The sequence below is a fragment of the Triticum aestivum genome, chromosome 4B (genome assembly GCF_018294505.1).
Source record: "Triticum aestivum cultivar Chinese Spring chromosome 4B, IWGSC CS RefSeq v2.1, whole genome shotgun sequence".
In the NCBI taxonomy this organism is placed as follows: domain Eukaryota; kingdom Viridiplantae; phylum Streptophyta; class Magnoliopsida; order Poales; family Poaceae; genus Triticum; species Triticum aestivum.
Window position 1 is genome coordinate 361,006,946 of NC_057804.1, and position 72,089 is coordinate 361,079,034.

Below are 72,089 nucleotides of genomic sequence, written 5' to 3' on the forward strand. Positions count from 1 at the left end.
AATTGTAGCTGAGGTAACAAGCTAAACGTCGAAGTCCACACGGTACTACTAGCGAGACTGAAGTCTCTCTGCAAAAACATAAATTAAGCAACGTGAGTACAAATGTACCCAACAAGACTTACGTCAGATCTAACTACATATGCATCATTATCAACAAAGGGGATGGTGGGGTTTAACTGCAACAAGCCAGCTTTGACTCAGTGGCTCACCTAAACTACGACTGCAAGTAACTCTTTTGAGGTGGCGCACACGAGTCCACATATTCACCATATCAATACACCACTATGGATCCGCTCCCGTCTCCCTACGAGAACGCCATCCATAGCACTCACACTTATCTTGCGCATTTTAGAGTATCCACTTTCACTTGTCTATGAACTGTACAGGCAACCCAGAAGTCCTTTACCGCGGACACGGCTATTCGAATAGATCATATTAACCCTGTCGGGGTGTACTTCTTCACACACGCTCTCACCACTTACCGCCGTTTACACGACATGTACTCGGCAACCTTCAAGCGGAAGCCCAGCGAGGGTGTCGGCCACGACCTGACTAACCACACAAGTCTCTCGTCCAGGTTTATCGCCTATTTGGGTTCCATCCGCAAGGAGATCCGGCCGGGGTGTCGCTCAGGGCCCCAAACGATGTGAGCAGGGTTCCCAAGCCCACCATCCGGGTGCCACTTGGTACACCGTGCCACTGTGCCTAGTCTGTCCCAAGCCCACCTGTACCGGGTGCCACTTGGTAGACTACTAACACTACCTACAAACACCAGAAACTAGTTGCAACTCCTGGACAGAGATCAGGTTGATTAATAAGTCGAGAGAGCTTGGAGCGCCCGGAGCCCAATGTGTGGTATTAACTGTTCATGGATCACAAACACAAAACTCAGTTCCTGAGGACGGCTGCAATGAGACAACCCACCATGTACTCCTACATGGCCTCTCACCGCTACCTTTACCAAATCGTGTTCACACACTTAGCTCACACATAGTAGGACATGTTTACACACCTCCAATTCATCCCCGACGAATCAGACCTGACACAACTCTAAGCAATAGCAGGCATGACAAACATGCATGAATGAGTAGACACATCAGGGCTCAAACAACTCCTACTCATGCTAGTGGGTTTCATCTATTTACTGTGGCAATGACAGGTCATGCAGAGGATAAAGGGGTTCAACTACCGCAGTAAATAACAGTTGTATCGTTGTTGTCCTAATGCAGTAAAAGAGAGCAGGAGCGAGAGAGTGGGATTTTATCGGAATGAACAAGGGGGTTTTGCTTGCCTGGCACTTCTGAAGATAGCATTGAGTCTTCATCAGTGTCAACGATCACAACGTCGGTACAACGTCTACCGAGGGGGAAACAACACCGGCAAACAGAGAAGAAACACGATCAATGCAATGCACAATATGATGCATGCTATGACATGGCAATATGAATGTGTTTTGGGCTAATGCAAGCTAGAACAGGTTGAGATGAGTCCATTTGAACCAAAGATTCAAATGCAAACCCATTTTAAAAGGTCATATTAGTGCATTACCTTGTTTCACCTAAACAGCAAGGTTAAAGTGTTCTAACATGCATGAAAATGGTACCGATGGATATATTGCATTTTTCTGATCATTTTTCATATATAAATTGTTTGATTTGGAGCTACGGTTGATTTTCTATGAATTTTGGAAGTTTTGGTTATTTTCTGGAATTTCCTGATTTAAATTTAAATCCAGAAAGAATTAACTGCGTCAGCCTGACGCCAGCGTGATGTCAGCGAGTCAACGGCCAGGTCCAGGTCAAACCTGACGTGCGGGGTCCACACGTCAGTGACACAGGAACTAATCCCGGTCAAACCTAGCGCTGACTGGGGTTTGACCAGGGGTGGGGCCCACTGTCAGTGGCTGTAGGTTGTTTAGTTAGCTGGGTTAGATCCTAATGACGGAGCCACATCGGCTCGCCGGAGTTTGGCCGGCGGCGACCATTCCGCGCGGTGGAGCTGCTACTGGGCGGCACTAGGGGCTGCGTTTAGGTGCGGGGAGACCACCAGAAGGGAGCCCGTGCTCTTCCGCATCCAACGGAGCAGGAAGGAGCGGGCGGGGTGCGCTGTACTCGCCGGAGTCGAGCTCACAGCGGCGGCCGGAGTTCGGGCGAGCTCGGGGTCTGTGTTAGGGAGCACAGCAAAGGGTGCGGATGGGTGCTATGGCCTCCTGGGGGTGCACTGAGCACGGCTGCGTGCTCGTTTGCAGCTCTAGGCAACGGTGGCTACGGCAGCGACATGGCCGGCAGCGAAGAGCTCTCGGCTCCGACGGGCATCGGTGTTAGAGGAAGAAAACAAGTCAGGGGAGAGGGGGAAACGACAAAGGAGCTCACGGCGGGTGCAGCGATGGCATCGGCGAGCTCGGGGAGGCACCGGAGCGAGCAGAGCATCGAGGGGGATCTCCGGCGGCCGGCGATGGAAACGAAGACGGTGGTGCTGCTTCAGGCGTCCCGCGGCCGCGTAGCTCGACGAAGAGGTAGCAGACGATGAGGGTGAGCCGATGGGCTTGGCGGTTGGTCGAGGGACGGCCAGAGAGCACGGTGGCAGTGAGCGGCGGCAACGGCCATGCTCGGGTGTGCGTGAGTGAAAGAGCCAGAGAAGAGGGAGAGTGAGCGAGGGGGTCTACGGGATCGGGACGACATGGGAAAGTCATCCACGCGTCCAGGGGATCATCGGCAAGCAGGAGGTGGCCGGGAACGCACGCGCGCGCGCCACGCTTCCCCTCTGCCTACTGGCAGGAGGAAGAAGATGGCTCTGCCCTCGGTGGGCTGGGCCGCTACAGTGCCAGAACAGGTAGGCCGGCCCAGGTAACTCTCTCTCTCTGCTTTCTAATTTAAATGGTTTCTGTTTTCTATTTATTCTGTTTTGTTTTGATTTAGTAAAATACTAAACCATTTTATAAAATCCTGGAAATAATTAGGAGTGTTGTATGAATAATTCCAGTGACCCATAACAATTTCCAACATTTTTGGAGCACCTAAAATATATATGGCATTTAACTAGCTCCAATTCAAATATGTTTGAATTAATTCAAAGCCCAAATATGTCCTGAAAAAAATGTAAACCATCTTTGGTAGATGCTTCCACCTCAAACCAGAAATGTTGAACATTTTTAAAGGGCATTTTGAGTTCAATGAAAAAGATTTTATTTTGACCCTAGCCGAATTCATTTGGTGCTAGGGTTTGAGAATCCCCATTTCAAAATTCCATGAAAGTTAAACATGATGCAAGCAAGATGCAAACACTAGGCAGCACCAGAAGCTAGGGATGTGACAACTATGTATTGGCCTTTACTATGTGTTCATGAATTGTTCTTTTATGACATGCCGATGCATAGAAAGAGAGTTAGACTTCGTTGTTGCTTGATATATGTTACTTTGTGGTTATGACTAAATTACAAATCATTGTTAATTAAAATTGGCTTTGATATACCTTGGGATCCGTGTGGATCCATTACTTGAGCACTATATGCCTAGCTTAATGGCTTTAAAGAAAGTGCTGCCAGGGAGACAACCCGGAAGTTTTAAAGAGTCATTTATTTCTGTTGAGTGATTTTATAGTCTAAAAACAAAAAAATAAAGAGGGGAACCCAACACTTTTCAAAAAGGAAAGTGAAAGTGAGAGAGACAAGCATTGTTGAAGTGGGAGAGCTCCTTGAACTTTGTTCATGCTCACGGAAACTTTGTGAATCTTAATTACAGAAACTTTTCATCAAAAATAATTATCCCCTTGTACAATTCCATTGTATTATAAAAATAATGTGCTAAGGTTCGCCTTTAGGATGTTTACAATGCTTGTTTGTTTGTACGGTGCAGGACAGAAACTTTATCTGTAGTGCACGACTTTACATTTTTTGCTGGAACGTCACACGGTTTTGATTCTTTTTGCACTGTCTTGATATACAAATTGTTTATTTTTCCTAATTTTGGTATAATTTTTGGGGGTAACAGAAGTATGGTGGATGGTCAGATTGCTACAGACTGTTCTGTTTTTGACAGATTCTGTTTTTGATGCATAGTTTACTTGTTTTGATGAAACTATCAATTTATATCAGTGGATTAATCCATGGAAAAGCTATATTACAGTAGACACAATGCAAAAACAAAATATGAATTAGTTTTCAACAGTACCTAGAGTAGTGATTTGCTTTATTATACTAACGGATCTTACCGAGTTTTTTGTTGAAGTTTTGTGTGGATGAAGTGTTTGATCGAGGAGGTCTCGATATGAGGAAAAGGAGGAGAGGCAAGATCTCAAGCTTGGGGATGCCCACAGAACCCCACGTAAATATTCAAGGAGACTCAAGCGTCTAAGCTTAGGGATGCCCCGGAAGGCATCCCCTCTTTCTTCAACAAGTATCGGTATGTTTTTGGATTCGTTTCGTTCATGCGATATGTGCAATCTTGGAGCATCTTTTGCATTTAGTTTTCACTTTTCTTTTATGTACCATGCTGGTATGAGATAGTCCTTGGTTGATTTATAGAATGCTCATTGCACTTCACTTAAATCTTTTGAGTATGGCTTTATAGAATGCTTCACGTGCTTCGCTTATATCATTTGAAGTTTGGATTGCCTGTTTCTCTTCACATAGAAAACTGCCATTTGTAGAATGCTCTTTTGCTTCACTTATATTTGTTAGAGCGTGGGCATATCTTTTGTATAAAGAATTAAACTCTCTTGCTTCACTTATATCTATTTAGAGAGATGACAGGAATTGGTCATTCACATGGTTAGTCATAAAATCCTACATAAACTTGTTGATCGCTGAATATGATATGTTTGATTCCATGCAATAGTTTTGCGATATAAGGATGGTGATATCAGAGTCATGCTAGTGGGTAGTTGTGGATTGTAGAAATACTTGTGTTGAGGTTTGCAAGTCCCGTAGCATGCACGTATGGTAACCGTTGTGCGACAAATTTGAAGCATGGGGTGTTTCTTTGATTGTCTTCCTTATGAGTGGCGGTCGGGGACAAGCGATGGTCTTTTCCTGCCAATCTATCCCCCTATGGGCATGCATAGTAGTACTTTGGTTCAAGGGCTAATAAAATTTTGCAATAAGTATATGAGTTCTTTATGACTAATGTGAGACCATGGATTATACACACTCTCACCCTTCCATCATTGCTAGCCTCTTTGGTACCGTGCACTGCCCTTTCTCACCTCGAGAGTCGGCGCAAACTTCGCCGGTGCATCTAAACCCCGTGATATGATATGCTCTATCACACATAAGCCTCCTTATATCTTCCTCAAAACAGCCACCATACCTACCTATCATGGCATTTCCATAGCCATTCCGAGATATATTGTCATGCAACTTCCATCATCATCATATACATGACTTGAGCATTCATTGTCATATTGCCTTGCATGATCGTAAGATAGCTAGCATGATGTTTTCATGGCTTGTCCATTTTTTGATATCTTTGCTATGCTAGATAATTGCACATTCCGGTACACCGCCGGAGGCATTCATATAGAGTCATATATTTGTTCTAGTATCGAGTTGTAATATTGGGTTGTAAGTAAATAAAAGTGTGATGATCATCATTATAGAGCATTGCCCCATGAAAAAAATGAAAAAAAAGAGAGGCAAAAGAAGCCTAAAAAAAGGGGGGCCAAAAAAGTACGCAAAAAAGAAAAAAAAGAAAAAAAAGAAGAAGGGGCAATGCTACTATCCTTTTACCACACTTGTGCTTCAAAGTAGCACCATGTTCTTCATATAGAGAGTCTTCTATATTGTCACTTTCATATAGTAGTGGGAAGTTTCATTATAGAACTTGGCTTGTATATTCCAACGATGGGCTTCCTCAAATGCCCAAGGTCTTCATGAGCAAGCAAGTTGGATGCACACCCACTTAGTTTCAGTTTGAGCTTTCATACACTTATAGCTCTTAGTGCATCCGTCGCATGTCAATCCCTCCTCCTCACATTGACATCAATTGATGGGCATCTCCATAGCCCGTTGATTAGCCGCATCGATGTGAGACTTTATCTCTTTTTTGTCTTCTCCACATAAACCTCCACCATCATATTCTATTCCACCTATAGTGCTATATCCATGGCTTACGCTCATGTATTGCGTGAGGTTTGAAAAAGCTGAAGCGCATTAAAAGGTATGAATAAGGATGGCAATGGGTCGGGTTTGGATCGAGTTAAAAAATATTATATCCATGCCCTACCCATGAGTAATCATGTCGGGTTTGGGCGCTGCCCATGGGCGCAAAAGCATACCCAAACCCTATCCATACGAGTCAGATATCCATGGGTATCCATGTCCATGGGAAAAATTGATATCCTTAGGTATGAACCAATTTCTCGGCTTGTCATCGGGGTTGTGCATGATGGGAGCATTTTATGTGACGAAAATGAAGCATGGCCAAACTATATGTTTTCTATAAGCTTTCTTTGGCCATGTTGTTTTGAAAAGACATGATTTCTTTATTAGTACGCTCGAAGTATTATTGTGCTTATGTCAAATGATAGACTATTGCTATGAATCGCTCGTGTCTTAATATTCATGCCATGATTAGACATATGATCAAGATTATTCTAGGTAGCATTCCACATCAAAAATTATCTTTTTATCATTTACCTACTCGAGGACGAGCAGGAATTAAGCTTGGGGATGTTGATATGTCTCCATCGTATCTATAATTTTTTATTGTTCCATGCCAATATTCTTCAACTTTCATATACTTTTGGCAACTTTTTATACTATTTTTGGGACTAACATATTGATCCAGTGCCAAGTGCCAGTTCCTGTTTGTTACATGTTTTATGTTTCGCAGAAACCCAATATCGAACAGAGTCCAAACGGGATAAAAAGGGACAAGATCATTTTTGGAATATTTATGATTTTTGGGAAGAAAAACCAATGTGAGACGGTGCCCGAGGGGGCCACGAGCCAGGGGGTGCACCCCTGACCCTCGTGGGCACCCCTTAAGGTAGTTAATGATCTTCTTTTTCCGCAAGAAAGCTCATTTTGGGAGAAAAATCTGGGCGAAAGTTTCAACCCAATCGGAGTTATGGATCTCCGGATATAAAAGAAACAGTGAAAGGGCAGAATCTGGGAACGCAGAAACAGAGAGAGTCAGAGAGACAGATCCAATCTCGGAGGGGCTCTCGCCCTCCCACTCCATGGGAGCCAAGTACTAGAGGGGAAACCCTTCTCCCATCTAGGGAGAAGGTCAAGGAAGAAGAAGAAGAAGAAGAAGAAGAAGAAGGGGGGCTCTCTCCCCCTTGCTTCCGGTGGCTCCCGAACTCCGCTTGGGGCCATCATCATCACCGCAATCTACACCAACACCTCCATCATCTTCACCAACGTCTCCATCACCTTCCCCCTTCTATATTCAGCGGTTCACTCTCCCACAACCCGCTGTACCCTCTACTTGAACATGGTGCTTTATGCTTCATATTATTATCCAATGATGTGTTGCCATCCTATGATGTCCAAGTAGATTTTCGTTATCCTATCGGTGATTGGTGAATTGCTATGATTGGTTTAATTTGCTTGTGGTTATGTTGTTGTCCTATTGTGCCCTCTGTGTCATGCAAGCGTGAGGGATTCCCGTTGTCGGTGTACCAAAGTAGGGGCGCTCTTTTGTACCCCTTATTTGTGCACGGGCAGTCAGAGCCGCGCCCACGACCACACTTGTGCAGGGCATACACAGGAAATCAAAGCCAGAGGACGACCGAAGCAACGCCAAGACAGAAGCATAAAGAGCAAGAAGGCGAAATGGTTTCTCCCGGCAAGGCCCTTGACGGGGCAGCCCCCACGGCCCCGGCAAGGCCTTGCCAGGGCAGCCTACCAGACGCCAGCAGGGCGCGCCACCCTTGAGCCCCCAGTTCCTCCAGCGCCGCCAACCACGTTGGGGCACGGGCTCGGGGGGCGCCTCCATGGTGGCATGCAGACCTTCGTGAAGACAAGGAACACTTCTAATCAAAAGAGTAAGAGACGACGAGCCTCCGCGAGACCCTCACCGAGGAAACCCACAAGACACCTAGCAAGATCCTTTCCGTGGACGACCGCGGCACCGCGGCAAGACCCTTTCCGAGGCCCCGGTAGGGCCATTGCCGAGGACATCCGCGAAGCCACGCCCAGGCCCACACCCTCCAGGTTTCTGCTACTGGTCCCATGCAGCTGCCAGCCCACCAGCTAGGCAGGCACCTGCGTGTCGGCACAAGGCTTCTCAGCCAGCTCAGCGCATGCCTACGTGGTGGCATGCAAATATTCGTGAAGGCCCTACAACTGCGCCACCTCAGCAGCCTGCCAGCCTACATGGTGTTGACCACCTCGCTGGCCCAGGCGCGTGTCGAGGCAGGGCCAAGCGGCGGTAAAGTGGAGGGGACACGTCAGGGGCGCATTAAATGCACTTTTTCCCGTAATGGCAAGGGATAGACTTAATCACAGCATCCCGATGCCACCTCCTGTGTGCCACTGTGTCGATCCCCTTGCCTATAAAAGGAGGCCCGAGGCATCCAGGAAAAGGATTAGGACTTTTGGACAAGTTGCGCCATTGTAGCTAGTTCAAGAACCTCAAGAACGCAAATACACACATCAAAGCCGGACTAGGGTGTTACGCATCCCTGCGGCCCAAACCTAGGTAAACGACCCGTGTGCTCGTACTGACTGTTGATCCTGCTCTTCCCACAACCCAGCGCCCCGCAACCGTAGTAGCGATTCTTGTGATCCCATAGGTGTCGTTTCCCACCGACATCTTTGGCGCGCCAGGTAGGGGGCGCAGTAGTGAGCATATGGTTTTGCAGCCAGTGGCACAGCTCTTAATCGCCATGGCTCCCAAGAATAAGACGACCATGGTGATCGGTTCGTCCGGGACCAGACTGCCTGTATCGGTGCGGACCAATGGCGGGCCAGTCACGGAGAGAACCCATGGTCCAGCCCGCGAACATCCACATCACCCTGGCAGTTCGGGCCTGGTGGCCGGCGTCGTTTGTGCGCTAGGCGACGAGCCACACATCGCGAACTACAAAGATGGAGTTGGGCCCCCTGCAGGCGACGTGGGGCCCTCCAGGGGCGTCATCGTGCCGCCCAACGACGGCGTGGCGACCTCCAAGACGCCAACATCAGTGCCCATGGCGCGCTCTTCTCAGGTCGTGCGCGATGAGCAGCGCCATCCCGCTGGTGACCCTGGGCGCCGCCATGGGAAGAGTCCCGTGCGCCCTTCACATGACGAGGAGGGCCACCATGCGCGCCGAGGTGTTGGCGGTGGCGGCAGGCGGCCGCAGGGCCGTGATGGAATTCCTTCTAACGTAGTTAGAATTCGAAGCGCATCATGGTCCACGTAGCTTTCGCCGCCTCCCACACCAGCTGAAGCCCTAGCACGTGCGCAACTGCTCCTCGACTTTCCTCCCGCTGCGGAGAAGCTCGACGAATGGAGGGCCACCGGCTGGAGCCTTGTCGGCATCGCCAACAAAGATGAGTTGCGACCGGCGGGTCCCGTAGGCCGTCGCTCCGCCGAGCCACCGCATGCCACTGGTGGACGGACCGGAGGCGATGTGGCCATGGTGCACTCCCCTCCTCCACACCAGCCACCGCGGGTGTCGATCCGCCATGGCGATGCTCATGATGATATCTCCTTAGCGTCGTCCGACCCACGAACCTACTGCGACCAACGTCAAGTTCTTCAGGAGCGAGCTCATGAAGACGCTCGAACCACCATCAAGCACCGACGGGATGTGCACCACCAGTCTGACAGGCGGGCAGGGCCCACTATGGACCACCCACCACTGGGAGGCTACGGCGGCCTACCCTACAAGGTGGGTTGTCCGGCCTTCACCCGTGAGCTGCGGCAGTTCCTATGGTCCTCCCACCGCACGTTCAAGCCCGACATTGGCGAGAAGTACAACGGCAAGACTCACCCATCGGAGTTCCTCAGCATCTACACCATCGCGATGCAAGCTGCTGGGGCTCGCGACGATAAGGTGCTTGCCAATTACTTCCCGTTGGCACTCAAGCCTAATGTTATGTCATGGTTGATGCACTTGCCGGTGGACTCCATTTCTTCTTGGGTGGATCTGTGTCATAAGTTTTTTGGTGCCTTTACTGGAGGCCACCAAGCTCATGGCCAGGCGAGTGACTTGCATATCATCCCCCAGAAGGAAGGAGAAAACTTGCGCAAGTACATCCAAAGGTTCAGCCGAGTGCAATACAACATTCCCGATGTTCATCCTGCCGCCGCGATTAGTGCACTCCATTAGAATGTGCGCAACCACAAGGTGCGTGAGGAGCTGGTGATGAACAAGGTCAATGATGTGGCCGAGCTTTATTTTCTGGCCAATCGGTGCGCTCGAGCTGAAGAGGGGAGGAAGTACCCCGGCGAAGACGCCGGCACGGAAACCGACTCCACAGATGACACCGCCACCCCGGCAAAGAAGGGTCGGTGCCGTAACAGGAAGCGCAAGTGCAAGACCGTGCTTGCCGTCGAGGGGTCCGACGACACCGGCGCCACCAAGAAGGCTAAGGCGAGCGACCCCGGCAAGGAGGTTGCTGGGTGTGCCGCTTGCTGGGCCTTGGCAGCTGCCGACAAGCCAGGGGGCTCCAACAAGCAGTATTGCAAGATCCACCGCACCAAGGGCCACGACCTCCAGAACTGCCGGCAAGTTGAGCTGCTCGCTGAGAAGCAGAAAGCTGAGTATGAGTGGTGGGACAAGGAGAAGGGCCAAAATGGTGCCGAGGGATCCGGCAAGAAGCATGGTGGCCAAGGAGGCCGCCGCGGCAAAGATAATCAGCAGGAGAGGCCCGCCCGGGACCGCTACAAGAAGCAGGAAGACGATGATCATGATGAGAATGATGAGTCCAGTGACCACGAGTTACAGAAAGCTACAAAGGCCATGTGCATCGATGGTGGCTCCTCGCTGCATACATCTCGTTGCTAGCTCAAGCAGTGGGCACGTGAGATCACAGCGGTGGAGCCGTCGCTCGACGCACGGAAGCCGCTGAAGTGGTCCAGCACGCCTATCATCTTCGACACCGAGGACCACCCTGACCGCACTACTGCGGTCGGGTGCCTGCCATTGTTGGTCTCACCAACAATCTGCAACCTCAAGGTGACGAAGATGTCAGTTGACGGCGGGGCCGGTCTGAACTTGATCTCGCCTGTTGTGATCAAGAGGTTGCAAATCCCTGATGGAGACCTCGAGGAGACGGGCATGTTCCAAAGGGTCAATTCAGGGAGGAGCCAGCCGAAGGGAAAGGTCATGCTGCCCGTAATGTTCGAAGGCGAGTTGAACCACAGGGCGGAGAGGATTGTCTTTGATGTAGCCAAGATCCCCTTACCCTACAAAGGGATCCTCGGCCTCCCGGCACTGGCCAAATTCATGGCGGCTTCTCACTACGCCTAAAACACGCTGAAGATGCCTGGGCCGATGAACATCATCACCGTCCCCTTCGACAAGAAAGATGCGTTGATTTGCGCTGACCAATTCTACCGGGAAGCGATTGCAGCAGCTGCCGCCAAGGTACCTGCTCCCACCGACGGAGCCTCGGGAGGAAAAAAGACCGGCGAGACTCATCGCACCCACTCCGGCAAGCGCACCTCCTTGGGGTGTTGCGCCCCCGTCGAGGACGTGCTAGAGAGCTCCATCGGCAAGAGCAAGAAGTCCAGAGCTGCGCCACCAGAGACCAAGAAGGTGTCCGTCTAGGAGGACGGCACGGGAGGGGCTTTTACCATAAGCTCCACCCTCGATGGCAAATAGGAAAGCGAGCTCGTCACTTTCCTACGAGCGAATGTCGATGTGTTTGCAGGGCAAGCATCCAACATCCCTGGCGTTCCAAGGGAAGTGATTGAGCACCATCTTGCTATCTGTTCTCATGCACGGCCTGTCAAGCAGAAGGTCAGGAAGCAAGCTCTGGAGAGGCAGGAGTTCATCACAGAGGAGATCAGAAAACTAGAGGCGGCAGGCTTGGTAAGAAGGGTGCTCTATCCGACATGGTTGGCCAACCCGGTAGTGGTGCGCAAGGCAAACGGGAAGTGGATATTGTGTGTTGATTACACATACATCAATAAAGCTTGTCCAAAGGATCCCTTCCCGTTACCGCGCATCGACCAGATTGTTGACTCCACGGCCGGGTGTGACCTAATATCATTCCTCGACGCCTACTCAGGGTACCATCAGGTCTTCATGACAAGAGAAGACGAGGAGAATACAGCATTCATCACCCCATGTGATACGTATTGCTTTTTACGGATGCCTTTCGGGTTGAAGAGTGCTGGCTTGACCTTTGCAAGAGCAGTCCAAATTGGTTTTGAGCCCTAGCTATATAGAAATATGGAAGCTTATATGGAGGACATAGTGGTCAAAACCAAGTACAAAGCAACACTTGTGCAAGATCTGGAGGAAACATTTGCAAACCTGCGCAAGATCAACCTCAAGTTGAACCCTGAGAAGTGTGTCTTCGGTGTCCCGTCCGGCAAGCTTCTCGGGTTCTTTGTATCGCAGCGCGGGATTAAGGCAAACTCAGACAAGATCAAAGCCATCGAGCAAATTGAGGCACCTAAGCCGATCAAATACGTGCATGGGCTCACTGGCTGTGTTGCCCCCATGAGAAGATTCATCTCCAAGTCCGCGAAGCGTGCCCTTCCCTTTTTCAAGATCTTAAAGAAGGCGGGCCCAATGGAGTGGACCCCAGAGGCCGAGGCAGCGCTCCAGGATTTGAAGAAATACCTCTCCTCGAACCCAGTGTTGGTAGCGCCTAAACCACAAGAACCGTTGTTGCTATACCTAGCGGCAACAAATCAGGTGGTTAGCGCCGCACTGGTGGCACAGAGGGAGGTCAACGAAGACGCAGCAGCAACGGCAGAATCAACAGATGGCGAGCCAGAACCCTCCCCGGCAGGGCTTGGTCCCGGCAAGACTCAATCCCTAGCAAAGGCTGACACCAGTGCAACAGGTCCCGCACAACTAGGTGAAGCGGTGGAGAAGAAGAAAATGGTGCAGCACCCGGTTTACTTCGTCAGCTCCCTCTTGCATGGGGCTAGGTCGAGGTACTCAGGTGTGCAAAAATTTCTCTTCGGCCTCCTTATGGCCTCGAGCAAGCTGCGTCATTACTTCCAAGCGTTGTCACCCGCCTCCCGTTGCAATGGATACTGCATAACCCAGATGCAACGGGGAGGATTGTGGAATGGGCCCTGGAGCTATCAAGTTTTGGTTTAAAGTTTGAGAGCACCTCGACTACTCAGAGCAGAGTCTTGGCGGAGTTCGTCGCAGAATGGACCTCGACACCTGACGAAGAGATACAAGAGACCACTCTCCCCGGCAAGGAAACGAGCCGCAACTGGATCATTGTTGTCTACTACACAACCTTCTTCTTGTAGACGTTGTTGGGCCTGCAAGTGCACAGGTTTGTAGGACAGTAGCAAATTTCCCTCAAGTGGATGACTTAAGGTTTATCAATCCGTAGGAGGCGTAGGATGAAGATGGTCTCTCTCAAACAACCCTGCAACCAAATAACAAAGAGTCTCTTGTGTCCCCAACACACCCAATACAATGGTAAATTGTATAGGTGCAATAGTTCGGCGAAGAGATGATGATACAAGTGCAAAATAGATAGTAGATATAGGTTTTGTAATCTGAAATAATAAAAACAGCAAGGTAACTAATGATAAAAGTGAGCATAAACGGTATTGCAATGATAGGAAACAAGGCCTAGGGTTCATATTTTGACTAGTGCAAGTTCTCTCAACAATAATAACATAGATAGATCATATGACAATCCCTCAACATACAACAAAGAGTCACTCCAAAGCCACTAATAGCGGAGAACAAACGTAGAGATCATGGTAGGGTATGAAACCACCTCAAAGTTATACTTTCGGATCAATAAAAGAGTTCGTACTAGAATAACACCTTAAGACACAAATCAACCAAAACCCTAATGTCACCTAGATACTCCTTTGTCACCTCGAGTATCCGTGGGCATGATTATACGATATGCATCACACAATCTCAGATTCATCCAACCAACACAAAGCACTTCAAAGAGTGCCCCAAAGTTTCTACCGGAGAGTCAAGAACGTGTGCCAACCCCTATGCGTAGCTTCATGGGCGAAACCCGCAAGTTGGTTACCAAAACATACATCAAGAGGCACGTGATATCCCATTGTCACCATAGATAAACACGGCAAGACATACATCAAGTGTTCTCAAATAAAGACTCAATCAGATAAGATTATTTCAAGAGGGAAACTCAATTCATCACAAGAGAGTAGAGGGGGGAGAAACATCATAAGATCCAACTACAATAGCAAAGCTCGGAATACATCAAGATCGTGCCATAGAGGGGACACGAGAGAGAACACGAGAGAGAGAGAGAGATCGAACACATAGCTACTGGTACATACCCTCAGCCCGGGGGTGAACTACTCCCTCCTCATCATGGATAGCGCCGGGATGATGAAGATGGCCACATGTGATGGATTCCCCCTCCGGCGGGGTGCTGGAACGGGCTCCCGAGAGGTTTTTGATGGCTACAGAGGCTTGCGGCGGCGGAACTCCCGATCTATCTTGATTTCTGATGTTTTTAGGGTATGTAGGGATATATAGGCGAAAGAAGTCGGTCGGGAGGTGCTCGAGGGGCCCACGAGACAGGGGCGTTCCCTACAGCAGGGGGGGTACCTCCTATCTCGTGGAGTCCTCGAGGATCTTCTGACTTGATCTCCAAGTCTCCAGGATCATATTCTTCCAAAAAATCACGCTGCCGAAGGTTTCATTCTGTTTTGGACTCCGTTTGATATTCCTTTTCCTCGAAATACTGAAACAGGCACTAAAACAACAATACGGGCTGGGCCTCCGGTTAGTAGGTTAGTCCCAAAAAATGATATAAATGTGTAAAATAAAGCCCATAAACATCCAAAAGGGGTAATATAATAGCATGGAACAATCAAAAATTATAGATACGTTGGAGACGTATCAAGCATCCCCAAGCTTAATTCCTGCTCGTCCTCGGGTAGGTAAATGATAAAAACAGAATTTTTGATGTGGAATGCTACCTAGCATAATTCAATGTAATTTTCTTTATTGTGGCATGAATGTTCAGATCCAAATGAATACAAAATAAAAGTTCATATTGACATAAGAAATAGTAATACTTCAAGCATACTAATCAAAGTAATCATGTCTTCTCAAAATTAAAGAAAGTTATCCCTACAAAATCATATAGTCTGGCTATGCTCTATCTTCATCACACAAAGTATTTAATCATGCACAACCCCGATGACAAGCCAAGCAATTGTTTCATACTTTAATAATCTCAAACTTTTTCAACTTTCACGCAATACATGAGCGTGAGCCATGGACATAGCACTATATGTGGAATAGAATGGTGGTTGTGAGGAAGACAAAAAGGAGAAGATAGTCTCACATAAACTAGGCGTATCAACGGGCTATGGAGATGCCCATTAATAGATATCAATGTGAGTGAGTAGGGATTGCCATGCAACGGATGCACTAGAGCTATAAATATATGAAAGCTCAACAAAAGAAACTAAGTGGGTGTGCATCCAACTCGCTTGCTCACGAAGACCTAGGGCATTTTTGAGGAAGCCCATCATTGTAATATACAAGCCAAGTTCTATAATGAAAAATTCCAACTAATATATGAAAGTGACAACATATGAGACTCTCTAACATAAAGATCATGGTGCTTTTTTGAAGGACAAGTGTGGAAAAAGAGATAGTAGCATTGTCCCTTCTCTCTTTTTCTCTCATTTTTTTTCTTTTTCTTCCCTTTTTTTCCTTTTTTTTCTTTGGCCTTCTTTTTTTTTGGCTTTTCTCCCTTTTTTTATTTTTGTAAAGTCCGAAGTCTCATCCCGACTTGTGGGGGAATCATAGTATTCATCATCCTCTCCTCACTAGGACAATGCTCTAATAATGAAGATCATCACACTTTTATGGATTTACAACTCAATGCTAGAACAATATATGACTCTATATGAATGCCTCTCGCGGTGTACCGGGATATGCAATGAATCAAGAGCGACATGTATGAAAATTATGAAGGTGTCCTTGCCACAAATACAATGTCAACTACATGATCATGCAAATAGCAATATGACAAAAGTAATGCGTGTCATATGAACGGAACGGTGGAAAGTTGCATGGCAATATATCTCAGAACGACTATGGAAATGCCATAATAGGTAGGTATGGTGGCTGTTTTGAGGAAGGTAAATGGTGGGTGTATGGTACCGGCAAAAGTTGCGCGGTACAAGAGAGGCTAGCAATGGTGGAAGGGTGAAAGGGTGCGTATAATCCATGGACTCAACATTAATCAAAAGAACTCATATACTTGTTGCAAAAATTTAGAAGTCATCAAAAACCAAAGCACTACGTGCATGCTCCTAGGGGGATAGATTGGCAGGAAAAGACCATCGCTTATCCCCGACCACCACTCATAAGGAAGACAATCAATAAATAAAATTGTGCTCCAACTTCATCACAAAGCGGTTCACCATACGTGCATGCTACGGGAATCACAAGCTTCAACACAAGAATTCTTTAAATTCATAATCACCCAACTAGCATAACTTTAATATCACTACCTCCATATCTTAAAACAATTATCAAGTATCAAACTGATCATAGCATCCAATTCACTTTCTATGATAGTTTTTATTATACCCAACTTGGATGCTCATCATTCTAGGACCAACTTTATGACCATAGCAAATACCATGCTGTTATAGAAGAATCTCAAAAAGATATAAGTGAAGCATCAGAGACTAGCAATTTATTCAAAATATAACCACCGCCGTGCTCTAAAAGATATAAGTGATGCACTAGAGCAAATGACAAACTACTCCGAAAAGATATAAGTGAAGATTAATGAGTAGCTAAATAAATAAGTAACTATCTGAAGAGTCTCTCTCATTTAGGAATTTCAGATCTTTGTATTGTATTCAAACAACAAGCAAAACAAAATAAAATGACATTTCAAGGATAGCACAACTCATGTGAAGAAGTAAAAACTTAGGCTCGACCGATACTAACCGATAGTTGTTGAAGAAGAAAGGTGGGATACCAAACGGGGCATCCCCAAGCTTAGATGCTTGAGACTTCTTGAAATATTATCTTGGGGTGCCTTGGGAATCCCCAAGCTTGAACATTTGTGTCTCCTTAATACCTCTCATATCATGGTTTCTCTTTTTATGAAAAGCTTCATCCACAACAAACTCAGCAAGAACTCGTGAGATAGGTTAGTATAAACCAATGCAAAACCTTATCATTTTCTATTGTAACAAATCACTAAAATTATTATTCAACATTGAATACTAAATTCCTCTGCATATTTAATACTCCTATCCTCAAATAGAATCATTAAACAAGCAAACATATGTAAACAAAGCAAACGTAACAGCAATTTGTCAAAACAGTATAGTGTGTAAAGAATGCAAGATTCATCATCCTTACCTAACTCCAAAAATTATGAAATAAAATTCCCACTGTAATAAATTTATCAGAGCTAATTATGCAAAAGGTTTCAACATTATATCATTCTCTGTATTTTCTAGGGAATTTTTGCAACAGCGGTAAACTTTCTGTTTTCAAACAGCAACATGTATACTAGCAAAATAAGCATGACAAAGGCTATCCTTGACTTCTTTATTGAAACTAAAGATGCAAAACATTAATCTAAACAACAGCAAATACTAACAAAATAAAATGACGCTCCAAGCAAAACAAATATCATGTGGTGAATAAAAATATAGCTCCAGGTAAAGTTACCGATGAACGAAGACGAAAAAGGGGATGCCATCCGGGGCATCCCCAAGCTTAGGCTCTTGGTTGTCCTTGAATATTACCTTGGGGTGCCTTGGGCATCCCCAAGCTTAGGCTCTTTCCACTCCTTATTCCATAGTCCATCGAATCTTCACCCAAAACTTGAAAACTCCACAACACAAAACTCAACAGAAAACTCGTAAGCTTCGTTAGTATAAGAAAATATAACCACCACTTAGGTACTGTAATGAACTCATTCTAAATTCATATTTGTGTTAAACCTACTGTATTCCAACTTATCTATGGTTCATACCACTTAATACTAGCCATAGATTCATCAAAATAAGCAAACAACACATAGAAAACAGAATCTGTCAAAACAGAACAGTCTATAGTAATCTGTATCAAACGTATAATTCTGGAACTTAAAAAATCCTACCAAATTAGTAAGTCCTAAGAAATGCATGTACCAATCCAGAGCAAAAATAATCATATCAGAAGCACGTTTCTGTGAATTAACAAAACTAATTTACTGGGTGCACAAGTTTCTAATTTTCAGCAGGATCAACACAACTATCACCGTAAGCTATCCTAAAGGTCTTACTTGTCACTTTATTGAAACAAAAAGCTATAAAACATGATTACTACAGTAGCATAATCATGTGGACACACAAAAACAGTAAGGATAAATATTGGGTTGTCTCCCAACAAGCGCTTTTCTTTAATGCCTTTCTAGCTAGGCATGATGATGACAATGATGCTCACATAAAAGATAAGAATTGAAACACAAAGGGAGCATCATGAAGCATATGACTAGCACATTTAAGTCTAACCCACTTCCTATGCATAGGGATTTTGTGAGCAAACAACTTATGGGAACAATAATCAACTAGCATAGGAAGGTAAAACAAGCATAGCTTCAAAATTTAAGCACATAGAGAGGAAACTTGATATTATTGCAATTCCTACAAGCATATATTCCTCCCTCATAATAATTTTCAGTAGCATCATGTATGAATTCAACAATATAACCAGCACCTAAAGCATTCTTTTCATAAATCTACAAGCATAGAAAATTTACTACTCTCCACATAAGCAAAATTCTTCTCATGAATAGTAATGGGAGCAAACTCAACAAAACAATTATCATGTGAGGCATAATCCAATTGAAAACTAAAATCATGATCACAAGTTTCATGGTTATCATTATTCCTAATAGCATAAAAGTCATCACAATAATCATCATAGATTGCAACTTTGTTCTCATAATCAATTGGAACCTCTCCCGAAATAGTGGAATCATCACTAAATAAAGTTGAAACTCTTCCAAATCCACTTTCATGTTCATCACAATAAGATTCAACATCCTCCAAAATAGTGGGATCACTACTTACTAAATTTGACACTCTTCCAAACCCACTTTCATTAATATAATCATCATAAATAGGAGGCATGCTATCATCAAAATAAATTTGCTCATCAAAGCTTGGGGGAGAAAATATATCATATTAATCAAACATAGCTTCCCCAAGCTTGTGTCTTTGCATATCATTAGCATCATGGATATTCAAGGAATTCATACTAACAACATTGCAATCATGCTCATCATACAATCTAGTACCAAATATTTTAATGCATCCTTCTTCTAGCACTTGAGCACAATTTTCCTTTCCATCATTCTCACGAAAGATATTAAAAAGAAGAAGCGTATGAGAAAAACTTAACTCCATTTTTTGGTAGTTTTCTTTTATAAACTAAACTAGTGATAAAACAAGAAACAAAAAGATTCGATTGCAAGATCTAAAGATATACCTTCAAGCACACACCTCCCCGGCAATGGCGCCAGAAAAGAGCTTAGTTGACGGGGTGTGAGTGAGTGCCCTTTACCTAGCCTCCCTGGCAACGGCGCCAGAAAAGAGCTTGTTGTCTACTACACAACCTTCTTATTGTAGACGTTGTTGGGCCTGCAAGTGCACATGTTTGTAGGACAGTAGCAAATTTCCCTCAAGTGGATGACCTAAGGTTTATCAATCCTTAGGAGGCGTAGGATGAAGATGGTCTCTCTCAAACAACCCTGCAACCAAATAACAAAGAGTCTCTTGTGTCCCCAACACACCCAATACAATGGTAAATTGTATAGGTGCACTAGTTCGGCGAAGAGATAGTGATACAAGTGCAAAATAGATAGTAGATATAGGTTTTTGTAATCTGAAATAATAAAAACAGCAAGGTAACTAATGATAAAAGTGAGCGTAAATGGTATTGCAATGATAGGAAACAAGGCCTAGGGTTCACACTTTCACTAGTGCAAGTTCTCTCAACAATAATACCATAGATAGATCATATAACAATCCCTCAACATGCAACAAAGAGTCACTCGAAAGCCACTAATAGCGGAGAACAAACGTAGAGATCATGGTAGGGTACGAAACCATCTCAAAGTTATTCTTTCGGATCAATAAAAGAGTTCGTACTAGAATAACACCTTAAGACACAAATCAACCAAAACCCTAATGTCTCCCAGATACTCCATTGTCACCTCGAGTATCCGTGGGCATGATTATACGATATGCATCACACAATCTTAGATTCATCCAACCAACACAAAGTACTTCAAAGAGTGCCCCAAAGTTTCTACCGGAGAGTCAAGAATGTGTGCCAACCCCTATGCATAGGTTCATGGGAGAAACCCGCAAGTTGGTTACCAAAACATACATCAAGAGGCACGTGATATCCCATTGTCACCACAGATTAACACCGCAAGACATACATCAAGTGTTCTCAAATAAAGACTCAATCCAATAAGATAACTTCAAGAGGGAAACTAAATTCATCGCTAGAGAGTAGAGGGGGGGGGGACATCATAAGATCCAACTACAATAGCAAAGCTCGGGATACATCAAGATCATGCTATAGAGGGGACACGAGAGAGAACATGAGAGAGAGATCAAACACATAGCTACTGGTACATACCCTCAGCCTCGAGGGTGAACTACTCCCTCCTCGTCATGGATAGCGCCGGGATGATGAAGATGGCCACCGATGATGGATTCCCCCTCCGACAGGGTGCCGGAACGGGCTCCCGAGAGGTTTTTGGTGGCTACAGAGGCTTGCAGCAGCGGAACTCCCGATCTATCTTGATTTCTGATGTTTTTAGGGTACGTAGGGATATATAGGCGAAAGAAGTCAGTCGGGAGGTGCTTGAGGTGCCCACGAGACAGGGGGCGCGCCCTTCTATCTCGTGGAGTCCTCGAGGATCTTCTGACTTGATCTCCAAGTCTCCAGGATCACATTCTTCCAAAAAATCACACTGCCGAAGGTTTCATTCCGTTTGGACTCCGTTTGATATTCCTTTTCCTCGAAATACTGAAACAGGCAATAAAACAGCAATATGGGCTGGGCCTCCGATTAGTAGGTTAGTCCCAAAAAATGTTATAAATGTGTAAAATAAAGCCCATAAACATCCAAAATGGGTAATATAATAGCATGGAACAATCAAAAATTATAGATACGTTGGAGACGTATCAATCATGTACTTTGATGGGGCTTTCTCGCTGCAAAGCGCCGGTGCTGGCGTGCTGCTTGTCGCACCCACCCGGGAGCACCTCAAGTATGTCATCCAAATGCACTTCCCCTGAAAGATGTCCACTAACAACACCGCCAAGTACGAGGGCTTGCTTGCTGGTCTCAGGATGGCAGCAAACCTCGGAGTCAAAAAGCTCATCGTCAGGGATGATTCATAGCTCGTCGTCAGGAAAATCAACAAGGATTATCAAAGCCCGCTGATGGAAGCTTATGTCGATGAAGTTATGAAACTGGAGGAGCTCTTTGACAGGATACAGGCAGAGCATGTCCCCCGAGTGGAGAATGACGTCGTCGACTATTTGTCGAAGCGTGCTGCCCTCAAGCTACCTATGGAACCAGGTACTTTTGTGCTTCAGTTAACTCAACCAGTCGAACCATCGACAGGGCAGAACAAGCGAAGGAAGCTAGGCCCCGGCAAGTACTTCCCCACCTAGCTCCCTGGAGCCACCGGCGAAGGAGTTGCCATGGACGCCGAGCCTGCCGTGGGACAACCGACTCCAGCAGGGCGCCAGGCCCTTGCCGCGAAGGCAACCGTTCCCGCGGCAGAGGAAATGCCTTTGGTCCTCACCGTCAAGCCACGGGCCCCGGCATGGGCGCAGCAAACCGTCCGATTCCACCCAATAGGGAAACTTCCTGAGGAGCAGGAAGAGGTAGAGAGAGTAGCCCGCCGGTCTGCTCTGTACCAATTCATTGATAACGTCTTATACAGAAAAAGACCGAATGGGGTGAAATTGATGTGCATCTCCTGGGAGGAAGGACTGGAGCTGTTGGCAGAGATACACGGAGGCATATGTGGCTCCCACATAGGGTCAAGGGCCCTTGCTGGCAAGGCTTTCCGGCAAGATTTCTTCTGGCCCACTGCCCTCCAGGATGCGATGACACTAGTAACCAAGTGTGAAGCGTGCCAGGTCCATTCGAAGAAACTCCATCAGCCAGCTCAAGCCTTGCAGACAATCCCTCTCTCCTGGCCATTCTCGCTCTGGGGGCTCGACATACTGGGCCCCTTTCCCCGCGCCATCGAGGGCTTTGAGTACATGTACATGGCAATCGACAAGTTCATGAAGTGGCCTGAAGTGGAAGTAGAGAGGAAGGTGACAGCGCAGTCAGCCATCAAGTTCTTCAAAGGGCTAGTCTGCCGTTTTGGTGTACCCAAGGATCATCACCGACAATGGCACACAGTTGAAAAGCCACGCCTTGATGCAGTACATCGAGGATCTCGGCAGGAAGGTCTGTTTTGCTTCCGTGGCACACCCACGAAGCAACAGCCAAGCAGAGAGAGCAAATGTTGAAGTTCTGTGAGGCTTAAGAACGAAGACTTTGACAGGATGTGCAAGAGTGGAAGGCGGTGGATTGGCGAGTTGCCAGCGGTTCTTTGCTCGATTAGAATGACGCCAAATCGAGCCACCAGCCAGACACCCTTTTCCTTGGTCTACGGGGCAGAAGCAGTTCTCCCCATGGAACTCATATACGGGTGACCTCGAGTGCTCGCTTATGATGAGCTTGAGCAAGAGCGATTGCGGCAGGATGACGCAACATTCCTTGAGGAAGATCGTCTCCGGGCGGCTGTGAGAGCAGCATGCTACCAGCAAGCCTTGTGTCTCTACCATAGCCGCAAGGTTCATGCCCGAAGCTTTGAGGAAGGCGACCTTGTTCTTCGGCACGTTCAGTCGGCCAAGGATTCCAACAAGTTGACGCCGAAGTGGGAATGCCCTTATTGGGTAACACGAGTCACCAGGCCTGGCGCAGTCCGCCTGGAGACTGAAGATGCCATTCCAGTGAGCAAATCCAGGAACGTCGAGCATCTTCGCAAATTGTACCCATAAGGCGCGGCTGCCGGCCCCCCGGGCAAGCCACCTCTTGTACAATCCTTGCCGACAAGGCATGTAACCTTCTGTACAAAGCCAGGCGTAGACCCCGAGCATAAATAAACGAAGCGCTGGCGCCCTAAGTTATGGCATGCATGCTAGATTGAGTCTCTCCCTCGGTTAGGGTTGATAGTGCTTAGAAGCGGCTAACCCCTAGAATAGTGGTCGAGTTTGCGTCACTTTGTTCCTATCCATCCTCTTTGGTTCACAGGGTACATAAATGTTTCCGCCAAGCCGAGTGGAAGGAGGAGGACAAGCCGGCACTTCGGACCCGGCAAGCAAAGCTTGCCCAGGGCTGAAGACACGAGGGTCCACCCACGGCAAGTAAGGGTTGTTGGGGGCTGCATGTTAAAAGGTCCACCCGTCGGATTCATGTTAGCATTAGCTGCATTTATGAAATCTGGCAGATGGATGTCAAAACGAGTTTCCTTACTAGTTTTCGTAAGGAAAGGTTGTATGTAATACAATCAGAAAGGTTTTGTCGATCCTAAGGATGCTAAAAGGTATGCTAGCTGTAGCGATCCTTCCATGGACTGGAGTAAGCATCTCGGAGTTGGAATGTGCACTTTGATAAGATGATCAAAGATTTTGGGTTTATACAAAGTTTATGAGAAACTTGTATTTCCAAAGAAGTGAGTGGGAGCACTATAGACTTTCTGATGAGTATATGTTGTTGACATATTGATGATTAGATATGATGTAGAATTTCTGGAATGCATATAGGGTTATTTGAAAGGTGTTTTTCAATAGAAAACCTGGATTAAGCTACTTGAACATTGAGCATCAAGATCTATAAGGATAGATCAAAATGCTTAATAATACTTTCAAATGAGCACATACCTTGACATGATCTTGAAGGTATTCAAGATGGATCAGTCAAAGAAGAAGTTCTTGCCTGAGTTGTAAGGTACGAAGTTAAGACTTAAAGCTCGACCTCGGCAGAAAAGAGAGAAAGGACGAAGGTCGTCCCCTATGCTTTAGACGTAGGCTCTACAGTATGCTATGCTAAGTACCGCACCTGATGTGTGCCTTGCCACATGTCTGGCAAGAGAGTACAAAGGTGATCAAGGAGTGGATCATCAGATAGCGGTCAAAGTTATCCTTAGAGGAATAAGGATATGTTTCTCGATTATGGAGGTGATAAAGAGTTCGGCGTAAAGGGTTACGTTGATGCAAGCTTTAACACCTATCCGAATGACTCTGAGTAGCAAACCAGATACGTATAGTGGAGCAACCATTTGGAATAGCTCCAAGTGGAGCGTGGAAGCAGCATTTACAATATGACCTAGAGATTTGTGAAGTACATACGGATCTGAATGTTGCAGACCCGTTGACTAAAACCTCTCTCACAAGCAGAACATGACCAAACCCCAGATCTCATTGAGTCTTAATCACATGATGATGTGAACCAGTTTAATGACACTAGTAAACTCTTTGGATGTTGGTCACATGGTGATGTGACCTGTCAGTGTTAATCACATGGTGATGTGAACTAGATTATTGACTCTAGTGCAAGTGGGAGACTGTTGGAAATATGCCCTAGAGGCAATAATAAAAGTGTTATTATTATATTTCTTTGTTCATGATAATAGTCTTTTATTCATGCTATAACTGTATTATCCGGAAATTGTAATACACGTGTGAATACATAGACCACAATATGTCCCTAGTGAGCCTCTAGTTGACTAGCTCGTTGTGATCAACAGATAGTCATGGTTTCCTGGCTATGGACATTGGATGTCATTGATAACGGGATCACATCATTAGGAGAATGATGTGATGGACAAGACCCAATCCTAAGCCTAGCACAAAGATCGTGTAGTTCATATGCTAAAGCTTTTCTAATGTCAAGTATCTTTTCCTTAGACCATGAGATTGTGCAACTCCCGGATACCGTAGGAATGCTTTGGGTGTACCAAACGTCACAACGTAACTGGGTGGCTATAAAGGTGCATTACAGGTATCTCCGAAAGTGTCTGTTGGGTTGGCACGAATCGAGACTGGGATTTGTCACTCCGTGTAAATGGAGAGGTATCTCTGGGCCCACTCGGTAGGACATCATCATAATGTGCACAATGTGACCAAGGGGTTGATCACGGGATGATGTGTTACGGAACGAGTAAAGAGACTTGCCGGTAACGAGATTGAACAAGGTATCGGTATACCGACGATCGAATCTCGGGCAAGTAAAATACCGCTAGACAAAGGGAATTGTATACGGGATCGATTGAGTCCTTGACATCGTGGTTCATCCGATGAGATCATCGTGGAACATGTGGGAGCCAACATGGGTATCCAGATCCCGCTGTTGGTTATTGACCGGAGAACGTCCCGGTCATGTCTACATGTCTCCCGAACCCGTAGGGTCTACACACTTAAGGTTCGATGACGCTAGGGTTATAAAGGAAGTTTGTATGTGGTTACCGAATGTTGTTCGGAGTCCCGGATGATATCCCGGACGTCACGAGGAGTTCCGGAATGGTCCGGAGGTAAAAATTTATATATGGGAAGTCCTGTTTTGGTCGCCGGAAAAGTTTCGCACTTTATCGGTATTGTACCGGGAGTGCCGAAAGGGGTCCGGGGGTCCACCGGGGGGGTCCACCTGCCCCGGGGGGCCACATGGGCTGTAGGGGGTGCGCCTTGGCCTATATGGGCCAAGGGCACCAGCCCCAAGAGGCTCATGCGCCAAGGAAACTTGGGGAGGGAAGAGTCCTCAAGGGGGAAGGCACCTCCGAGGTGCCTTGGGGAGGATGGACTCCTCCCCCCCTCTTGGCCGCACCCCTTCCTTGGAGGAAGGGGCAAGGCTGCGCCTCCCCCCTCTCCCTTGCCCCTATATATAGTGGAGGGGAGGGAGGGCATCCATACCAGAAGCCCTGGCGCCTCCCTCCCTCCCGTGACACCTCCTCCTCTCCCGTAGGTGCTTGGCGAAGCCCTGCAGGACTACCACGCTCCTCCATCACCACCACGCCGTTGTGCTGCTGTTGGATGGAGTCTTCCTCAACCTCTCCCTCTCTCCTTGCTGGATCAAGGCATGGGAGACGTCACCGGGTTGTACGTGTGTTGAACGCGGAGGTGTCGTCCGTTCGGCACTTGGTCATCGGTGATTTGGATCACGACGAGTACGACTCCATCAACCCCGTTCACTTGAACGCTTCCGCTTAGCGATCTACAAGGGTATGTAGATGCACTCTCCTTCCCCTCGTTGCTGGTCTCTCCATAGATAGATCTTGGTGACACGTAGGAAAATTTTGAATTTCTGCTACGTTCCCCAATAGCTAAAATTATCCCCTACACTTGTGGGTTATTAGTGTGCCACTGAGGCATAGCATATCTGCGTTTCAAGGTTAGCACAGTATGTTTTGAAAGGTTGCTGGTGAACTGCGAGCCGTAGTCGGTGATGATGCGATTGGGGACCGCAAACCGGCTCACGATTCCCTTGATGAACTTGACGGCCGACCCAGCTGGGATAGTGCACACGGCTTCCACCTCCGCCCACTTGGTGAACTTGTAGATGGCGACATAGAGGTATTGGTAGCCCCCTGGCGCCCGAGGGAATGGCCCCAAGATGTCCAGCCCCTAGACCGCGAACGGCCATGTGAGAGGGATTGTCTGGAGGCCTTGAGCGGGCTGGTGAATCTGCTTGGCGTGGAACTGGCATGCTTCACAAGAGCGCACCAACTCTGTGACGTCGTTGAGCGCGGTGGGCCAGTAGAAGCCGCTATGAAACGCCTTGCCCACCAGAGTGCGTGACGAGGAATGATGCCCGCAGTCCCCACCATGTACATCCGCTAGCAGCTCGAGCCCCTGTTCCCTAGAGATGCACCACAATGAAACGTCATTGGGCCTTTTGCGATATAACTCACCATCCTTGATGCAGTACGCGGTGGCTTGACGGGCCACGCGCTCGGCATCCTCCTCCTTCTTTGACATGGTCCCTTGAAGCAAGTACATCTTGAACTCTTCGGTCCAGCACCCCTCCTGAGGCTCGAGCGTAAGTAGCAGGCGGCCCCCCGAGGGGTGGCCACAGGCTGGGTCGCCCGTCTCGGGTGCCTGTGGCAAGTCCTTCTGAGGCGGTGCTGGAGTCGCGGCGTGGGGAGTCACAGATGGCTTGAAGAGCCTCTCCTCAAATACCCCTGGCTCCGAAGGGAGCCCACGGGAGGCTCTCTTGGCGGTGTCGTCCGCTTCCTTGTTTGTTCCGCACGGCACGTGCTGCAGCTCCACGCCCATGAACTGCTTCTCCATCTTGCGCACCTCCTCTAGGTACGCCTCCATGTGCTCGTCCTTAGACGTGTACTCCTTATTGGAGAAGTTGACGAGAAGCTGAGAGTCGCCCTTGAAGGTGAGGCGCTTCACTCCCAGCCTGGTCGCGGCCCTGAGTCCGGGGAGCAAGCCTTCGAATTTTGTGATGTTGTTGGAGACCTTCTCGCCCTGCTGAAAGTAGAGTTGCACCGCTTACCAGAGCTTGTCCTTGGTGGGTGAGATGAGGACGGCACCCGCTCCTGCGCCTTGTCGCGCAAACGCCCCGTCGAAGTAGATGATCCATCCATCCGTCTCCTCTTCTCCTGGCAGGAGGGAGCAGTCCTCGCCTACTCCGTGGTTGGGAGCGTCAGTCCACTTGACCATGAAGTCCGCAAGGGCCGCACCCTTGATGACCCTGGTGGTGCTGAACTCGAGATTGAACGCCTGAAGCTCTATGTTCCATTCAGCAACTTGCCCGACTGCGTTCGGGCTCCGGAGCACCCTCTCTAGTCGGTACGCTGAGACAACCTTGATGGGGTGGCCTTGAAAGCAGTGGTGTAGTTTTCTGGAGGCGACCAGGAGCATGAGCAGGAGTATCTGAGGCATGGGGTAGCGCGTCCGGGCCTCCCTCAGTACCGTGCTGACAAAGTAGACATGGTGCTCGACGAGGGGCGAGGCATTAGTGGAGTCTTGTTCTTCATGAGGGCGTGGGCCCTCCATCCCTTCTTGAGGTCCGCCCTCGGGAGCCTTAGTTGCCGCGGGGTCGACTGTGGCCTCGGGAGGAATGTTGACCACTGGGTCGGTCGAGGCCCCAAACGCATCGTCCTGAGGGTGTTGTGCCTTGCTCTATGGTTGTGCATCCTGCTGAGGTTTCTTGGTGTGGTGTTCCTTCCTTAGTGCCACCAGGGCAGCGCTGGCTGAGTGAGGGGTGGCTGCCAGATAAAGCACCAGGGGCTCAAGAGGGCACGGTGCCACCATCACTAGCGGGCTGGTCAAATATCTCTTGAGGTCTTGGAAGGCTGCGTCTGCCTCTGGGGTCCACTCAAATGGCTCCTTCCTCTTCATCAGCTTGAAAAACGGGAGGGCGCGCTCCCCCAGCTTGGAGATGAAACGCCCAAGTGAGGTTACGTAGCCCGCCAGCTTCTGCATCTCCTTCAGGGTCTGCGGGGGGCTGATGTCCTCTATCGCCTTGACCTTCTCTGGGTTGGCCTCGATCCCTTTGTGTGACACGAAGAAGCCCAGCAGCTTGTCAGAGGGAACCCCTAACACACACTTCTCGGGATTAACCCGAAGATCCACCTTGCGCAGGCTGGCGGACATCTCCTCTAGATCTCCTATCAGGGTCCCGGCCTCCCGGGACTTCACCACTATATCATCAACATAGGCCTCTGCGTTCCTCCTGAGCTGCGAGCCTAGGGCGATAGTCGCTGGAAGGTTGCCCCAGCGTTACGCGGCCTGAAGGGCATGCCAGTCTAGCAGTACACCCTGCAGGGGGTGAGGAATGCCATTTTCTCCAGATCCTCCACGGCCATCTTGATCTGGTGGTAACCCGAGAAGGCATCCAAGAAGAACAACAGGTCGCATTTGGTGGTGGAGTCGATGATCTGGTCGATGCGAGGGAGCGAGAAGGGATATTGCGGGCAGGCCTTGTTGAGGTTGGTGAAGTCGACACACATGCGCTCCTTCCCTCCTTTCTTGGGGACGTTGATAGGGTTCGCCAGCCACTCCGGGTATCGTACCTCTCTGATGACCCCTGTGGCTTGTAACTTATGGGTTTCCTGGACGATGAAGGCTTTGCTTCTCGGTGGACTGACGGCGAGCCTTCTACTTCACTGGCCGCACGTTTGGGCATACCCTCAGGTGGTGCTCGATTATCCCCCTTGGGACCCCAGCCAGGTGTTTGGGTTCAAAAGCGAATACATCCTTGTTGGCTTGCAAAAAGTTGATCAATGCCTCCTCTTGGTCCCAAGGGAGACCAGCCCCTATGGTGAAGGTGGCGCTGGCCGCCCCATCCTTACTGACCAGCACTTTCTTCGTCTCGGCTTGGTCTTGGGAGAACAACTACTTCTTCTTGGTCGGTGCTGCTTTTGGGGCCTCCTGACCCCCTTCTCGTCGGGCAGCGCAGACGCGGCTGACCTGAAGGCGAGCTTGAGGGCCTGCAGAGTGCCTATGGTGTCCCCCGCCACCGTGAGGACACCGCTGCTACCGGGCATCTTCATGAGGTTGTACGCAGGGTGGGTCACAACCATAAACTAGGCCAAGGCCGGGTACCCCAGAATAGGATTGTATGGCAGGTCGATCCTGGCGATGTCGAAGTGGATGAGCTCGGTGCGGTAGCTGTCACGGGTCCCGAAGGTGATAGGGAGGCGGATCTGCCGCAAGGGGCTGGTGGAGCCGCCGCCGACCCTGGAGAAAGGCTTGGAGGGGCGGAGCCGGCTGGGCGGCACGTGCAGCAGGCCGAACGCCTCCAGGAAGAGCACGTTGAGGCCAGCTCCGCCGTCGATGAGGGTTCTGGTGACCGTCACGTGGTAGACGATGGGGGTGCAAAGCATTGGGAGCACGCCTGCTCCCGTCATGGCGGTAGGATCATCCTTGGGGCCGAAGGTGAGGTCGGCATTAGGCGCCGCCCATCCCGGGGGAGCCCCCGAGCCCACCTGGGGTGGCGCCTACTCACCGGTAGAACTGCTAGATGTGGCAGTCGGAGGGTGTTGCCTGTGAGCCACCTAGGTGAGCTGCGATAACCGGGGGCGCCGGTGCCACGTAGTGGGCGAGGAAGAAGTCACGCAGCTCTTCCCAGGAGGCCACGGAGGATGCCGGCAGGTTGAGCAGCTAGGCGCGTGGTGTGCCTACAAGGGCCATGGGGAGCCAGTTGGCCTTCACCTTGTCGACTCTGCTGGCCGCCCAGACTGCCTCCTCGTATGCTTGAAGAAAGGCGGCCGGATCTGCCGCGCCGTCGTAACGCGGCGGCATCTCTGGTCGGAACTTGGGCGGCCACTGCACCTGCCGCAGGAGAGGGTGAAGCAGCGCAACCCCGACGCTTCTTCGGGAGCGCGTGTCAATTGGGCCGACGGAGGAGTGCCTGCCATCGGAGTTGGCGGCATGATCTGGCGGTCGAGGTAGAAGATTCCGACGCACGCCTACCTGGCACACCAAATATTGGATTAGGGGATCCGCAAACCCTTGAGAGGTTCGAACTCTAGGGTGCTTGCGGGGATCTCAACCTACCTAGCCTGCCTACTCGTGATCCTCCTAAGCCTAGCCCGTCAAGCTCAAAGAGACAAAAAGACACAGCAGTTTATCCTGGTTCGGTCCACCTTGCGGTGTAATACCCTACTCCAATGTTTTGGTGGATTGCCTTGGAGGGCTGAGGATGAACTGGCCTCAGGAGGTGAGGTGTTCTTGAGCTCAAGGGAGCTGGTGTGGTGTGAGCTAGTTCGACTTGTCTTCCTTCTATGGTGGTGGCTAGTCCTATTTATAGTGGCCTTGGTCCTCTTCCCAAATGTTGGCGGGAAGGGATCCCACAATGGCCGAATTTGAAAGGGGACAAGTAGTACAACTTATTCTGACAAAAGTAGTCTTCGCCTGCGAAAAGCCTTTGGTCGTGACGCTGCGGTGGGCTCGTCGATGACCTCCGTCCTGCCATCCTGGCGGTCTTGGTCTTGTTGCACCAGAATGGAAACCTTTGGCTGATTCCTTGGGACTCTACGCCTGTGGCTTGCCTCCTGAGCAACAAAGAGGAAACATGCGCTCTGCGCCCGCCTGGCCTTGGTCGTCATGGCTCACATCAGCCAAGCCTCATGAGGTAAACCTTGCATAGAACTCTCCGCCCCTCGGGAGCCAGCCTGAGGAGGCCGATCCCCTCGGGGGTCTTGGCATTGTTTGCCTTGTGAGGCTTGGGCCCTCACGAGGGTCTTGTGATGTTGATGCTGAAGTTGGGCCGTACCAAGCCATCGATGGAACCACGTGGTGGGCCGCAGGTAGCCAGGGCTGGATACCCCCATATCCAGGACGCCAACAAACATATTCAAAATTTGCTAGACAAAAATGATGACCTGTTGGATGCGGAAATGAATCAAACTCAGTCCTTAATCGAAGACATTAAAAGTCTTCACGTTAAGTATGAAGAAATTGAAAGTCGTCATGAAACTCTCTCAGCCTCTCATGAGAAGATTTTCTATGATTATCTTCAAAGGAAGCAAGACCTTGAAAAACTGAGAGTGCCTCATGAAGACCTTCAAAAAGAGAACGATTCACTACTCGCCCAACAGATCAGTTCCGCTTAGGAAGAATTTGTTCCACCATGTTTAAAATGGCTTGAGCGTGATAATGTTGTCTGTTGCTAGATGTTCTACTACTTCTAATGTTGCAATATCTTCAACTGCTGACGTGGTAACTAACCCCTCTACCGAGGATGCCACTACTATTGATGATGAGAATGCTAGGTTGAAGACATTGCTTGAGACTGGCATGTACAAAAGCCTCAAAGGGCATCAGACTTTGTGGGATGTACTTGATAAACAGATTCGGAACCGAAGCCCTATGAAAGAGGGTGTTGGTTTGAGAGGAAAATGAATGTTGATGGTTCATACTGGACCCCTGAGCAGTACCCCAAAACCACCTGGGTAGCTGATAAGGATCCTTCTGTGGACCCATCCACTTTATCTGGATTCACTTGTGCTAACCTAATTTTCATTGATGAATCCTTTGATTCCAATTATAAAAAAATTAAGAATCAGAATGGTGAAGTGTTTGCCAGGTACATTGGTACTAACTACAGGAATGGGCCACCCAGAAGAAGATTTGGGTGCCCAAAAGTTGTCTTGAGAAGCTTTCCATGAATATCGACATGACACCACCTGGGAAGACTACAAACCCCAGACCAAAGGCATCATATGGCCCAAAGGCCTCATACAGACAGAGGACCACTCATGGTCACCCTAATGCTAATGCTTTGCAGGAGAACCATTATGAGACTCATGAATATGAGCGTGTTTCCTCTAACCGCTATGTTCACAAAACCAAGAATGTTTCTGCATATTCATATGAGTACTATTCTCCTCCTGCGAAGCTATTTGCCAAGGGTCCCAAGCCAAAGTTCTCAGATGCTGCACTTAGACTCATTGCTTCTAAGCCACCCTTGAAGATGTGGGTGGTTAAGAAGAATTAACTTCTCTTGCAGGGAAAGGTCTCCATACGGAAATCAAAGACTTCTGACGCCAATGCTAGAGACCTAAAACATCTTGTGGGACGCAAGATAAAATGGCCCAATGGTCTTACCATGTATTTCGTCCCAGGGTTCCTTGACGCGCATCCTATCATGCCTAACTAGAATATAAACTTTGATAATATGCTTGTTCACTACATGTTTCTGCTTCACAATGCTCTTGGTGAAGCCTATCCCGCTAACTACACTGTAGGGTACAACTCCGAAAGCCACTGAATGGATCATGGACAATGGCTACACCAACCACATGACTAGTGATCAAAGTCTTCTCATGGATTCAACCCTATGTCCATATACTAAGAGCCACATCACATTCGCTGACACTAGTAAAAGAAAGGTATTGGGTCTTCTTAGAGTTGCTATCTCAAAGGATCAACACATGGATAAAGTGATGCTTGTTGAATCCCTTGGATACAACTTAATGTCTATGTCAATGCTCTGTGATCTGAACATGATTGTGATATTTGGAAAATATTGTTGTCTTGACAAATCTCTAGTCTTTGAAGGCTATCAAAGAGGTGATCTGTATATGGTTGATTTATCAGCAGGACCACAGCTTGACGTATGTCTTCTAGCAAAGCAGAATGCTGGCTATGGCCTCGATGGCTAGGACATGTAGGCATGAGGAAGCTGTACACTTTCACGAGGAAGAAGCACATCATTGGCATCGAGGGCGTCATGTTCAAGAAGGATCATCTATCCGGTTCTTGTGAATCGGGGAAGATGACTAGAGCCAAGCATCCCTCGAAGACAATCATGACTACCTCACGTCCCTTCGAGCTGCTTCACATGGACTTATTTGTCCCTACTCACTACTCTACCCTTACTACCACTACACATCTCTATGGCTTTGTTATTGTTGATGATTATTCGAGATACACCTGGGTACACATAATTCTCTATAAGATTGAAGTGCAAGATGTCTTCAGATGCTTCGCAAATCGGGCCATGCCAAATTATGGCATAAAGATCAAGCACATCCAGAGTTATAATGGCACTGAGTTCAAGAACGCTGGCCTCGACACTTATCTTGATACCTTGGGAATCACACATGAGTTCTCTGCTCCATACACACCTTAGCAGAATGGCATCATGGATTGCAAGAACAGAACACTCATTGAGATGGCACGCACGATGCTCGATGAATACAAGATTCCAAGAAAATTCTGGCCCGAAGCCATTGATACTGCATGCCACATCATCAACAGAGTTTATCTTCAGAAGTTCTTCGAGAAGACATCTTATGAACTTCTGATTGGTAAGAATCCAAATGTCAATTACTTTAAAGTCTTTGGTGTTAGGTGCTGGATGAAGGATTCACATCACACGGCTAAATTCACACCGAAAGCACATGAAGGTTTTATGCTTGGTTACGGAAATGACTCGCACACCTACAGAGTCTTCAACCTTTTTCACTACAAAGTGGTTGAAACTGTAGATGTGTGGTTCGATGAAACTAATGGCTCGCAAAGAGAGCACGTGCCAAATGTGCTAGATGAAAGTACACCAGGTGAAGCTATCAGGCTGATGGGTACTGGAGAAATCATACCCACCGAGGAACAGGCTGAGGATGGGATCATCATTTCTGCACCTAATCAACATGAAGACAATGCTCAGTCTGAATCCAATGCTGAAGATGAAGACGTTAGTCTGATCAAAATCTTCGTCCAGCTCATCCTCGGGTTGCAAATGAAGTCCAGATTGAGAAGATTATTGATAGCATCAATGCACCTGGTCCTCTCACTTGATCAAGAGCTATGCAACTGGCAAATTTCTTTGGTCACTTTGTTTTTGTCTCTATATCTGAACCCAAGAAAGTTGAAGAAGCCATCACGGAACCTGAATGGATTTAAGCTATGCAAGAAGAGCTTCAGCAGTTTGAGCTGAATAGTGTCGGGAAGCTTGTCAAACATCCTGATCCTCACAAGTACAATATCATTGGCACAAAATGGATCTATCGCAACAAGCAAGATGAACTTGGACAAGTTGTCAGAAACAAAGCTCGCCTCGTCGCTCAAGGTTACACACTAGTGGAAGGAATCGACTTCGATGAATCCTTTGCTCCCGTGGCTAGGCTTGATGCCATTTGCATACTACTACCCTATGCTAACCATCACAACATTCTTCTGTACCAAATGGATGTGAAGAGTGCCTTTCTCAATGGCAAAATCGAAGAAGTGTATGTCGCTCAACCATCTAGTTTTGAAGATCCAAAGCATCCTGATATGGTGTACAAGCTCAACAAGGCACTATATGGCCTCAAACAAGCACCTCGCACTTGGTATGACACACTCAAAGAATTCTTGAAGAGCAAAGGCTTCAAACCTGGTTGTCTAGATCCCACTCTGCTCACGAAGACATATGATGTTGAACTGTTTGTGTGTGAAATATATGTGGATGACATCATCTTTGGTTGCACTGATAAGAGATATAGTGATCAGTTTGGATACATGATGCAAGAGCAATGGCAGATGTCCATGATGGGAGAGCTGAAGTTCTTCCTTGGTCTTCAAATCTATCAAGAGCACAATGGCATCTTCATATCACAAGAAAAATACCTCAAAGATTGCCTGAGCAGGTAGAGTATGGGGTGTTTCATGTTGTACTGGGGTGTCTTCTTGTTGGCGCTCAGCCCATGAGTCATCTTGAGCAATTGGTGTCAATGGACGATCAATGCTAATATATTCACTGCTCGCTAGAGCAGGCGACGATACCAACTCGGGTTCAAGCTGAGGAAGAACTTCATCATCATGCACATTGTCTTCATGACCAATGTCTTCATCTGCCATGAGGTCAACAGCTGGAACTTCTTCAGTTTCTGGAGCCTCTATGGGGGCAGGCTCATGTACGACGAGATGGTGCTCGCGATTAGCAGAGGAAGGGTGGGCAACAGAAATGGGTTCAACAATGTGGGGCTCTTGGGCAGCAGCATGCTCTTTCCTTGAAGATTTAGTGCCCTTTGTCTTCAGGTTTTTCTTAGAGGGAGCATCATCAGATGTATCCTTGTGCTTCCTCTTCCTGGCCTCGGATTCTGCTTGCCTGGTTTTCTTGAGTTCTGAAGCAGCATAGGGGACCTTTGGCTTCAAGCCAGTCATGCTGGAAGGGAAGACAATGCTGGGTTGTCCTTGCCTTGGAGCATCAAGATTAGCTTCTGTATGCTTCTTACTCTCCTTGGTAGCCATTCAGGGGTCGATGCCAGGACGCCCAAGAGCTTTCCTCTTTTCAGCTTCATTGTGTGCTTGCACACATTTCTGTGCATAAGCCTTCATGCGCTCTCTTGAGCCGTTGGCTTCTTCATGCTTCTTATGAAATTCAGCCTTGAGGTCATGCAGCATCTTCTTAAAAATTTGCACATCAGCCACACTAAGCTTGTGCATACGCTTCTTGAAATGCGCCTTCTTGTAGGATCGAAAGTATGTCTAGAGGGGGGTAATTAGACTACTTGACCAAATAAAAACTTATCCTTTTCCCAATTTTAGTCTTTGGCAGATTTTAGCAATCTTGGAACAAGTCAAGCAATCATAACACAATTCAAGCAAGCATGCAAAGAGTTTATGAGTAGCGGAAAGTAAAGCATGCAACTTGCAAGAATGTAAAGGGAAGGGTTTGGAGAATTCAAACCCAATTGGAGACACGGATGTTTTTGTCGTGGTTCCAATAGGTGGTGCTATCGTACATCCACGTTGATGGAGACTTCAACCCACTAATGGTAATGGTTGCGCGAGTCCACGGAGGGCTCCACCCATGAAGGGTCCACGAAGAAGCAACCTTGTCTATCCCACCATGGCCGTCGCCCATGATGGACTTGCCTCACTAGAGATAGATCTTCACGAAGTAGGCGATCTCCTTGCCCTTACAAACTCCTTGGTTCAACTCCACAATCTTGTCGGAGGCTCCCAAGTGACACCTAGACAATCTAGGAGACACCACTCTCCAAGAAGTAACAAATGGTGTGTTGATGATGAACTCCTTGCTCTTGTGCTTCAAATGATAGTATCCCCAACACTCAACTCTCTCTCACAGGATTTGGATTTGGTGGAAAGAAGATTTGAGTGGAAAGCAACTTGGGGAAGGCTAGAGATCGAGATTCATATGGTAGGAATGGAATATCTTGTCCTCAACACATGAGTAGGTGGTTCTCTCTCAGAAATAGCAAGTTGGAAGTGTAGGTTCATTCTGATGGCACTCTCCATGAATGAAGAGGAGGTGGAGGGGTATATATAGCCTCCACACAAAATCTAACCGTTACACACAACTTACCAAACTTGGTGACCGAATTGAGAAACTCGGTCGGACCGATTCAGCAAATCTAGTGACCCTTAGAATTTTCGGTGGGACCGACATGCGACTCGGTAGGACTGATATGATTAGGGTTAGGGAATAATGTAATATCGGTGAGACCGATTACACAAACTCGATGGGACCGATTTTGGTAATAAGCTAACCAGAGAGTTGGTCAGGTAAACTCGGTGGGACCGGTTCGCTCATTTCGGTGGGACCGAAATGTTACGAAAAGGAAATAGGGAGTTTACATTGCAATCTCGGTGGGACCGATCGCTCATCTCGGTGGTACCAAAACGTTACGAAGGGAAACAGAAAGATTACAATCCCATCTCGGTGAGACCGAGATCCCTATCGGTGAGACCGATTTGCCTAGGGTTTGTGGCAGTGTCTATGACATCTGAACTCGGTGGCGCCGAATAGAAAGAATCAGTAGGGCCGAGTTTGACTTTTGGTTTAGGTCATATGTGGATGTGGGAAAGTAGTTGAGGGTTTTGGAGCATATCACTAAGCACTTGAGCAAGTAAGCCATTAAGAAAGACCTCGTCCCCCCTTGATAGTATTGGCTTTTCTTGTAGACTCAATGTGATTTTGGATCACTAAAATATAAAATGTAGAGTCTTGAGCTTTGAGCTTTAGACAATCCTTTTATCCTTAGTATTTTGAGGGGTCCACTTTTCTCATCCATGCCATGCCATTCATTGAGCTTTTCCTGAAATATGTATCTTGAGATAGCATTAGCTCAATGAGCTATATGTTGTTAGGAATTACCAAAACCACCTAGGGATAGTTGCACTTTCAATCTCCCCCTTTTTGGTAATTAATGACAACATATAGATCAAAGCTTCGACAAATGATAATAACAGTGAAAAACATTGTCGCTTTGAGAAGTATGTGATAAGCAAGAGCTCCCCCTAAATTTGTGCATAGTTTAAGATTTGCTTTGGACTGCAAATGCACAAAGAGTTAGGCTCATGGGTTACTCTTCCATGTCACATACATCTTGGTGGAGTGCTCAAAATGATAATAACTTAAATACATGCATTCATCACCAAGCAAAGTGAATGATCATATAGAGATAAAAGGATAATGTCATCCAACAAGCATTAATGTAGCATATGATCAAACACATGATCATCCAAGTATCACATAGACAAAAAGTATCTCAAACAAGCAAATAAAGTTCAACCACCAAATCAAGAGAGAACAAAAAGCAACACTCTCTCTCGAAGCCTATGATCTATACATTTTTCTTCCCCTTTGGCAACAAGTTACCAAAAAGTTCATAGAAAATGCATAGCACTAAATCGTCTCTTAGGCTTGATCTTCAGGTGGTGGTGTCGAGATGGCTCCTTGGATGAAGACTTCAGTAGATGTGGATGGAGCTGGTGGAGTAGGTGCCGGAGCTGGTTGCACTGGGGCTGCAGCTAGTGCAGATGAAGTGGCTCTGGTGTCTGTCACTGGCACTGCAGCTGATCTCTGAGCTCTAGGCACTCTGGAAAATGCCTCAGTGGTTTTCTTGCCCTTCCTCTCCTGCATATCATCGTGAAGTTGCTCAACAATAGACTGAATCTCAGTTGCCTTCACATTCAAGTCATAGAACTTCTGCTCCATGATCCTCTCCAGGCTCTCCTGGTTTTGAGTCAAGGTGGCTAGCCCTTTCTCAATCCTCAGAGTGGATGCAATCAAGTAGCCAAGCTGATCCTGTGTGCTCTTCAAAAAGTACTGAGATGCCTCTTCCATTGTTGGCCTCTTGGTAGCCTTCTCTGTCCTTGCCTTCTCCTTCTTTGCTTGTGCATGCACAGAAGATGGTTCATCTTCATCCATAACCACTTGGTTGTCCTCAAAGTCTGGATAGATAGGCATGTGATCCTTGTCCAACAAGTATGTGCCAGCGCCCATCTTGGAGTTAATCAGCTCCTGGATCTGTGGGGCATACGCACAACTTCTCTTTTGGTCAACAGTTGTCCTCTTGATAGTTTCAACTATAAGGCTTGTGACCTTGAACTTTTGTGGCACATCAAATAAGTGTATCAGATTTATTGCATGGCCTCTGATCATGTTGTGATCACCTGACTTGGGCAATAGAGTGTGCCTGAGGATCTAGTTGATGGTTGGCAGTCCTGACAGAAGGTAATGTACTGATCCAAACTTGTGTGTTTCAACAGCAGCATCTGGGATCTCCGTGTACATATGTGCCATAGTGTTGTGATCCATCTTCTTCTTGGCATAGACATCCAAGTCATCCTCTTTCTCCTTAGGTGCATTAATCAGATTAGCCCATTCTTCAATTGATGATTGGTACCTAGTACCTTCAAACATCCATACTATCCTGCCATCTGGATAGAAGTGTGCTGTGGAGTAGAATTGCATTATGAGCTCATCATTCCACTTTGTGAGCTTCTGCCCAACAAAGTCTGCCACTCCACAAGCACTGAAGCTGTCATACACACCAGGATAGTGTTCTTCATTCTCCTTCATGTAGGTCCAGTCAACCCACCTCATGTCATGCACTATTGGCTTCTTGTCCAGCAACACTGTCTAATAGAAATCTTGTTGTTCCTTTGTATGGAACCTGTAGTCAACAACAGTTCTCCTCCTGACTGCATAAGGATCAGTCAACCTCCACTGTCTGAGTCCTGCATCCTTTCTCAGCTTCATGTTCTCAGCCACTGGATGGGCATCATTATGATCTGGATTTTTTGGCTTCAATTTTCTCAAGACATGCTCTTCATCATATTCTTCTTGAGTAACAGTTTCAGGCATTGGGGCCTTGTTCTTCTCAGTAGCAGATATGTTCCTGGTATTCCTCTTATGTGCAGTCTTGGGCTTGGAATCAGCCTTGGGTGCTTCTTTGGGCTTTGATGAAGCAGCCCCTGACTTGATAGCATCACCCATAAGCTTCTGAGCTTTGGGTGCTGGTGCAACAACCTCTTCTTCTTCCTCCTCTTCAGAGTCTCCCCTCATAGAGGGATTTTCAAGAACCTTGGCAGTAGTGTTTCTAACTCTCTTTTTCTTCTTGTCTTGCCCAACAGCTTCATCTTCTGATTCAGTGGTAAACTTCATGGTTTCCCCAGTGGCAACCTTCCTAGGTTTGGAAGTGGGAATCCTTCTTACAGGTGCCTCTTTGGGTTCAGATTCCAAAAGTACTTGAGTGGAGGCTCTGGCTTTAGACATGGGAGTTCTCTTTGCAGGTGCTTTGTTCTTCATACTAGGCTTAGTGGCTGCAGCTGAGCCATATTATTTCTTGAGCACCTTCTTCTTGGAAGTGGCCTCATCCTCATCAACCACATAGTCTTCATCCTCAGATTCTGTGGTTCTCTTCTTCTTGGCCCTGGTGGCAGCTTTGGGTAAGTTGCTTGGGGTGCTCCTGTTGCCATCATCAGAGTTGTTGGAGGGACTAGTGCCTTCACTCACATGAACCTGCTCCTCTGACTTGTTCTGGCTATCACTCTGATCAGACATATTGCAAACACTGACAGCAGACCCTGTGAATAGATATAGATGAGATAGAGTGGATGAGCATCACAAAATACAGAGGTTTTTGCAAAAGAATGAGTCAAAAACTTAGTTTTAGTTTTCCACAGAAAGCATTTCGGATCTACCGATTTGTAAACTCAGTGATACCGAAGCAACTTTTGGAGCCTAAACTAGTGAACTCGGTCAGACCGAGTCACAGTTCAGTGGCACCGAGACTGCTAGGGTTTCACAAAGTCCTCAACTCGGTCACACCGATTTGCAATTCTCGGTCAGACCGAGAATCACATGTGCAATGGCCTTATCCGAATCGGTGGAACCGAGTTCTACAACTTGGTGGGTCCGAGATGGTTTCGGGGGAAACCTAACCCTAAATTTTCAATTCATCTCTAATCTACGGAGTGTTTTGACTAGATATAGTAGTTTCAATCGTGGCAAGATTCATGGCGAACACAATGTGCTAGGAATCGGACGGGGATAGCATAATGATCGAGTCCATACCCTAGTTCGGTGATGAACTCACTATGGCGGCAACGACGGGGATGATTTCCGTTGACGGTGGCGGAGACCAGCGACTGGAGGCTAGCGACGAGGAGGACGATCCGGAGACCCTGGAGGCACAGCGGGCTATGCGCGGGCGAAAGAGTTCAGAGAAAAATTCCAAAGTTTTGCCCATGGGTATATATAGCCCGACCCTGTCGGTGTGACCGAGTGGAACAACTCAGTTGCACCAAGATGCATAACTGCTAACAGTTACAGCAACTCAGTGTGACCGAAAAGTTCAAATCGGTTGAACCGAGATTGAAAACCTAGATCGACTTAGTGATCTCGGTATGACCAAAACGCACAAAGAAGTTTTGGAAGTTGAAGTCTATGACGAATCGGTTACTCCGAGTGCTCCTCACACAGAGTGGTTCGAATCTGACTTGATCAAATTTTGTGATGTAGAATGAATAGAGTTTGAGACAAGAAAAGCATAGATAGATAGAGTAGGTTCTTAGGTATTCTTGTCCATCCACTTGGCAAAAGGAAAAAGAAACCAATCAATCAAAACAACAAGTGGATGTCCTCGAATGAGTAAAATATGCAACCAACATGCTCACACAATAAAATGGCAAATGAAATATGTGGCAAAGCATGCACAACCAATTCTAGCATCTATGAAGCAATTGGTGATGACTAGGTCATCTATATATGAGTATATTGACTTAGCAGTCAAATGAGAACATTTGATCCTAGGTCATACTCATCGTTTAAGCTCAAGTGGGGTTACCACTTTTACATAATGCATTGATGTGTTCACACCATTAGAGTTGCTTTGACTCAATTCTTAGAGTAAAGCTCCCCCTAGATGTGAGATCCCCCCTAAGAGGGATGAACTAACCTTGGGTTTTGTCGATGATGACTTCATGTAGGTGTTGAAGATGTGGATGCTCAATGTTGATGTAGATCATTTGGAGCAATCCTTTGGAGTGAGTTGCACTTTCAATACACGGGTTAGTCCCACAAGGAACAAACAAGGATATCCATAGACATAGAGTGATGCACACACAAAATGATGTCTATGAGAGCATTAGGTTACCTTGTCCCTTGTCTTACCAACAAGAGGGTTTGTGACTCCTTGAACTAGTGCAAGGTGTGGAAGTTGATTGCAGTTGTTGTTGCCAAAATGATATGAGTGAAATATGTTGGCGGAGTCACCCTCAAGAACTCTCTAGTTCTTCTTCTTCGGGATCCACATCATCTTGATGGGAATCCTTGGAGTTGTAGTTGTACTTGATGAAGTAGAACTTGACGTAGTCTTGGTAACCCACTTGACCAAGGCCTTAGGAGCTTCTTCAAATGCATCAATCTCCTCTTGAAGCTTATCGTTGCCTTTTTGCTTGTGGTCTTGTGGTGGAAGATCATCTTGAGCTTGTCTCCCTTTGAAGGAAGTAGGATCATACTTCTCTTGTTGAGGAACAAACTTCGTCTTGGGGTATTGATGTTCTTCCCACTCAACTCCATTGGCATTGAACTTTCATTCAAAACCAACACCTTGGTTCTTCCGGTGCCTTCCTTGCTTGCGTACAATTTCCTCAAATTGCTTACTCCCGACAAGGCTCTTGTAAACACCTTTATCTATAATTCCCTTCAATAATCTATTTTCTTAGTCAAGTGTAACTTGGCTAAGAGAATCATTAGTGGAATCAAGAGAACTACTAGAAGCAACAACATTTTATTTAGCATGATTATTGTTACTACTAGAGGAAGAATCCTTCTTATTATTGTTACTAGACTTGACTTGAGGCATGTAAGTAGATAAGAGTAAACGCTTGGCAATGTAAGAAGAACTTTTCTTACGAAGATAATCATTGATTGCCTTTAAGAACTCATGCTCTTGCTCAAGGTTGAGCTTTTCAAAGTATAACTTCTCATGAGTCCTTAAAAGTTCTCGATGATCTTCTAAGATAGTTTCATGAGCTAACTTAAGAGTGTTTAGTTCTTTAGTTAGAAGCTCAATTTTCTCCTTATCATTGTCATTCGTTTTATCTTGATTATCATGATTAATTGACATTTCATCATAGTATTCATCACTAGAGTTGTCAACAAGTAAATCATCATCACCTAACAAGTCATCTTCATCACTATTGAAATCAACATACTCGGGGTGTGTTACCTTTGGGCCTTTAGCCATGAAGAATCTTCCAAGTCCTTCATTTGGTGAATCAAATATGTCGTAGGAGTTGGTTGACACAAGTTCTAGACCAGCAACACCTTTATCTTGAGTATATTCAGAGTCAGAGCGATAGCTTCTCTCGGAGTGATTGTCGGAGTCGGAGCCGGATACCCATTCACCAACATGAGCTTGATGTCTTCGTTTTGTGTATCTCCTTGATGACTTGTCCTTCCTTTCTGAATCCTTGCTTCTCCGGGATGTTCTTCGTTCATAATGATCATCTCTACTCCTTCTCTCTCTTGGTGGTGATTCTTCTCTTCTACTTCTCCTTTTAGGTGATTCTTCTCTTCTTTTGTAGCATGCCGTACACTCATTGGAATAGTGTCTGGGTCTTCCACAATTGTAGCAATTACGCTCTTGACTAGAAGATCTTTTGTCATTATAGGACCTTGACTTGGAGCTTTTCTCTTTGCTTCTACTCTTGTAGAACTTGTTGAAGTTCTTCACCATTAAGCTCAATTCTTCATTGAAGGTTTGTTTCTCACCTAATGATGTGGGGCTTCACATGAGGCTTTGTAAGCACCACTTGACTTGTTGTGAAGTTCCTCCTTATTCTTGAGTGACATCTCATGAGCAACAATTCTTCCAATGACTTCCGTTGGCTTGAGATCTTTGTAATTGGGCATCATTTGGATCAATGTGCACACGGTATCATATTTTCCATCCAAAGCTCTTAGGATCTTCTTGATGATGACTTTGTCGGTCATCTGTCCTAAGCCGGCTATCTCATTTGTGATAAGAGCAAGCCTAGAGTACATTTCAGCGACACCTTCACCATCCTTCATTTTGAACTTGTCAAGCTGACTTTGAAGCACATCCAACTTGGATTCCTTGACGGAGTCTGTACCTTCGTGCATATAAATCAAAGTATCCCAAATTTCCTTTGCATTCTCAAGACGGCTGATTTTGTTGAATTCTTCGGGGCACAATCCATTGAAGAGGATATCACAAGCTTGAGCGTTGTATTGCAGCATCTTCAACTCTTCGGCGCTAGCTTCATGGTTCGGTTCTCTCCCATCAAAAAATTCACATTGCAAGCCAATACACACAATAGCCCAAACAGCGGGGTTATGTCCAAGAATATGCATTTTCATCTTATGCTTCCAACTAGCAAAATTTGTACTATCAAAGTAAGGACCTCTACAGTGATAATTCCCCTCGCTAGACGCCATACTCTCCTAGGTTGTGAAACCAAGGCTATGACCACCAAAATCTATGGAAATCAAAGCAAATGGAGACCAAAGCTCTGATACCACTTGTAGGATCGAAAGTATGTCTAGAGGGGGGTGATTAGACTACTTGACCAAATAAAAACTTATCCTTTTCCCAATTTTAGTCTTTGGCAGATTTTAGCAATCTTGGCACAAGTCAAGCAATCATAACACAATTCAAGCAAGCATGCAGAGAGTTTATGAGCAGCGGAAAGTAAAGCATGCAACTTGCAAGAATGTAAAGGGAAGGGTCTGGAGAATTCAAACGCAATTGGAGACACGGATGTTTTTGTCGTGGTTCCGATAAGTGGTGCTATCGTACATCCACATTGATGGAGACTTCAACCCACAAAGGGTAACGGCTGCGCGAGTCCATGGAGGGCTCCACCCACGAAGGGTCCACGAAGAAGCAACCTTGTCTATCCCACCATGGTCGTCGCCTACGATGGACTTGCCTCACTAGCGATAGATCTTCACGAAGTAGGCGATCTCCTTGCCCTTACAAACTCCTTGGTTCAACTCCACAATCTTGTCGGAGGCTCCCAAGTGACACCTAGCCAATCTAGGAGACACCACTCTCCAAGAAGTAACAAATGGTGTGTTGATGATGAACTCCTTGCTCTTGTGCTTCAAATGATAGTCTCCCCAACACTCAACTCTCTCTCACAAGATTTGGATTTGGTGGAAAGAAGATTTGAGTGGAAAGCAACTTGTAGAAGGCTAGAGATCAAGATTCATATGGTAGGAATGGAATATCTTGGCCTCAACACATGAGTAGGTGGTTCTCTCTCAGAAATAGCAAGTTGGAAGTGTAGGTTCATTCTGATGGCTCTCTCCACGAATGAAGAGGAGGTGGAGGGGTATATATAGCCTCCACACAAAATCTAACCATTACACACAACTTTCCAAACTCGGTGGGACCGAATTGAGAAACTCGGTCGGACCGATTCAACAAATCTAATGACCGTTAGGATTTTCGGTGGGACCGACATGCAACTCGGTAGGACCGATATGATTAGGGTTAGGGCATAACGTAATCTCGGTGAGACCGATTACACAAACTCGGTGGGACCGATTTTGGTAATAAGCTAACCAGAGAGTTGGTCAGATAAACTTGGTGGGACCGGTTCACTCATTTCGGTGGGACCGAAATGTTACAAAAAGGAAACCTGGAGTTTACATTGCAATCTCGGTGGGACCGATCGCTCATCTCGGTGGTACCAAAACGTTACGAAGGGAAACAGAGAGATTACAATCCCATCTCGGTGAGACCGAGATCCCTATCCGTGAGACCGATTTGCCTAGGGTTTGTGCCAGTGGTTATGACATCTGCTCGGTGGGGCCGGATAGAAAGAATCGGTAGGGCCGAGTTTGACTTTTGGTTTAGGTCATATGTGGATGTGGGAAAGTAGTTGAGGGTTTTGGAGCATATCCCTAAGCACTTGAGCAAGTAAGCCATTAAGCAACACCTCATCCCTCCTTGATAGTATTGGCTTTTCCTATAGACTCAATGTGATCTTGGATCACTAAAATATAAAATGTAGAGTCTTGAGCTTTGAGCTTGAGCCAATCCTTTTATCCTTAGTATTTTGAGGGGTCCACTTTTCTCATCCATGCCATGCCATTCGTTGAGCTTTTCCTGAAATATTTATCTTGGAAGTATGTTAGCTCAATGAGCTATATGTTGTTAGGAATTACCAAAACCACCCCTGAGGATAGTTGCACTTCACTCCATATCAATCTTGTTTTCTGGACTCTGATCCAACATTCATTAGAATGCTCCTGAAAGTGACGTATGCCACTGCACTGCAACTATCAATGTGTGCTCGGTTGAACCTTCATATGATTATATTCAATATCAAAGAGGGCAGATTACTGAAGATCTCCGCTCTGCGCTGTATCAATATCTAGAGCTCATCCCAAGATTTCATTCTTGGCAAATCAATGTGTCTCTCGTTGCGCAGAATGGCACAGATGAGGTTGCCAACAACCTTGGCTTCTGTCCCTGCACACGGGAAGATTTAGACTGCAAACTGATTCAGGAGTCAATTTATAGGCTTCTTCATAGAAGCTTTGGAGCAGCAGGAACAGAGGCTTTGAAGCTTTTGCCTTTTCTTCTGCTTCGGTGGTGATGGAGCATCTTCTGAGTCTACTTCTTCAGTAGATTGCTCCAGTGCAGCTCTCTGGGCAACAATGTGGGACATAAGCCCATCAAAGTTGGCGAAGGGGCCAATTGTGTTCTCATTGGTTTCACGTGTACCATCTGACCTTGGAGCAGATGGGCCAGAATTGAAGTCGAGGCCAAACTCCTTCTTGTTCTTTACAGTTGAATCCTTTGCAAACTGAAGGTTGCGCTTGAAGATATTGTCGTCACGACACCATAAGAGAGATGATGGGCCGGCATTCTCAGGCTGAGGTCCTCGAACCATGCAAGGTTAGAAATCCTAAGAAATAGCTTCAGCCTTTGTCTTAGGTACCAAATTTCTGTACAGACAATCACCCCATAGACGCTTGATAGCATTCTTCTCAGCATATTGAGGTGTCACAAATTTGTACTTGAACCACTCCTCTGCCCAATATCTTCGGATCCATTGTATCCGGTTCTTGCGATGTGTGTAGCTCTCTTTAGGGTCAGACTTGTAGAGCTCATATAGATCTGCAGGCAAGTCTAGTGTTGTGTTGCCTCGATGTTGCCTGCCTCCTTTCTGGGCAGACTTCTCAGTAGCCATAATGTTCAGACAGATAGGCTTCAACACAGTGAAAGGCTTCCGTTTGCTGGTCAAAAAGGAGCTAGCTTCAGTGTCATCCATCACTACAAAAAAACACTTCTGTGATGATATGTGTTTGTCACAGTAGGTCGCGTTTTCTGTCATGCATGTACATCCATGACAAATTTATGACAGAATCAAGATAGTCATACCTGTGCTGTCATAGAAGTGTTCCAAGGACATTACCAAAATTATCATCACGGAAGTGTCCACTTCCATGACGATAAATGCGCGTCATAGAAGTGCTTTCGTCAAGGGTGACCGACACATGGCATCCACCGTAACGGAATGCCATTAAGCTATCAGGTCGGGTTTTGGATCCGATAACCCGTTAACAGCCCCGACCGATAGGGATTTTCCACGTGTAAAATCATCATTAGCTGGAGGAAACACGTGTCGGCTCATCATTGGGACAGATTTCATCCACTCATTGGACAGAAGGCGCCTATGATACGTCGACAGGTGGCACGGCCCAACAGAGGCCCATTCCTGTGAAAAGGCCGGCCCAGTAAAAATTAGCAGGCCAGCCCATATGAGGCCTACTTGTGTCAGGTCCATTTAAGCCCATGGCCCATACGAGATGTGCCAATTCGGCCCGTTAAAGATTTGACACCATTGTAGCCCATCGTCAGTTCGAGCCCGTTAACAGCCCGCTATATATCTGGGCTCAATATCGGCCGGATGAGATTTCGGCATGTTAACGGCCCATTTAATGGATGGGCCAATTTTCAGGATGTACATCTTTCGGCCTTTTAGTGACCCATTTAATTGTTGGGCTAGTTTCTGGCCCGGTGTGTCATTCAGCCTGTTCACGGCCCATAAACCTGATGGGACATTTGTTGTCGGACCTGAGTTTAGTCCTTTTAGCGGCCCATTTAAGTGTTGGGCCAATTTTTTGGCCTAGTGTCACTTTCAGCCTGTTGACGGCCCATAAATCAGTTGGGCCATTTGTAGTCGGACCTGCGTTTTGGCCTTTTAGCGATCCATTTAAGTGTTGGGCCAATTCCCGGCCCTGTGTGCCTTTCGGCTTGTTAACGGACCATAAATGAGTTGGGCCATTTGTAGTCGGACCCTAGTTTTGGCCTTTTAACGGCCCATGCCCTTCATGGTCCAATACCAACCCGGTTTCTCTTTCGGCCTGCTAAAGGCCCACAACACAGTTGGGCCAATTACAATACGACCTTACTTTCGGCCTCTTAGCGGCCATGGTCTTCATGGTCCAGTACAAGCCCGTTGTCTCTTTCGGCCTGCTAAAGGCCTACAGTATAGTTGGGCCATATGTTGCCAAACTTAGTAACGGCCTGTTAACGGCCCGTGAAATAAACTAGGGCCACCTGTTGCCCGCTTCGATGTTGGCCTGTTAACGACCCGGGAGGTAAGAGGGCCGACCATTAACTTTCGGCCTAGTAATGGCCCATTAACTTAATGGGACCACTAAAGTTCTTACATGTCTTTAGGCCAAATCAGATAATTTGAGCCCATTACGACGAGCAATTATGCACAGGACCAAAACTGATCACGCAAAGGTACGGCATACAGGGAATAACGTTGCACATCCAACATATATTACAGGAAATTACATCCACTGGGCAATCAAATATTGATGCCAGTGCAAATAAATGAGCAGAACCTAACCATCTACAACGTCACAATCTGCAACCTCAGCACAGATAACGCCCATAGGCATGTGGGCAAGTTCTTTCTGCTTTGATACACTGTCTCTGAAAAATTGATCAATTGTTGTGTCGCACGACTCTGCACCTCTGATTCATCCACCATTTCCATCATTGCTTCAGCCATTAATTGGTTCACAAACATACATTTATTCTGTTGCATTCGAGACAGAGGATACTAAACAGATTCAGATGGCGATTTTGGCAGGCTTGTATTATTGATAGTGGAGAGTGTCTCGACCACTGCATCATAACATAAATTAGGACGGGAACCAAACAGATTAATCATGAGTTATTGCCATATTACCTGGCCTAGATTTACTGGAAAGAAACAATGGGGTTGCCTTGCTGTTTTTAGAGTTTGTCTTCTTATCTTCAGCAGCCTCCACAAAATTAACACACTAGCATTGCTATCATTGGCCAAGTCAGATAATACGAAAGCAACATTGACACAACGAACGTGTGGGCAAGTAGCCTACACCAAATTAACACAATATGGCACAGCTATCATCAGCCAGGTAAGGTAGTACGAAAGCAACATTGACACAATGAATGAATGGGCAACCAGAGAAGCACTACAATTCAGTAATGTGCATGATATGAGATAGTACATTCATGCAGCTCAGTATGCAAAACTACCAGGCAGTTTTCCTTACAAAAATCAACATTGGCGCCTTTAAAATTTTGCTACAACTAATTTTAGATCAGATAAAGGTTAGATTCACGCCGATTAACAAAATACATTTTGATGTAAAAATATAGTGATATACAACAGGTACTTACATCAGCATTGGAGCACAGAGAATTCCCGCAAGATATTTTCCTACAATATGATCCCAATGGAGGAAGTCTTCTATCGTTTAACCTTATTTTCCAAAAGAGAGATGGGTAAGAAACATGTAGAAAATATGATCAGAATGCTATAAAATTTCATGATGCGAGGATAGGCACACGCTTCTTAGAATGGAGTTGACATTCTTTTGCTGGACTAGAGCGGACAAGTTCTTTGCCCACTGGAATCTGCTTATTATCAGTGGGAGTTGGGTTTCTCTCTGCTGGAGCAATATCTATGAAAAATGGAGTTTGTTTATTATCTCCTGGCGTTTGGATCTTTTGCAAAGAGCTGGTTTGTAACCCTTCAAATTCTAATAGAGCCGTATTCCCCTTGCATGCCTTATATAGAAGAATGGTGATTCAGTTAGAAAACATGCTACAGCAGAGATGGAATAGGTACTGAAGAATAGAAAGGCATGACATATTGACATGTATTCCCTCCATCCGGAAATAAATGGACGGGTCTAGGCATATTTCAGTTCTAAATACATCCAGTTTTATCCATTTCTGCGACATTTAATCCAGACGGAGGGAGTATGATGTAAGAGCTAGGGATACGACAGGACAACACAGTATAAAAAACACTGAAAAACCCATTGCAAAACCAAAGTATTCAAACCCACTGATACGAGATAGTACACTCATGCAGCTCAGGATGCAAACTACCAGGCAGTTTTCCTTACAAAAATCAACATTATGGCCTTTAATCATACATTTTGCTACAACTAAATTTAGATCATATAAAGGTTGGATTCACGCCGATTAACAAAATACATGTTGATGTAAAAATATAGTGATATACAACAGGTACTTACATCTACATTGGAGCACAGAGAATTCCTGCAAGAATATTTCCTCATAAACGATACCATTGCAGAAATTCTTCTATCTGTTAAGCTTATTTTCTAAAAGAGAGATGGGTAAGAAACATGTAGAAAATATGATCAGCATGCTATAAAATTTCATGATGCAAGGATACACACACGCTTCTTAGAATTGAGTTGACATATTTTTGATGGACTGGAGCGGACTAGTTCTTTGGCCACTGGAATCTGCTTATTATCAGTAGGAGTTGGGTTTCTCTGTGCTAGAGCAATATCTATAAAAACTGGAGTTGATTTATTATCTCCTGGCATTTGGATCTTTTGGAAAGGCCTTGTTTGTAACCCTTCATATTCTAACATAGTCATCTTCCCCTTGCATGCCTTGTATAGAAGAATGGTGCTTTAATTATAAAACATGCGACAGCAGAGAGATGGAATAGGTACTGAAGAATATAAAGGCATGACATATTGACATGTATTCCCTCCATCCGGAAAAAAATGGATGGGTCTAGGCGTATTTCAGTTCTAGATACATCCTTTTTTATCCATTTCGGCAACATGTAATCCGGACGGAGGGAGTATGGTGTAAGAGCTGGGGATACGATAGGACAACACAGCAAAAAAAACTAGTTGAATGTTAAACTATATGCTAGCGGAATACGTACAGAAATAACTAAGGCAACATACACGTGTATGATTGGGAAAATAAGATGGCATTGCAACATAGCACTAGAACAACACTTCAATGTAAAAAAACATGGTATGGCAGACAGATGAAGTACATACTGATGAATAACAATGCATAAGATATTCAGAAGCATGATGTCCAAATTAACCAGATGGCATTGCGATAGAGTAGAATGACAGTACTTGAATTTGAAAACATGTTATCATGAATGGAATAGGTACTGAGAAACAGGAAGGCATGACATATTTACATGCATGATCAGCATGCTAAGCACATGGCATTGCAACAGAGTAGATACACTCCATGACATTATATGCATGTTGTACCCATATCACAGGCCAAGTTAGAGCAAGGACCTTGTGGGGTGAAGAGGATTCATCATCTTTCTGCAAGTCTTCTGAAGAACTGCCTTTACATGTTCCATCATATTGGGTATCATTGACATCAAGTTTATTGGCCTTTACATTGCTCCGTGAGGTTCTTGTGGATATATCAGTGTGTGCAATTATATCTGACATGCATGGAAGGCAACTAGTAGTTAGATTTATGTAAATGAGTGCATGTAGGAGACGACATAAATAGTAGGAATGGGGTTAACTAGCAGCAACAGGTCTCATAAACTAAATGGAGAACACATATGAAAGCTACATAATATGTATCGTTTGTACTCGAGATTAACTAGATGGCACACAAAAGTATTAAAGATCAACATAGGTAATACTAGAAGTGGTATAATACTATAATCACCAGCCTGTGGGATAGCATTGGCTGATGGATGATAACTATGGAACGGTGTTACCTAAAGAACAAGTATCTTAGCTGAACTATGGAACAGCGTGAACTCCTGAACAAGACCCGTAAGAGATCAGCATGAATATATAATGAAATGTGATGATCTATTTTCCGTGCTTAGATGAATAACAAAGCCATAAATGTTTCACACAAGTAAGATGAGGGTACAACCTATCTGGCTGCCATCCATAGGAGTGAGCATCATGTGCTGACTTGTCGATGGCCCTGCAGTTGTTGTGGCTGTCCATGTCGGGCACGCGCATTCGATGCAGGGAACTATTGAGTGGGGACTGTAGCTCTCTTCTGGTGTATGCTTCCCTTGTTGGAGCAGCTGTGGTGAGTCGGAAGACGGTGTGTCTGAAGATGCAGATAACGCATAATGTTAAGAACGACATATCTCTTTGATCCGAAGAAATACACAAAGAGATCAACAGCAAGGTACCAGAGTGGTCACACGTCTGTTGACTGAAGACTAAATTCGGGTCACATGATTTTATTTTATTTTTGTACTGTCCGATCTACGCCGGATGGCTTGATGGCCGTCTTGTGCCTCTCGGCTCACACTGTTCAGAATCTTCCCCAAAGAGCCAGCGACCAACGGCAGAACAGCCTGCCTCCACCGTCCGTGGCCCCGGCCGAAACCCCACTCCCCGCCCCACCGCACTGCCATGGTTGCGCCACCCCCGGGCCAATCCACAAAGACTCCCCGTCATCCAGATCTGGCGGCGGCAGTACCTTCAACCCACGCAACTCTAAAAGACAGCCATCTAAGCGCTGCTTCCACAGCGAACTTGCGGCCCCGCACCCTTACGTTAGACACCAGCCAACCGGCAGCCTAGGAGCTCCGCCGCCTTGAGGGGTGCTGCTTCCCATTGGGAATCGACTGGCCCAGAATAAAAATTCAGACAACTGACGCCTAAATAAAGTGATTTCACATGAGGGTGCGACCTATCTGGCGGCATGGTGAAGTAGGCAGGTCCAGCTGCCGAGTCGGTGAGGCCGGCGCGGTTGCGGTGGCGATCGGCGGCCGGGAAAGAGCGATGTCGCCATGGTCGATGGCTACACGGAAGCAGCGCCAGGACTCTGGACGGATCCGAAGTTGGAGCCGCTCCGGCACCGTGAACAACGGCGTCGGCTCTGGTACGGTTCACGTGGCCGTCGTCGGGGCAGCACCAGCAGCACAGAGTAAGAGGCACACGGCCCAGTGCACGACGGCAATTGGACAGCGTCTCCGGCATTAGGGAGGAGGGCGGCTGTGAAATTGGTGCGGTGGGGGGCGCCATCGAGGTGGGGCTGAGGTTTCGCGGCTCCGGAGAAGGGAGCTTCCCGGGGAGAAGGTGATTTGGCGCCCACGAGGTATGAATGGGGGCGAGCGGGGGGGAATTGGGAGGGGAGTGGAACCATGTCTTACGGACGCATTTCTCTGAAATGTGAGGGGGAGTTGCAGTTCTACCCTTGATTATAGGCTTCTCGGCTTGGGTCCATGTACTAAGGCTCAAGGATAGTAGAGTAACTTTGCTTCTGCCCAAATAGTGGGCGGGAGCGATTTTGGGCGAGGAGGGCGTGTTTTGAACTATAGTGGGCGCGAGCGAATTCGGGCGAGGAGAGTGTGTTTTGAAATAGTGGGAGCGAGCTATTTCGGGCGAGGAGAGCGTGTTTTTCGGACCATGGTTTATGAATTATTCGGCACATGTCATTTTGGCCGAGGAGAAGGCGCACTTGGATGAAGTTACAAACCTACCCTCGATGTACAACGGGCCAATTGATGTGTGTCCCACATAGGACGGTAATTTCGTGTCTCCCATTTATAGCTCGGGCGAATTCCACCGAGCAGAGAGGATGTTTAAAGGTTCGTTCAAATTTTGGGAGAACGAGCATCCACGTCTACCTTACCAAGTCGATTCGAATCAAATTTTGAAATATTAGCTTGCCACTTCTTTTTTAGATGGAGAGATGATGCTCGGGAGTAATGTGTTTTTACATGCTCGTTGCTGGCGATTTACTATATGACAAATAGTTGACCAACTCAAAAACGCGAATCAAACTCAAAATGAAATATCTCGATTCAATGAACTACCTCGTTTAGTAGGTCAAAATTGTGAACTAAATCCAAAATTGAACACCTCAACCGAGTAGCATGTTGTACAGTATTATAGTACTCCATGAACATGTTGAAAGTCAAATTAATGAACTTGTTTGATATACGCATATATCCGTTCAGGTGTGGATTGCAGACAACATGTTCTCCAATTTAAATATTTGAATGCAAGTTTATATCGAAACATGGTTTATATCAGTCTTTGATGCATAAAACGTGACCTCCCACTCTCCCGGACTCCTGTTCTCTCTCTCACTCTCTCACCGACAATCTTCAATTCTGTCGCACGCATCCGACACAAAAACCTTGTTGGTCCCTCTCCCTTTCTCTCTCTCTCTGTGGGGGGGGGGTCTTTCTAGTTTGCATTCATATATACACCATCTATAGGTCTCTCTCGCACACTATGTATGATACTCTAGCTAGTCCAAGCTAGATATCTTGGGTGCACTCATCGTATGCACACAAATTCCTTTGTTGTTCCCCCCCCTCTCCCAAACTCTCCATCCACCCGGGTCACACATACACATGCATATCTCACTCGCACTCGATAGGCCCATCTAAAACTCTATCTCTCTCCATCGTTCTCTCTCCATCTCACACGCACACACACACACACAAACTCATGCCCAGCTAGCAAAGTATGTTGGTCTCTCACTCAATTGTAGGCACACGCAGTCCCCCCCTATATGTATATGACTAGCTAATCTTATTCTCCATCACAAACATGTGCATGGTCTATCTCGATTTCTCTTGGGGCATCTTTCTAACGCGCACGCACTCCCTCGATCTCCCACCCATATAGTCCCCTCACGATCTCGAGGGGATCTCTCTATCACAAACACACCCTCTCTCCCTCCCCATGCGTCCATGCCATCCATGTGTCCCTCTCGACCTTTTTTCCTTGTTGGCCAGACCTCTATTGGATATGTGCTACAGGGGTGTCTCTCTCCGTTGCAAACAATCACACACTAGCTATCTTCGTGTATCTCCTCGCCTCGCTTTTCCATCTCGGAGATGCATGCGTGATATGTTCGCATAAGAAACGAAAAAACACACTCTCTCTCTCTAATTTATCATTTGTTGTCACTTTCTCTTTCACACACATACTCTTTTTGCACACTTACTCATTCTCCTTCACACGCACTTGATCTGTCTCGACTGAGGCACTCACCTCTATCCATAGCACATAGATTTATTGAAAAGTCAAACATCACAAAGTTTGACCATGTACATGGAGAAAAAGAATTACATCTACTACGACAAACATATACCATTAGATTCACCATGAGATGTAGTTTTGTATGATGTATCTTTGGTATTGTAGATATAAATAACATTTGCATAAACCTGATCAAAGTTTCCAAAGTTTTACTTCTAAAAAATTTACATGCACTGCATTATCGAGCGGATGGAATATCTCTTTCCCCCTCTCAGCTATCTGACGCACCACTCAGCCTTATCGGGGCTCCTCGATCTCTCTCAAACTTTATTGGTCAATTTGGTTCGTGACCTGACCCTCATGCCTTGATGGTCGGTACTGCCTGGTGTGGCCGTGAGATGTAAAATATTTCTGCCTGGACAGGCTTGTGTGGTGCTGAGGCGTTTGGTTCATGCCTGGGCCAGGCAAAGCATTAACGTCCCATAAATCAATCCATGCATCAATTATTTAATGCTAATATCCATCCATGTTGCTGTTAGCCCCGTGGCCGCACGACCAGGCACGGTCAGGCGTTCGAAAAAGGTTGCTTGGGCCAGGCTACTTGCAGTGTCTGGAGTTCAGGCAGGATAATTAAAGTGCAAGGGAACCCAGCCCAGGCGGGCTTTCTTTTTCACAAGGTAGCAACCAAACAAGTGTGCATGAAATCCAACCACAACCCCAGGCCACGCAAAAGATGCTCACGACGCAAGCCAAAAGGGCCTTATATCTCCCTGGTTCACACATACACATGTCTCGCTCGCACTATACATATAGACCCATCCAACACTCTCCGCCCTTGTTCTCTCTCCATGTGACACGCACCCCCCTAAGTACCATAATCCCTCACTCCATCATAGGCTCTGTTTGGATCCATGGGTTAGAGTTAGATTGGGTTAGTTTGGAGTCAACTAACCCAAAAAGATCCAAACAGGAGGGTTAGTTTAGGTTAGATGCATCTAACCCATCCAAAAAAACTAACCCATCCAAGAGGTGCTTATTTGGGTTAGTTCTTCTCGAGACCACTAATCAACACTTTTTTCTCTCGCTCCCCCCGCAGCAGATCCCTCCCCACTTCCTCGAAGCTTCTCGTCCTATCCCTCCCTCCCTCTCACAGCGCCCGTGAAGGTGCCTCGCCGTATCCACGCTCAATCTAACCCTGCCATCCAAACACCTCTTTACTTAGAGTTAGTTCAGGGTTAGAATCTAACTCTAACCTCTAACTGAGTTAGAGTATCCAAACAGGGCAATAGGTGCAAGCACTCCCCCCCTCCTAAGTATGATTGTCTCTTACTAGCCATCAGGAACACACGTATTGTCTCCTTCCATCCATACATCTATCTCGATATCTCTCGTGACATCTTCTATCGTGCACACACCTTGTCACTTGATCTCCCACCCATGTAGTCCCATCACGATCTCCAGGGGATCTCTCTATGACAAACATACACCCTCTCCTCCCCATGTCTGCATTTTCATCGTACGTCTCTCTCGACCTCTCTCCCTTGTTTGTCAGACCCCTCTTGGCCACGTGCTAGGGGTCTTTCTCTCTCGGTTCCAAACAACCACACACTATCTCCTCACCTTGCCTCCGTTGTCGAAGATGCATGTGTGATATATTTGCATAAGACACGCACGCTTTTTCTCCACTTTTATCGTGTGTTGTCCATGTCTCTTTCACACACGCACACACACTTTTTTAACTCTCTCTCTCTCTCTCTCTCTGTCTCTCTCTCGGCAGGGACTCTGTCACGTCCATAAGCATATGGATGTTTTGAAAAGTCAAACCTCGGAAAAGTTTGACTAGGTATATGTGGAGAAACACACTTGCATCTGGAACGATAATTAGATTCATCACAACATGTACTTACTTCATACTATCATTTATCTTTGGTATTGCAGATATAAGTAATTTCTTTATAAACTTGGTCAAAGTTTCAAAAGTTTGACTTAAAAAAATGTTGTAACTACATTATCGAACGGAGGGAGTAGCTCTTTCTCTCTCTCTACTATCTCTCACGGGCCTCCCCTCTCACTCGAACTCTCTATACCGACGGATTATACGCTCACTGTGTCAGCGTATAGCTCTGTATATTGTTTACTTGACCGGTCAACCAATCCACATGTTGCGTTGTCAGCTCGTGTTCTGTTGGTGTGCTGGCCCATGTGGCAGTTGGTGAAAATAAGTAAACTAGAGGCCCATCTTACACGCGGTGAAGGAAACAAAGTTGAAACCACTCGGGTTAGCACCCCGCACGCTAGTAAATTGAGGGCGCATTGAGGACAAACATCTTGCGCGAGAAGGACGCACTCGCGCACAATTCACCACTACACGGCGGCATGCACAGAAGGACGCACTCGTGCACACCCAGCACACAACACACACCAACTCACGTGTACACTGGCGTCACCGCCGGTTGAGATGGACGGCGAGGCAGCCAACAAGCGGAGGCCGCTCGAGCCAAAACTGCATCCGGCGGGCCTGGACTTCATCTGCAGCCTCCCCGATGACATGCTGCTCGTCATCATCGGCCTCCTCCCCACAAAATCTGCCGTGCGGACCGCCCTACTCTCCTGGCGGTGGTGCCCCCTCTGGCGCTGTGTCCCCCTCAACCTCACCGTTAACAGCTGCCTCTGCGACGGGGATTGCAAATGCATGGCCGCAGTCTCCAAGATACTTTCATCGCACCCTGGGCCAGCCAGACGCCTTGACATCCACATGTTCAGTACCAACTGCAAGGTCCAACCCAAGTTCGACGAGTGGTTCTTATCCCCCGCCCTAGATCAGCTCGAGGAGCTCAATTTTGAAGCTGGACGATGTCGCTCTCTGCCGCCGTCCACGCTCCGCCTCACGCCAACGTTGTGCCGCACCAGCTTCAGCTCCTGCTATCTTCCCCAGATTAATGTTGCGCCCGCCCTTCTTCTCCCTCAACTCAAGCAGCTCGACCTCTTCGACGTTGTCATCTCGAAGAAGGCTATGGAGCACCTGCTCCGCAGCTGTACTGCGCTCGAGTACCTTCGTCTTGAGCAGATCCACGAGTTCATTAGCCTCCACATCGCCCCGACGAATCTCCGATGGATTTATGTGTCTTGCTGGCTCCGCAACAAGACATCAATTGGGAAGAGATCACTCCAGCTGTTCCAAGTTATGGTCATTGAGAATGCGCCTTTCCTTGAGAGATTGCTTGTATCAGATCTAGAAGGTCCAAAAAAAATCAGGGTCATTGCCGCGCCAAAATTGACAGCATTGGTGTACTCGTCTGCCAAATTCTCCGAACTCTTTATTGGATCCGTAATCATTCAGGTACAACATGTTGGATTTCGGGTTCCGCCAGACCCTTGAGGTTCAAACACTGGGGTGCGCGCGGAAATCACACCCTCAGCCTACCCGTGTTTCACCGCCTCGCAAGGATCTAAAGTACATGAAAGACAACGCAAGGGACACAAGATTTATACTGGTTCAGGCCACCATTGCGGTGTAATACCCTACTCCAGTTTGTGGTGTGTGGATTGCCTCTGGGGCTGATGAGGAACACTACAAGGGAAGAACAGCCTCGCGAGGGTCTGTTCTTGGTTGGGACGATGAACTGCTAGGGGAGTTCAGTCACCTCTCTCTCTCTCTCTCTCTCTCTCTCTCTCTCTCTCTGGTTGATCTCCAGATCCAGATCCAGCCCCCCTACCCTGTGGGTGGCTAGTCCTATTTATAGGTGAAGGCCCAGGGCCTCTTCCCAAATATTGAGCGGGAAGGGCGCCAACAATTGGCCATTTTGAAGGGGAACATCTAGTACACTTATCCTGACTAAAGTTGGTCCTCGCCTGCCAAAGGTCCTGACGATGACGCTAGCTTGGGCTCCACGATGACCTCCATTCTGCCGTCCTGCTAGTCTTGGTCTTGTTGCACCGAAATGGTTGCCTTTGCCTGATACCCTTGCCTGCGCTTGCCCCCTTTGCACCAAAGGGGAAACAAGGACTCTGCGCAGGCCAGCGCCCTCCTGGCGCCCGCCTGCGCCTTGGTCGTCATGGCTTGCGTCACAGGCACCTCGTGAGGTACCCCGCCTTGATCTCTCCGCCTCCTCATGAGCCAGCCTGATGAGGCCGTGCCTGAGGAAGCCTCCTGTCGTCCTCCCCGTGAGGCTTGTCCCCTCGCGAGGGTCTTGAGCATGTGTTGATGTTGATGGGCCACACTGGGCCACTCCTTGAACCACGCCGCAGGCTGCAGGCAGGCAAGTCTGGGTACCCTCGTTCCCAGAACACCGACAGTAGCCCCCGAGCCCAAGGCGCGCTTGGACTTGGCTTAGCAGAGAAGCGAAGAGGCAAGTGCGAAGCGCCGCGGGCCCCAATTGCATGCGGCCTTGGGCGCTGCGTGGCGGTTGATTGGACGTGGGCGTCCTGGATCTTCCACGACGCCTCGGCAACTGCACGATTTGACAAGTCCCTGCATGCAAAACGGGTTATGATTACCTGTGATCGTGGAGGCCGACGGTTGGCCTCCCTCCGCTATATGTACGAAATGGCGCAAGCCCTTCCAATCCATCTCTTCCTGCTACTCTTCGTCTTCCTCTTTGTCCTTGCTCCTCCCTTCGCCAATGGCGCCAATCCGCCGGTTTTCTGCCGAAGAGAAAGGGAAGGCCCCCCGAGAGAGTCCTGTCCCGCTTCCCCCAAAGAAATGGCTCGTCTCATGCCATGGGGAAGGCGGTGCTTGGTAGGTGGTGTCGAGGCCATGGTTCGAGCGGCCGCCGCCGGGACTCCCACTGCCCTTGTATGCCCAGATCGAGGGCCGTGAAGGTGCTGGCGCCGAGGAGCATCGCCAGAGGCGCCATCGCCGTCGGCGGATCACGGCGGTGCGCGTCGTTCCACCTGGGGTTCATGCCATGGGCTCTGCTCGCGAGCTCGTGCTTCATGCCGCCATGCCTCCTCGGTCCTGGATTCGCCTCCCTCCTTCCTTCGCCTTCGAGATCCAGTCGAGGGGGCCTATCGAGCTTTGGCTGCAGCATGCTGGCTGTAGTGCCCCTGCGACCGAAGCGGAGGTTGAGGTCGTCGCTCCGGGCAGGGTCTACCTGACCCATGGCTGGGGCGAGATCGTCTGGGTCGGCGGGACGGGTGGCGCCCTCGCAATCCACCTCGAGTACGATGGCGCCTCCCTGATGTTCTTCAAGGTCTTTGACGCAGAGGGACGCCGGCTGGAGTGCTTCCCTGAGAAAGGCGGCCGGGACCCCGCTGCGGCGAGGACTAGGTGTGTCAACCGCTTCCCCAGCAGCTCCTCAAGCAGCGGAGGTGTCGGAGGATCCAGTGGCTCCGCCGAGCTCCTCGCGACCCCGGAGACGAGCGACGACAGCTACGAGCCCCCAAGCTTGCGTCGCTCCCGGAGCAGGGCGGGCTCGTCGGGCCGCCGCCGCCACTGATCTGTATGGGGTTGGCGCCGGTGGCTGACGGCCCACTGTTGATGATGGCGTCTTTTGCGGAGGTGCGCGTAGTTAGCACTACTTAGGATCTACTCCTTTTGTTCCCTGCGAGGAAACGAAGAACACACCCCGCGGGGTTTGTAAGATGCTTGGAGTTCCATTTGTTAATATGATCCTTATCATGAAGTGGTGAGGGGTGCTCGTCCCGTCTTAGCTTAGTTCCTCATTTCAAACCTCGCGAGGGCTTGATGCTCTGCACTGACAGGTCCCGGTCCCAAGGCAGGCTTCAGTCGTCGCCGGTATGCCAGGTCGTGATGCCATGGTCAAGGCCAGGAGGTGAGCGGCCCGGGGTCCAGTAAGAGCCCCTGAGTTGCGATGCTCAGGAGGTCCCCTTTAGCGCTCAAGCAGCCATCGCTTGGTGAGAAAGGAGTGCGACATCGCCAAAAACGGAACTGCATTAAGTGTGAGGTCGGCGCTGTGACAACTAGTGATTCCGAAGGGTGACTTATCTCTGGGGTCGGAAACCGTTCCTTGGCGCGGCACCGGGCCCGCGCGTTGGCAGCCGAGGAGTTGCCTGGCGAGGTCCCCTACGTGCCTCTTCCCTCTTGTCTTTGCTCCCCTTCATGCTCTATGTCCTCAGGTCCCGGCCCTCGAGCAGGGCTCAACCGTCGCTGGTATGCCAGGTCGCGATGCCGTGGGCAAGGCCAGAGGGTGAGGGTTGGAGAGCCATTAAGAGTCCATGAGTCGCGATGCTCAGCTACGCCCCCTTTAACGTGCAAGCGGTTCGCGTGGACAAGGGCGAAGGAGACTCCATGGAGGCCGCGCAGGACGCTGCTCCTTAGAACGATCCTGCGAGTTCATCATGAGAAAAAATGAGGGTTTGCCGTTACAACTGCCGGCCAGCTGCTGGTTGCTCTAGGAGGGTGGCGAGGCACTGAAGGCTTGGTGAGGTGGCGCCCTACGGGGTTGCCGCGGCTAGATCTTAGCCGTCCAGGTTTGTCGACGTTGCAGGGACGGACCCATGCGCAAGCGTCGTGCTGTGAGGGAGCAGCTCCATCAATTGGTGTCAATCGAGCGGGCGATTATGTCGTGCACGTTAGTCATGAAGGAGCAAATTCATTTAGATAGGCGCAAAAAGAAACAGTCACCGGTGGGTCGGGCCCGAGCGCCTTTGGGGATAATGCAGCCCGAGGGGCGCCCCAATAAAGTAAGCTGAAAACATGAACTAAAGGCGATACATGCCGCAGGGATGGACCCACGCGGCCTGGGAATGATGCATCCCTGGGGGGCGCTCCCAGCTGAAAATGAAACTCGAAGGATGTCACCTGATGATGCTGAAGATGGAGGGATGCTGAAGTAGCGGACGGTGTGCGCTGCGGGAGACCATCTTCATGAACCTCCAGGCCCAGGGGCCACAGGAGGCTCCGGGGGCGCTGGCGGCTCCTCGCGGACCATCTCCATCTCCGCCAGGACTGCGGAATGCCTGACCTCCTGAGCCTCCAAGATGCTCCTCATGAGGCGCTGATGCGCCGTAGCCGCGTTCGGCAGGCCATGAGGCATGCGAACATAGCTGTGAGGTGGGCCTCCGCAGCACCCCACGCGTGAGGGCCAGAGGCGCTCCTGAGAGGCGGCTCGGTTGAGTCCTAGTATGTCAATGCAGACACGCAGCCCACCATCCTCGCGTAGATGGGGAGCTACGGCGGGCAAGCAGCGGCTGCCACTCATGACTCTTGACTCCTGCAACTCTTGAATGACCTTGCTGATGAATTCCTGAGGGTTTGGTCCTCCTTGCCTTGCTTATTCCTGAGGGAAATGTGCGTTGAAGCACGCCTCCAAGTGGTGCCCGAGCGCCTCCCTCGTAATCTTAGCAAAGTCGATGGCCCTCCAGGAGAGAGCCCCCAAGCCTTGCTCGAGGAGGGCGCCGGGCGTGCCTCCCTATGCGACAGATGGAGGTCCTCCCTGAACAGGCGTTGACCCTGAGGGGCCATCCTCCCGAGGGGTTGGGCCAGGCGATGTCTTCTTCTTCTTAGGAGCAGCCTCGGGAGGCCTCCCGTTCCTGCGATCCGGGTTTTCAATTGATGCGGCTTGAAAGGCACGTTCCAGGGAACACACAACGTCTCTCTCTCTTCACAAGGCACAGTGATGACTCCACCGCTTCCCGGCATCTTGAGGACATTGTAGCCGTGATGGGTCACGGCCATGAACTTGGCAAGGGTAGGGTACCCGAGGATGGCATTGTACGGCAGGCGGATGTGAGCGACGTCGAAGTCACTGAGCTCCGTGCGGTAGTTGTTGCGGTTCCCGAAGGTAACAGGAAGATGGACCTGCCCTACCGGAACCGTGGAACCATCGGTGACTCCTGAGAAGGGCTTGGTTGGCTGCAGCTGATTGTATGGCACTTGGAGATTGTTGAACGTTTCGACGGATAGGACATTGAGCCCTTCTCCGCCATTGATGAGGGTCCTCGTGACTTGCATGTTGGTGATGATTGGGGAACAAAGCATCGGGAGGACTCCTGCTGTGGCCGTGCACTTGAGCTGATCCGCTGAGCTGAACGTGATAGCGCACGATGACCACCTGAGAGGGCTTGTGGCCTCAAGCTTGGGGAGGACTGCATTCACTTCGGGGGCAAACTGCTTGAAGATGCACTGAGAGGCTGGGGCTTGTGCGCCGCCCAAGATGCAAGTGATTACGTGCGGCTCCTGGAAGCCTCCAGCCCCTTCGTCCTGGTGATGGTCTTCGTTCCTCCTTGGCTGTGGTGGCATAGGAGGGAGACCCGCATTGCCTTGTGGGCGATCCTTTAGAGGCTGATCTCTCCGACCTCCCTCGCGAGGTGGGTCCCTCCAACCTCCCTCACGAGGCTGGTCCTGCCAGCGGTCCTCGTGAGGTCGGTCATGCCACCCTTGGCGAGGGTCACAATCTTCCCATCGTCCTCCACTTGTTTCTCCTCCTCGGCCATAGCCCCTGTCGCTGCGCTCAGGGCGTCGGCCGGCACGCACATCTCGCATGGCTCTGAGCTCTTGGCATTCATTGGTGTTGTGGGTGTGGAGGTCGTGGTACACGCAGTACCGGCTGTCCTTGGATGACTCAGGCTGATCCCTGCCTCGCTTGGTATCTGGCTCCGCTGCAAGCACGGCAGCCCCCTTGCATTTCACGTCCTTGGTCTTGGGCTTTTTCTCTTCATGTTCAGTGGCTGGCAGTTCGAGGAGGGACATGCGCCCTTCCTCAGCCCTTGTGCACTTGGTCGCCAGATTGAACAGCTCCAGGGAGGTGCACAAATCTTCATGGATCGCGAGCTCCTCCTTCATCTTGACGTCACGCACGCCGTCGGAGAAGGCTGAGATGATGGCCTCCTAAGACACCTTGGCAATCTTAAGGCGAGCGTTATTGAAGCACTGGATGAACTTCTGCAGGGTCTCCCCTGGCTGCTGCTTGATGCAGCGCAATTCGCTCATGGTCGGGGGCCGGTCGCGAGTGCCTTGGAAGTTGGCGATGAATCGGGTGCGCATCTCGTCCCAGGAGGATATCGTGCCAGGAGCCAGGTTCAGGAGCCAGGTGCGGGCGCCGTCCTTGAGCGCCATGGGGAACCAGTTTGCCATGACCTTCTCGTCTCCGTTGGCGGCTTCGATGCCCAGCTCGTAGAGTTGGAGGAACTCAGCAGGGTCCGCTGTGCAATCGTAGCGCGGGGGTAGGTCTGGCTTGAACTTGCCCGGCCAGGCCACGCTGCGCAGCTCGGCGGAGAAGGCACGACAGCCTGTAGTGGCCGCGAGGGCCCTTTGGTGGCGAAGAGCTTGATCTTGCGGGTCTCTGTGCGCTGCGGCGAGGTGCAGCACGGGGTCTTGATGCGCCGGAGCAAGTGCGTGCTCGTGCCGAGCCGGTGCGGGGAGCACACGGGCGGCTTCCTGAGGATGAGGGATCTCTTGGCAGCTCTTCTCTTGCTGCGCTCGCGCCGGATGGAGTGGGTTCCGCCCAGGGGCCATGCACCTTGGAGCCAAGTCGCCTTCTTGAGGCGGGGGCGGCCGAGGCTCCCCTGAGCTTCGTCTCCCGCGCAGGGCGGTGCGCGGTGCAATGAGAGGGACGGTGCAGGGGAGCCCCCAGCAGGGCTGACGAGCTCGGTGATGCGGGCGAGCCACTCGTCGTAGAGGTCGTCAACGGGACGGTAGTGCAGGAGCTCCCGCGCCAGGAGCAGCGTGGCGTGCGCGTCCGCAGGGGCGCGACGGGCGTGGGACGAGGAGCCGGCCAGAGTCAGCGATGGAGTGGCGGTGCGGCCTTCTCGCTGCACCGATGGATGCCGGGACGAAGCCTGCTGCTCGTTCCCCGCCGGGCCGGTGGCGGCGTTGACGGCAGGCGACGTGGAACGAAGGGGGCGCCCGCCGACGGGGGCCGTCTGGGCGACGCGAGCGGCGAGAGTGGCCCGGCGCTCGGTGCGGGCGCAACGTGCGTCCGACATGGATGGGACGGGCAGTGAAAACACGAGGCGACGGAAGGCAGGTTCCGGCACACCCCTACCTGGCGTGCCAAATGTCGGATTTCGGGTTCCGGCAGACCCTTGAGGTTCGAACACTGGGGTGCGCATGGAAATCACACCCTCAGCCTACTCGTGTTTCACCGCCTCGCAAGGATCTAAACTACACGAAGGACAACGCAAGGGACACAAGATTTATACTGGTTCAGGCCACCATTGTGGTGTAATACCCTACTCCAGTTTGTGGTGTGTGAATTGCCTCTGGGGCTGATGAGGAACAGTACAAGGGAAGAACAGCCTCGCGAGGGTCTGTTCTTGGTTGGGACGATGAACTGCTAGGGGAGTTCAGTCAACTCTCTCTCTCTCTCTCTCTCTCTCTGGTTGACCTCCAGATCCAGATCCAGCCCCCCTACCCTGTGGGTGGCTAGTCCTATTTATAGGCGAAGGCCCCGGGCCTCTTCCCAAATATTGAGCGGGAAGGGCGCCAACAATTGGCCATTTTGAAGGGGAACATCTAGTACACTTATCCTGACTAAAGTTGGTCCTCGCCTGCCAAAGGTCCTGACGATGACGCTAGCTTGGGCTCCACGATGACCTCCGTTCTGCAGTCCTACTGGTCTTGGTCTTGTTGCACCGAAATGGTTGCCTTTGCTTGATACCCTTGCCTGCGCTTGCCCCGTTTGCACCAAAGGGGAAACAAGGACTCTGCGTAGGCCGGCGCCCGCCTGGCGCCCACATGCGCCTTGGTCGTCATGACTTGCGTCACGGGCACCTCGTGAGGTACCCCACCTTGATCTCTCCGCCTTCTTGTGAGCCAGCCTGACGAGGCCGTGCCTGAGGAAGCCTCTTGTCGTTCGCCCCGCGAGGCTTGGCCCCTCGCGAGAGTCTTGAGCATGTGTTGATGTAGATGGGCCGCACTAGGCCACTCCTTGAGCCACGTCGCAGGCCGCAGGCAGGCAAGTCTGGGTACCCCCGTTCCTAGAACACCGACACACCACTCATCTTCTTCTCCGTCTTCTTGAAATTCACATTTTTAAATTTCTTCTTGATGTATTTACGACCGTCTTCCAGAAAATGATTCCCACAAGCTTGACCCAGTCCATGCGCACAGTGAAGATCTTAGCACTAAAATCTATCGGCCCCAATCTAGATCAAGTTGTTGGATTCCTTACATGCTTTCCATGCACGGAGAAGCTACTCATCGAGTTGAAACTTCTTTCCTATTAGTAAACGGTAATCACAACGTAGCTCAATTTTTTCGTAATTTTCCCAAATTACGATGACAAGTGTAGTGTTCAAAACTAAATCTACGCACTGCACCGAAAGAAATGTTTTTAGTATTTTTTTTCTCACGTGATCACCTGCATCATTTTTATGCTGTACTACTATAGTAGCCTAGGATAGTCATAGTGGAAAGTAACTTAGACTACTCCAGTAACTCTATGGTTACCCTAAGGGCAAGTACTACCTCCGTCCTGGTTTACTCTTCCAATTTTGTAGTATCAAAATTTGACCATAGATTTAACTGACAAAATGTTAATGCATGTCACTAAGAACTATATCGTTGGATTCGTATTTGAACATAATTTCAAATGGTGTAATTTTTAGTGACATGCATTGGCATTTTCTTAGGTAAATCTATGGTCAAAATTTTATACTAAATACGAGGTAGTATTCCCTCCGTCCCAAAATTCTTGTCTTACATTTGTTTAGATACGGATGTATCTAACACTAAAATGTAACTAGATACATCCGTATTTAGACAAATTTAAGACAAGAATTTTGGGACGGAGGGAGTACAAAAGTGGGCTATGTAGGCCAAAACATGTGCCAAATTCACTTGTGATGCATTTGGCATCGATGCCCCTCCATTGCTCACCTGGTGCCCCAATCTGGATCACCTACTTTGCTCCGGTGCCAAATTAACTCACGCAATGAAAAAACACTGCGTGGGAGAGAGAGAGGACCGAGGCAATAAAAAAACACTTGTTTGGGAGAGTGAGAGGCTGGTGTAGTTGGTTTGATTGATTTGTTTATACATGTGGGTCTGTGTGCACAGCGGTGCCAACTCTCTCACATCGCGAGAGCGGTGCCAAAATCTTTTGATTTGACATCGATGCGTATTATGTGGCATACTTTTGCGAAATATGGCATCGGCCACATAGTGGAAGGCAACAAATGCCCAAGCTCTTCACGTGCTCCTAGTTAAATGAGAGGAAACAGAAAGAGAGAGAGAGAGAGAGGGGAGAGAGAGAGTGAAAAAATATCACTAGCCAGCCAACCCTATCGTATGAGCGAATGATATTGGTACCTCTTGATGACACGGCAATCTTATGCAGCCAGCTGCTCTAATATGTTCTCTTCTTTTGCAGATAAAAAAAGACCCGAAAGTGAAAAATGTGCTGCACTATAACAATCTCATCGAATGCCTTGATCTCCATCTTACAGAAATTGATTTGATCGACTACCGAGGCAGCACATCTGAGATTAAATTGGCCAGGTTCTTTGTTCTGGAGGCAAGTGTGCTCAAGGTAATGAGGTTTGGCGTTCTCTGGCGCAACAATGAATGGCGTGCTGATCACCGCAAGCGTCTAAGCCTAAATGACAAAGTCTCCGCAGAAGCTGAATTTGTTTTTGAAACATCAAGTGGCCAGAGACTCGAAAACTTATTTGCCCATTAGTGACTTGTCAGGGCGGTGGATTTTAGTTTGTACGATAACGCTGCATCCACCTAAAGTAACGAAAGTTCTTACGTGAACTTCCTAGTAATTCCCTCTTCCTAGGTGCAGCATTACTCCTAACATTTGTAATATCAGTTTGAAACTTGTAATATTGCCGTGTCCTATTCCTGCGTTTTCAAAATCCTGCGAATCAAACAGGTCCTGAGTTGGTGATGATGTTGTGCCTCCCATCTTTCACCAATAGCCGTCGGATCTAGATCTGACGCATACAAACCAAGCTTCTCCATTTTTGCAAAAAGATGCCCGCACTTGTTCCCTATTTACAAACAACTCCTTGTCTCTCACAATCAGCCTTATCTCCTCCCCACCACATCTAGAAGGCCGTGGAAAAATCTGGCGCGATGGCCGCTGCCGGAGCCGTCCACCCCCAATCTTGGTGTTCCGTGCAATGCACGGGCATCTACGCACGGGAAATTATGTCGAACAGGGCTAGTTGTAAGCAGGCTAGCTCTACAGCCATGATGATAGTGACTGCAGACGGTGAGGCTGACTATGGTATGCCGAACACGGCGCCTATACTCAGGTGTCATCTCCGGCGCAGGGTCTTGTCACTTCACTGTGAGGAGCAGCACGTAATAATTTGACCAACGGGTAGTACAGTGCTAGTACTCCTAGGAGTACTACATTGGTAGTACTACTACTAGTACTAGTAGCACCACCGTCTGGATTTAGGAGTACTACCACGTCCATCTGGATTTTAGTATTTGACTAGCAATATCTAGTAATGCATGTCACAAAAAATGTACTACTCCCTCTGTAAATAAATACATGGTGTTTTATTCCTATCGGCGAGAGAACTTAATGTTTTTTGCTAACTAGAGTCTTAATAGGATTACATGCAATGAACTAAACACTGCATGTCATGTTTGGTAGTCTCAAGTCATTGAAAGCATGCACGGCCCACATCTCTCATTGGTTGATATGTCACGAAATAAGAAACAAGGAGGGAGTTAATGCACCGTGCCTAAGTGTTTTGGGATTATTTGGTTTTCGTAATGTGACTTACACAACATTTTTGTTTACATGCATTAACATTTTATTAGTTAAATCAAAGGTCAAAACTTGGCGCAAAATGCAAAGGGGACCAATAAACCAGTAAACATCAAACTTCTCTCGTTTGGCCCCAACTAGAGGTCCGGTGAGATGACTATAGTGCACCAGCACGGAGGGGGCGCAGCTTCATTGACTTACGGCAACTGCCTTTGGGTGAATGACACGTGGGCCCAGGGGGTGGCTGGCCCACCTATCATACAGCCAAAGGCAGGTGCAGTAGAGGGCCCAGGAGTAGTATGAAATCCTACGCACCTACGCACGCTAACCAAGGGCAAGAGTGATCACTCAAATCGCAAGATCAGTTGACTACTACTACCTCCGTCCTGGTTTATTAGTCTCCTTTGTAATTTGTGCTAAATTTTGACCAAAGATTTAACTAACAAAATGTTGATGCATGTCAACAAAAATTATATTTTTTGGATTTGTATTTGAACATAGTTTTCAGTGATATAATTTTTAGTAACATGCATAAACATTTTGTTAGTTAAATCTGTGCTCAAAATTTGACACGGATTATAATGGGGACCAATAAACCAGGACGGAGGTAGTGGAAGCTAAGCTAGACCCATGGAGGCGGTGAGCGCGAGCATCAGCCGGCTGTGCCAGATGGTCCACGACACCAGCCTGTGGCCCGGCAACGAGGAACGTCTCCAGGTAGTATTGCTTGAGGCCGGCAGGGCGATGGGTCGCTTGGATGATAGCTTCGTCTCCTTTTTCGACGAGGTCCTCGTTGGTTTCCTTCACAAGTTCACCATTGTCAAGAAGCTCGCGGACAACTTTGACGTAAGCCTCCAACCGACGCGCCCAGGCTCTGCGACGCCCGCCACCCTCAACGGCCACTATGGTGACAACCTCTTCAACGCACTGATGGCCCTGCGACTGCCCGCCGTCGCGCCGAAGAATGTCCACCTTGAGGTCGCGCTCGCTGCACAGCGCCTGGCGCAGCAAGACACCATCGACATAATCACCCACGTCTACGTGCATGCAAGAGGAGGACGATAGGACGCTGGCCTTCTTGGACCGCAGGGCAACCTTGGACGGCACTGTTCAGAAGTACGTTGAGCTCGCCGCCAACGCTGCTGCTCCTCACACGTCGGTTGGTGAACCGGCGCACTAGGGCGTGAGGATGTCGTTGATGGATCCGTATGTATTTTTATCTTTCTGTCAAATCCATGTAGTAGTATATGATACTACAGTAATTATCTTACCTTTCGCATCAACTTCATAATTTTCGTATGTACTCCATGCATGAACGGCGCCAGAACCAAACTTCTCATTACTCTAGGCAAAATCGTTATTTTCTATCTATCGATCGCGCCATGGAGCAGAACCAAATTTTACAAGTTACGAGTTCAAAAGGAAAAGTCTGCCGTGTTCGCGTCGCACCCCCACACGGTTGGTCTGGCACGCCGCTCAAGCGGGAATGCGTGCGGTGTTGCATTTTCACTTACAAGTGGGACCGTAGTTGAGCAAACCGACTATCGGCAAACCCCCACCCCGCCCACCGCGCGATGGCTGAGAAAACAGGAGGGAGAAGAGATGGCTGTAGCATGGACTCCAAGAAAATTGGTGTCGGATGGGACTCGTGTGGGTGGTGTGTGCCGTACTGCTAGACGTGAATGCTAGTTATGGCCCATGCCACCCCACTATATCGAGCCTATATCGAGGTACAGTACGTAGAACAAATTTCCTGCAGTCCATGCTCAGCACTCCTCTATCTCTCTTCTCAGCCAGCCAGCGGACGCGTGGAGCCCATCGTCTGTTTGCTCACATGCGGTCCCACATGTCAGTGAAAACGCAAGCGGACCCACTGAACCTGCACATCTTTCACCTCGACGTGCTGGTGATGAAAAACAAATCCAAGAAAGATCTTCGGTGGCCGCTTTTGGAGTTACTCAAGAGTAGTAAGATTCTATTTACAGTTTAACCCAAGATGCACATCTCGTGGCTTCAACTACCACTCTATTTTCTTTCATGACACGACCTGGATGCTGGATGTCCCACGTGTCGGCAAAAGGAGGAAGAACCCGACCAAATCTTCGGTTGTGCTCTCGGATTAGACTAGTTGTGCTAACTTAAAAATTTTATTGTGTACTCCCTCCGTTCCAAAATACTTGACTTCCATTTGTCCAAAAATGGATGTACATATATACTAAAACATGTCTAGATACATATATATTTTGACAAATAGAAGGCATGTATTGTGCAACGGATGGAGTAGAATGGATGCAAGTTTTTGTATTGGGAAGAAGAGTACATCCATATATTGATAGAGCGCAATTTAGTAGATGTTCTATCACTTTTAGCTAGCATAGAGGCTATAGATGAGATTAGTGCACTTGTTGATACTCCTACTAGAATAGAGGCTAGACATGATACTAGATGCGAGGAAGGAATGTCTACTTCTTTACACTCGAAGAGAAAGAAGCACGCAAGATCGAGCCTCCGTAGATCAACAATGAATGCATCGAGAAGGCACTAATCCAACTTACAGGAGTAGTAAAATGTATTCTTGTGGTTCTTGTTTTCTTTGGTCTTGCTTTTCTAGTAAAAATTATCATTGGAGTTCATGCAAACCGGAGGTCCGTTTGGGGTCGTGCGTTGCAGTTGGCCTTACAAGTGGGACCGCAGTTAAGGAAACCGACTATCGGCAAACCCCCACCTCGCCCGCCGCGCGATGGCTGAGTTAGAGAAATGATGAGGTTGAAGAGATTGCTCTAGCACGGACTCCAAGAAATATGGTGTCAGATGGAAGTCGTGCTGGTGGCGTGTGCCGTACTCCTGGACGTGAATGCTTGTTCTGGCCCATGCCACCCTACTACTCCTACTACTTACTAGTATATAGTACTACTAGTATCGAGGATTCGAGGTGCTGGTTATGTAGTACAGTATGGCTACAGTAAAAACACCCGCACGACGCGCGAAGCATGTGAAGCTAGTACAAATAGTGTACTACTATTGTTGATTGGCCTCATCCGATAACCTGTTGCAATGCACGTACAATTATGTATTCGGAAAATATTTTTTTGCCTCGTCGCACCACTCACTCACAGAAGCAACTCGAAAGCCATTCATAAATTTAGTAAGTTTATCACAGGCATATCATTTTATTACATACAACAGGTCATCAACCCACATCGACAACGAGGATACATTATAAATACTAAAGTTTTCACC